General features: G+C 40.5%; 1 protein-coding gene across 1 annotated transcript; it reads left to right on the top strand.

Moving 5' to 3' along the window:
* The first annotated feature begins 18,787 nt into the window (after positions 1-18,787).
* Positions 18,788-52,700, top strand: LOC119732235 (hepatocyte growth factor receptor-like). The gene is made up of 13 exons (XM_038205677.1): positions 18,788-18,854; positions 27,310-27,624; positions 33,520-33,873; positions 35,753-35,922; positions 36,898-37,324; positions 37,671-37,781; positions 38,029-38,195; positions 38,734-38,847; positions 44,509-44,579; positions 51,329-51,369; positions 51,569-51,665; positions 52,148-52,253; positions 52,530-52,700. The coding sequence occupies exons 1-13, from the start codon at positions 18,788-18,790 to the stop codon at positions 52,599-52,601; spliced, it is 2,112 nt and encodes a 703-aa protein (XP_038061605.1). The 3' UTR covers positions 52,602-52,700.
* Positions 52,701-60,948: the final 8,248 nt, after the last annotated feature.

A 60,948-nucleotide genomic window follows, 5' to 3' on the forward strand; every position in this document is an offset into this window, starting at 1 on the left:
AATGAATCAAAACAAGGCATTAAAGCGCAACAAAATATCCCTGGAAGAGCGAGGGCACATAGAAAGGCGCTACCGGCAGCATGGGAACAACTTGGCCCTGGTGGCGGAGCACGTCCGAAACAACTCACCTCCGTTACTTTTACATACAGAGGAGCTACTACGGAGGAGAGTTCGAGATGTGATCTTTCGCGATTTGTCATTTCTTTATCGCTCGTCATTCATTATCTGACATCATTTAAAAATTTTACACAACTGTTAACTCGACATCAATTATACGTATTTTTTTTAGCCCGTCCCGATATGGCCCGTTGATCTGTTTGTCGTATGAGGTTTATGTGTACGCACATCCAGTATAAACGGTCCATGTATGGCTGGAAATAACACGATTTCAAAAGCACCGAATTTTTTCGGCGAAAGGGTCCATCAGGCCCCAACCAACCCCACACCAAATGAACCAACGTATGTCTATAAACAAATATTATTCTTTTAAATGTAATAGCAGCCCAAAGACCAAAGGAGCATGCCACAATGGGACGGGGGCACACGAACTTAAGGGGGGGGGGGGCACACGACCTTAATTGCTTGATTTTTAAGACAAGATAAGTTTGTGGTAGCACCATGTGAATAAATCTCTTTTGTGTGGTTCTGAAAAGAACCGGAGGGACTCAACGTTTGGAACCGTATGCTCTGCCCGTCGTCAGGAGAATGAGGGATTCCAACGATGATGCCATGTTATAAGGAAGGGTGCGGTGAGGCGTGAGAAGGATGCAAACTGGTGAAGCTCGAAACCGCTGAAGCTGAGAAGGATGCAAGTCGACTGGGGGATGCTGGATGATCACTGGAGCGAGTCAGTACACAGTGAGGGGGCAAAGGGGAAGGAGCTCAGGGTATAGGTGACCCATCGGACTTGGACTTGAGGACGGGGCGCCAGATGTCGCTGATGTAGAAACCGATGTCTTAGGGAACAGTGTTATGCTTGATGATCTCGATGGCTTCTCTGATGCGTCGTGGGCACCAGCGGTCGATGCTAGTGAGTTGTTCTGCTTGGCTCCAGTTGATCTGGTGGTCCTCGGTGTGGAAGAGTTTGAAGTTGGAAGACTTCTCAAAGTCTCCCTTCTTGCCATGAGCTTTGTGTTCATTGAGTCTGGTGGGAGGTCCCCGCCAGTCTCGCTGATATACACTTTGCCACATTGACATGGAATCTTGTACACCCCTGGCCTACATTCTGGGTCACACCGATTCTTGTGTGAAGTCAGCAGGTTCTGCATCTTCAGAGGGGCTGTGTGGAAGACTTGAATTCCATGCTTTTGGGGGATGCGTTGGATGTGATGAGAAGTGGTGCCTTAGCTCTAATCCACTTCCTAACGTATTTAAAATTATATCAGTTTATATTTAAACTTTATAAAAATTATTCTGCGTGTACATGTGCATGCTCCAAAATACATGCAATCTCAACGAAAATCTTAAAAAATCATCTTCGTAAAAATAAAGTTGAACATTCAGGCACAATAGTAATCACGATTTACGGGCATCGACCTTTCAGCCAAAACTATAGCATACACTGTAGCTCTCGTAATAGCACCCGCTGGACCACCTATCGTATCTGCTTCCGATTCTGCAATCTCGCTTGCTGTCTTACTTCCCACAGCTTCCCCAATCCTTTTCAAGATTCCTGGTCCCTTCTCAATGACGCCAGTCTTGCCTTCAGTGTCTCCATGTTGCCAATGTCTAGGTCTTCGAGATTTGGCATGATCCTCGGATTTTTCATATTTTGTTCGAACTCCTCTTGAGTAAGGTCCGGTATTTTGTCTTGTTTATAAGTGACTGAGAGATGAAAACGTTCAACATAATGAAAGTATTGTAAGCTGTTGCTGAGGAATCCTACAAACGTCTCAGCACGAGATCCGTGCAGAAGATACAGTGTGTTCAATCTTCCCCATCCGTACTCCCCATACTTCATTTCCTTCTTAACTTGATCAAACCCTTCATCAGTTACTCTGTACAGAGACAGTCTGAGATCCTTCAACTTTCTGCACTGACGTAGCAGTAAATGTGTTACTGCCACAAAGGCTCTGTCATCAAACTGCCTATTCAGACGAAGATCCAGCTTCTTCAAGTTTGGGAGTGGGTGATGACTTTTCGCCAAGTCGCAGATAGCGTCTGAACTCAGAATCGTGCCAACCAGAACGAGACTCTCCAGCATTTCCAGACGAGGAAGGTAGCAAGCGAAGTCTCTTGCTGCACCAAATGAGTAGCAATCCCCTGCCTGTGACTCTAAGAGCTCCTGCATACCAAAAGTCTGCAGAGTTTGGAGCACACTGGTGTCTGACATTCCAGGAGGAAACCAAGGCAGGTCTGGATCTCTAGATTCTATTCTCGCCCGCAGCTTTTTGAGTACAGCCAATTCCTTATCACTATCAATTACATCATACGATGCCGTATCCACATCTGTTGACCAGTTTGTAGATTTACCTACATTAGCATCCTCCTCATTTGGTAAGTCGCCCACCGTTGGTTCTGAAAGCGACAAATCGTCTGATTTGTTGTCCCCGTCTCCTGGGCCTGACAGTGGCTCATCGACCGTATTTGGTTGAAGTGCACTTGGCTGATTATTTTCAGTATCGAGTGAATTTCTCGTATCATTTTGAGGTTGTGTTTCAGGTACATTTCCAAGACCGGTTTGAGGGTTGGGTGAAGCAGTTTTCTCATTGTCAACCTTTGCATCTGAAATTGAAGATTGGCGGATTTCAAAATTTGATTCATTTCTCAGATGGGTTTCTGTGAAGGTTGGCACAGACTTTTGTTCAACCTGTTGAAGTGGAAGTGAAGTTTGTTGAGTGTTGGATTGTGATTGATCAGTTTGTTGGGTTATGTTAATGGAAGATTTGAGGATGCCGTTTTGTGGATCTGGGTCTGTTGCTTGGCGAGCTTCGCACGTCGCTCGATTTTCTGTGTCTGGTTGAGACTGAATTTTGCTTGATTTGACCTCTGCATTGGTTTGAAGTTTTTCAATGTCCTCCTGCGATGCTGGGGTTATTGCCTGTTGGGTTCCAGTTGTAGCTAGCTGACCGTCTTCGGTTTTCCTTTCAACCAATATCTTCTTTCCATGCCCCTTTTTCCTGGAAATAAAATATTCCATGTATTCTTGAAGCTCTGACCAATCACATCGCTCAATTCGTAACAATTCAACCGACTTCACACTCAGCTTGCTCTTTCCTTCTGGCTTAGCATGTTCGAGTAGGTATGACAACAGGCGCAGTTTGTAACTCGATATCCCAATTAAGCGGACCCTCTCGTTAGGAAAGATCGATTTCAGCTTCTTGTTCAAGGCCCCCTCACATTGCCCCTCAAAATTCAGCTGGAGACACAACTCTACGAACTCTTGTAATTGCAACATAACATGGAAGGGCCTGAGTTGACTGTATCCCCTGTTGATGATCATCGCGCAATAACCAACGAGATCTTCTCTGTCAAACCTACTGTCTTGGATGGCGAACTGCAATACATTTGAAAACCTGTGGAGAATCTCTCTGTGGTTAATCTTTGTGATATCTTCGAACCATTCTTTCATTTTCCCTGTGGTCTGAGCCAAGAATACAGCAACGCAAAACTGCTCAAGGATTTCCAAGGCAAAATAAACCCTTTCATCTTTAGATCTTGTCAGAGGAGTAAGCTCTGTATCCCGCCTCGTCGGATCTGGTTCAGTTCCACTTCCATGCTCTCGCTTACAACAAAGACATCGTGTCCTTATCTCTTCTTCTGATAGCGAAGAAATTACCTCTGCACTTTGCTCCGTATATTCAACTTTGGACTCAACCTGCAACTGACGAAGAAATCCAAGTTTTATTGCAACTCCCAAGACGTGTTCTCCATTTTCTGACGATGTCAAGAAGTCCTCTTTAGAAATGTCTGCATAATTTGCATCTCTGTCAATCAGTCTTGAATAAGCCACTCTACCAAGCTCTGCCAGTACGTGGTCTATCTCAGTGACATCTACTTCCGGGCCTTTCATCTTGTCGAACATAAACTTGACCAATCTAAAAAACAAAGTTGCCATAGTAACGTCAGGTTTGAATGCATCTCCTTTTGTCCAGATTGACAACTGACAGAGTGTTGCCAAGACAGCTGGGAGACATGAAATATTCGGTTGAACAATGTTCTCTTCTAGATATCGATGAAGATTTCGTTTCTTTTTTCGTGTAGGTGTTACAGATGGCTCTGTTTTCATATGAAATGTGTCTGTGGCAGTGGTTTCCTTTGTTTCTGGAGAAACTGAAACCGTTGGAGGCTCTTCTGTCTCGGGCAGATGGTGCTTGCCTTTAATATCCGTAGACGAACCTGATTTAGGTTCAGCTTTACTCTTGACTGCCTTGTGCTCAGGGGTAGCTTTCTTTCTGTCCTCAGCAGCATCCAATACTACGTTGATGTACCCGATAGCATGTTCGAGCGTAAAGCCGGCAATGGTGAGATGCCGCATGTTATGTTTTCTTGACGCAGCTTTTGCCAGCTCTGCATTTCTAGTGGTCAAAACCAACTGACAGTCAAGAAATGCATTGTCTGTCATTACTTTCATGACAGCGTCAATGTCGTCCTTGTCATTACAGTCATCTACCAAAATGGTCAGGTTGCTTCTATCTCGTGCGTAGTGTGCATTAATGGATTTTGCAGAAATGTTTGCATCTTTTGGAAGCATACATTCAACGACTGCTTCACCAATGGTTTTAGCTTTAATAAGCAACCAAGCTGGGACAAGAACAACTATCTGATCTCTACCCCATAGTGCACATTGCCTTCCCATGGCCCAGTCGTATATCAGTCTGTACAAAAACGTAGTCTTACCACAACCTCGTCTGCCTTGTATTATAGCATGCTTACTGGCCAATTCTGGAATACCATCATCAAAGATACCAGGCTCTGAGTCTAATTGATATTTTACAATGCTTCCTCCGTAAGAGACATTGACAAACATCTCTAAGGCTTTGTAGACTGTATCTATTGATGCGAAGCAAGCATCGTCCCGGTCAACCCACGGTGAAATCGGAATTCTGCCCATTTTGCCGATCACAAACATTTTGATCCTCTTGGCAAGCGTAATCAAATCCAACTCCGGCACGGATTCTGTCAAACAATTAAAGGAAAATGTTTACATTTCAATTGAGTGCATATTGGCCGGTAGGTTGCATTGATTTCTTTATTACAATCCTACTCTCAATTGTATTCAAAGCTGTTCTCGTATTTCGTCAAAGGTCCATTTATAAACATTTCAGGGTAGACAGGCTTTACGTCACTTTGTAATCCAAACTTGAAGCAATTAATGCTTTCCCAATGCCCATGTTGTCTGGTCTGTGTATATCTTATCTGGTAAGCAATGTAGGAAAGAACAATCCAGTTTGTACAGACTTTTTAAAAAAGCGTATGGCACCCTCCCTGATAGGCTAACCATAAAACAAAAGAAACATGATCGTCGAAATAATTTGCAGGTATGCAAAATACAAGAGGCATTCAATGAAATTCGCTGACATTCTCTTTTGACAATGCCTTTTGTTTTATGTTTTCCTCCTTCTATTTCTTACCTTGCTTATGCAGTCGTTCGTAATGACCTTTCTCCTTGTCTTCTCTAGAATGGGAAGACCGTCGACGCCGCTTCCAGATCAGCAAAAGAACAATCCCAATAAGAACGATGACGAATAAAGGCACGCAAACAGCTCTGACGATGATATTGGACGATCGAGGACCACCGTTTAAATCTAATGCATACAAGGAATCAAATGAAAATAATACTATTAACACTATGGCTTTACCCAAGAAAACAATGTGCACTTCTGTCTTTATCAAGCGATTGCTTGAAACTACAAGTACATGTATTGTATATGCACTCCCACGGAGTTCTTACACAGTAATTTCCTTTACAGTTGACTGAGATAAATAGAAGAATGGTTTGGCATCCCACAGAGGATTTAATAGCGTTATTCTGATGATCTTTTGCCATGGCACATCATTCTATTTTTCATCAAAGTTCTTTTTGGCAGATAATTTCTATCGATCTCCTCACACAGAAGTGCAGTCCTTGTTTCTTTCAAAAGATAAAAGTAAACATATACTACATTGTATTGATAAATACATACACGTATGATAATTATGATAAGACCAGCAACCGACAAACATGGTACAAAGATGTGATGTCATGGAAGGCATAAACTTACCCTCTATCAACACATCCACATACGACCGGATCAGATAATCATTCGCAGGTAAGACATGACACCAGTATCTGACGTCATCATTTTGGGAACAGTTGTTAAAGAGCAGAGCGCCCTCCATTGATATGCCGAGGCAGTCCTCTCCAAGATCATACATCTTTATGGGACCATCTGGTAGATTCAGGGTGCCGATCAGAGTGGTAGACTCTGCATCAGGGGCGCCAAAGGACCAGAACAAAGTTGCTTTGGTTGTCAAGGAGATGTCTGATAGAACCGGACATTGAAGAGAAAATCTACTTTCAGGTTTAATGGTCACGCTGTCACCTTCTGTAGCGCTACCTCCGTCCAATGGAAAGCGATTCCCTATAGAAAGGAAGCACAATGAGAGAGAGAGCAGAATAATAGGTTGGAAAGATGCCTGCATATGAAACTTTGCAGATATGACAGACAAAATTGTAATCTTCATGAAACTAGAAATCCGAAGTCTCAGCTAAAAGCTCAATCCTTGCACCTACCTATCACTCGGACTTCAACATCAATCTGGCTTTCATCTCCCACAGTACATCGATACACTCCAGCATGGACATCAACAACAAACTGAATCAATAAACCAAAGTCACTGGCGAGATCGAATTCAGGACTAGAATCGACGACACCAGTCGACAGGTTGTAACTGAGGACTTGTCGATCTGGGTTGTCGAGCTTACTCCACTCCACCTTACAAGCTGTGTCGCCAGGTGTCCAGCTCAGGCAAGGAACTATCTGCTGCGTGTCTTTTCGCAGGTAGAAAGATCTTTCTGATGCCTTCAGTGCATCACTAGCGTGTTTCTCCTCATCTATGCCAACAAAAAGAGTAACATGTAGAACTACTGTTTTAACTAATGTTAAAAAGAAGAATTAAAAATCGCTAATGAATATCGGTACAGAAAATGTTTCTTGTTATTTTTTATTTCTAATTTTGTTATATTTGTGGCATAATATATTCGCCACCGAAATTACACTTGACATTTCCGTCGATTAAAATACTTTTGGCATTACCTGATATTTGGGCATTCGTGTCGCAATTTCTGAGAGTACCATCTGACTGGAACACGTGACACCAGAATATTTGTATATCTTGTACGTCATTCAGGGAGTTGACTGTAAGTGAAGCATCGCTACCAATACTGTAATCGGCGCCATGTTGGACCTGCAGGTTAGTACCATCAGAGAAATGTGCACCTATGATTTCTGTATTACTAGTGACGCCCTCTCCCGTTGACCAATACACTACGTCTGGTGTACGTGACGCGCACTCACACGGTAGCGTCTGTCTGCGACCTCGCTGGAAAGTAGCAGAGGAAGATGCCTGATTACTGCCTCCTGGAAAAGTATCGCCTGTGTTATTGGAGATGAATATCGACCATTATTTGACTGTGTCATCGATGGATACTGGAGAAAAGTGATATCTTAGGCCGCTAGGCTATTCATTGAATGATTCTAGTAGAGCAATCAATAATAATTTCAATAAGGGGAAATATATATTGTCCAATAATGTAAAAAAAAAAACTTACCTATAACTTGGATGTTGATTGCTTCAGTTCGAGATGGTGTGTCACTCGGTGCGACTTGGCATACATACCTTCCTCCATCACTCTCCTCGACACCTTTAATAACGAGGCTGAAACCAGACGTCCCGAACGCGTACCTGTCGCTCTCTGTATAGTCTGCTTCACTTTTGTAAGTGATCAAAATTTGCTCAGGAGCCATTGGACTGTCTTGCTTGAACCAAATAACCCGACTGATAGCCTCATCGGGCCGGAAGGACGAACAAGGTATTTGATGCCATACGCCTCGTTGAACGTAGTTGATTGTACCAAAAGCAGTGTGAGTACTGTTTACTGAAAACAAATAACAACCGTAAGTTTAAACAACACTATAAACTGAATTGCCGGTGACACCTTTCAATTTTGAGTGCCTTATTTCTTTGCCCCATACACTGCAAAAACTACAGTGCCAAGTTCAACATCGGTGGTATCTATGCAGGGTGTGCCCCCCCCCCAAAAAAAAAAAAAAATCAGGCTAAACCAAGGGAAGTAAAGTAAAAAATATGACCAAGCTAGGAGCCTATTAACCATTATTATAATTTTATCATACATTTTCTACTAATAAAGAGACAGTAAGCTTTCCAGTGAAATATTGGTATCATCACTATTGCTCCTGCGTTTTGAAAATGGTACTCTAAAACTTTCTTGGGGCAGTAAGGAGTACATTTTGCACACCCAGACAGTTAACTTTGTTTGGGGTTCACTTTTTTGGGACACTCTGTATAGAAAGACCGATGTAAATTCGCCGCTGCATGCAGTGCATGCTTAATCAATTATTATTCCACAAAGTTCTTAGAAATCTAACAGTAATATTGTAAATGCATGCTATAACGGTTCCAAGTTAGCATTGACTGAAAATACTATTAAGTGATCTGCTTCTTAAAGAATCATTATAAATTATTACCTCCTAAAGTAGTCAAATTTCGGGCCAAAAGTGTGACACTTTTAGTGTCCCTGTTACACCTGACCTGGGTTATTTGCCATACAAGTATCATTCAAATTCAGTTCAAACTATTTTCTATTTGTTTTGCAGGTACTTTGCTTTACATCATTACGCTTGGACATAAACGGCATGTTCTGGATTACAAAATATTGTACATGTACATGTCAGATTCGACAGTAACACAACAACTACACATTTATGGAATGACACAGTAACCTTTGAGTAAGTAGCTTACGAACATTTGAACTGGACTTTTCTTCAGTTAAATAATTATATAGTCATACATTGTAAAACAAGTTTCTTGATCTTTGTAGAAGGAAACGAAAGTTAGCATTTATAATCTTGTAAACAATCCCAATTGGACAAAACCTGTAATATAACTGTATGGTCAATATTCAGAGAAATGTCATGACAAAAAAAAAACCAAAACAAATAATATTAAGTGTATTTTTAATGAAATATTTCAAGATTCTCACCACAGATTTCTGGGCATATCTTGTAGGTTGCTGCACCAAGTCCAAGTGTTAACAGAATAATCGTTGTGTACGTAACCGCCATGATGTCAATGATGTCACCAAACTCACTACAGAAAAAAACCCACATTGTTTCACATAAAACAGAGGTCAAGGATAAGAGAGTTAGCATGCCGTATGTAGCATTATGCTTTTGTGTTTACTTGGCCTAGGTAGGCTTTTTGAAGTTGAAATTATTCCACTGAAAAATGAAATCCATTCAAAGTAATTTAACTCTTTGTGTAAGAAAGTCCCCCCCCCCCCCCATTTGCAAAAGATCACACACAAAGAAAACACCCTTGCTGCTCCAGTGTTTGTAATGAACACAATTATGGTTAAATCTAAAAATTAATGTGGCCTGACGTTGCGAACTTAGCAAGTTTTTTTCTTCAGAGGCTAAAACAGAAATGACAGAGGTACATACATTAACATGGGGGTGCACACAAACATGCAGGGCTGAAAGAAGAAACACAAAAGGAGGATTAGGTGGGAAAGGTGTGGAAAGATGCAAGGGAGGGTGGATGAGAGAACAAAGAAACAAAGGGACATGGCAAACCACAAGGGGTCTGGTATAAACAGGGGAGGGACCAGAAAGGGGAAGGATCAAAGGTTACAGGGAGTGGGAACGGACAAAAGAGTGTGAGAGTGAAGGGGGATGATGCGGGGGGGGGGCAGTATGGAGGTGGAAAGGGATGAAAGATGGGGGAAGATGGGTAAACACAAACAAGGAAGACCAGGTGGATTATCTGTAACAGAAGACAATGGAGGAAGAAAAGGATTAATCATTTCCAAGTTGGATGTTGAGACCATGTGGTTGAATAGTTCCAAGACGATTCATCCACACTTTCTCTCTGCTGAGGCGAACTGAGTCCTTGCGATGGCCAAGAGATTCAATGCTCTGCAAAATCATATCAGAAATGGAGTGGTTGGGCAGGTTGAAGTGATGACCAACAGGGGTGTCTAGTTTCTAGGTGTTGACCGTTGACCGGTGGGCATAGAAACGCTTCTTGAGCGTATTCTTAGTCTCACCTACATACTGCACTCCACAGACCCTGCAAGAAATGAGATATATGACATTAGAGGTGTTTCAAGTGATGTTACCAATGGTTCTGTGGGTAGTGACAGAAGAGTGGCCAGAAAAGGAGTCAGACTCCTGGATATGAATCTGGCAGACACCACATCTGGAACTGCACTTGAAAGTACCACGCTGGGTGGGAGGGGATGCATCTAAGGATGGGACTTCAGCTCGAACAATCAAGTCCCGTAGATTTCGAGGACGCCTGTAAGCCAATGTGGGGCCGTTGGGGATAGCGCGGGCAAGGCGATCTGAAGTATGGAGGATATGATGATTGTCATTAGTGATTTTGCGAAGGGGAGGGAGATTGGGGTGAAACGTGGTAACCAAGGGAATCATTGGTTTGGCCATGGCATCAGGGGCCTTTCCCGTGAGAGCTAGATTTCTGGGGATAGCTTTAGCTCTGGCAATGGCACGATGAACTTGGCGAGAGCTGTGACCCCTGGCCACCAAGTTGTTCCTCAGTATCTGTGTATGGCGGGAGAAATCGGAATCATTGGAACAAATTCTTGGTTAATTAACAATTATGGTTAATTCTAATTCGACGGTTGTACCGCAGAACACTAGTTAAAGAGTCATTCTGATCATGTACATAGGAGCTCCTGGCAGAAATGACATCTATCCAAAAACATTTGGGGTGAACATACCTCTGTAATATTCAAGCGATACTAAAACGGACCACTTCAAGATAAAAGTACACATTCTGGAGTTTTGATATGTTCAAAAACAGAGAGATCTAACCTACTCTCTGTCCTTAAAAGCCTGCGAACCCATGTATACTTCAGAGAATTATAATAACGAAGGTCCACCATTTTAACTCCACCTTGGCTATGGTTTTGGATCATTTGATTCCCAGTAGCTCTGTCAACCCCTTTCTAAATAAACAACTTATACAGCATATGTAATGATCGGATGTATCGGATTGAATAAGAAGCACACTTGAGATGTTTCAGCTAGCTAAGAATAGTGTATCGAGCCTAAACAAGATGGCTGCCTACATGGACTACAATCTCACATGGCTATGTGCTATAGACAATAAAGGGGGCTATGCATAATTATAAGTGGCATAGTTACATCATGAATGCACACATTCATTACATCTCCCCTTTTTAAGCCAAATACTTATCTACATGCACTTGATAAAGGATATTAACTAAAGCTGGTTCAGAGTACAACTTTAAAACAAGTTCTTAATCCTCAACATTTTAACTAAACTTCCAACTGTCTACTTTTTGTTTGTTTTAGAACAGATATCTTTTAACTGTTATCTGTTGTCTTTTTTTTTTTTTTTTGCAATTACCGAAATTTAAATGAGATTGCTTTTTGAAACAAAAAACATTCTTGAAAAAAAAAAAAACCAACAAACAAGGAAAAAAAAACATTTTTTTTATTTATTTGTTTACATATTTTGACCCATCAATCTTTGCTTAGATTCTTTGCATATGACTTTCAAAGAATGGCAATTGAAATGAGATTGCCTTAGAAGCAAAAAAAAAAATGCCAGAAGAAAAAAAAAAAACAATTTTTTTTTTTTTTTTTTTAAAGCAAATTTCAAAACATTATTCAATCTCTGTCTTGAATTTTTGCATATGTTTTGAAAGCACTCTGATTTTACAAGTGACTGGCATTAGTGCTTTGTTTGGTTCAGGCAAGAAAGTGTTCCAAGTAAGATGGCAGGTTGATATATCGAGTGGTTGTGGGGGATGAGGCAATTTGTATTTGCCCTTGATTGTCATTGTTGGAATTAAGAGGTTGGCCAGAGTTCGCTGTGTCGTCAGGCTGGTCATGGCGGTAGGATTTGCTGAGATCTCTCCTGTTTCTGCGATATGCGTGTCCATTTGGTTTGGTGACAATATAGGACCGAGGTGCATCCGCGTTGCTGGAGACTTCTACTGGTTTCCATGTTTTCTCCTCCCGCACGTGAACTTTGTCTCCCGGACTCAGCTGAGGGAGTGGCTTGGAGCTCTGGTCGTAGTAGTATTTCTGCTTCATCTGGTGCTTGTGCAGCTGTTGTGGTATTCCAGTAAACGTGTGCGGTTCCAGTAGTTTTGCAGAGGTAGGGAGTTGGGTTTGTGTTCTGCGACCAAGGAATAATTGTGGTGGAGAGGGAAGCCCATCACGTGGTGTTTTTCTGTAGTCCAGAAGTGCAAGATGTGGATCAGCTTTATCCACCTTTGCCTTTTTTGATGAAATTGTTTGCTGTCTGAACTGCTTTTTCTGCTCTGCCATTGGACTGGGGGTACAGCGGTGATGATGTTGTGTGTTTTATGCCATAGTCCTTGGTGAACTGCCTGAACTCTGCAGATGTAAATTGGGGGCCATTATCGGCAATGAGCTCATCAGGGATCCCATATCGTGAGAATTGTTGCTTGCAAGTGATTACTGCAGAAGACTTGGTGCTGGCAAGTTTGTTGAACTCGATAAAGTTCGAGTAGTAGTCAACCAACACAATATACTGTTCAGTCCCTATCTCGAACAAATCAGAGCCAATTCTGCCATGGTCGGAGAGGAAGTTCATGTGGTATCATTGGCTCTTTGCGATTTTTGTGTTGGTTAGCACTGCATATCGGGCATCGACTAACATGTCAGTTATCTGCGCAGACATGTTTGGCCATAACATGATATCTCGTGCTAACCGCTTCGTTTTCTCGATTCCTTGGTGACTTTGATGTACTTTGGTTAGCATGAGTTTGGTCAGGCTTGCTGGGATGATAACTTTGTCATTTTGAAGATGAGATCCTCTTCAAGTGTGAGCTGTTCGCGAAAGTCCCAGTAGGGTGCAAGGTTGGCTGATACTTGTGACTTCTGGTCAGGCCAACCCTCACGAATAGTTGCTGCCAACTGCTGCATAACTGGCTCATTTGCGGTTTCACGCTGAAGTTCTGATATCCTTTCAGCTGACATTGGTAGGCAAGTGATCATGCATACTGGGATTTCACAGTGTCGTCCTCGGGGTCGGGGATGTATGGTGGGAAGTTGCGGCTGAGTGCATCTGCAACTACAAGTTCAGTTCCTTTTCGGTAGCGCACATCCACCTGGTATTTCTGTAGTTTGAGGGGCATGCGTTGAAGTCGAGGCGGCGTTTGTTCCAGCGATTTTTTCATGATCGCCTCGAGCGGTTTGTGATCAGTCTCCACGACAAAGCTTCGGCCAAACAAATACTGATGGAATCGCTCAAATCCAAAAGTAATTGCATACAGCTCCTTTTCGATTTGTGCACAGTGACGCTGAGCTGGGGAGAAGGCTTTTGATGCATATGCCACTGGCTTGTTATCCTGGAGTAGGACAGCCCCTACACCAGCTTTGGAGGCATCTGTGTTTACTAGCACTGGTTTAGCAATCATAATACTGCAAAACTGGTGCTTCACTGACCAGCTTCTTCAGCTTATCAAAGCTGAACTGTTGCTCGGATGTCCAGTGCCATGCAATGTCTTTCTCCAGTAGCTTTCTGAGCGGAGCCGTGATGCCAGCCATGTTGGGTACAAACTTTCCCAGGTAATTAATCATTACCAGGAATTGCTGCAGTTCAGTTTTGTTGAATGGCTCTTGCAGGCTCGTGATTGCTCGTATTTTCTGCTTGTCTGGTTTCAGCCCTTCTGGGGTGAGCGTATGGCCAATGTATGTGACATTCGCGACTTTGAAGCGACATTTGCGAGGATTGAGCTTCATGTTTCTCTCCGCAACGAGCTGCAGTACGCGTTCCAGACGTTCATCATGCTGTGTCTCGTTTTCACCCCATACTAGAATGTCATCCATGATGACCTTCACACCTTCAAAGCCTTCAAAGATCTGATTCGTTGCTCGCTGAAAAATCTCTGGGCCTGTATTGATGCCAAAGGGCATGCGTAGGTAACGGTAACGACCATACGGTGTATTGAAGGTGCATAGCTTGGAACTCTCTTCATCCAGTTGAATTTGCCAATAGCCGCAATTGGCATCAAGTGTGTTGAAGACTTTTGCATTTGGCATTCTTGCAGCAACTTCTTCGACTGTTTTCATTGGATAGTGTTCTCTGCGTAGTGCGTCATTCAAATCTTTGGGGTCTAAGCATATGCGTACCTTGTCAGTTCCTTTCTCATGGACCACCACCATGCTATTGACCCACTGGGTAGGCTGCTCTTCTTTCAAGATCACGCCCAGCTTCTCCATTCTTTTTAGTTCATCCTGGACATTGTCACGCATAGCCACTGGCACTTTTCTGGGTGCATGAATGACTGGTGATGCTTTAGGTTTCACATGGAGATGCAGTTTGCCCTCAAGGCATCCCAGACCCTCAAATACATCATATTTGTTGAGCATGTCAGGGCCAGTATTGTTCTCAAGTGTTTCAATGCGTTTGATCAATCCCAGTCGTTCGCATGTGGTCAGCCCGAGAATTGGTTGCACTCTTCCACGGATAACTTGAAACTCTACGTCAAACATGTTGTCCTTGTGTTCGCAGAGCATGGTGCATTTCCCACTGGGTTTCATTTTGTCACCAGAGAAGGAAATAAACCGTTCACGTGAGCGTCTATCAGGCCTCGTTGCTCTGTGAGTTTGGTTTGGTTTGCGAATTGCATGGACTGTTCTCTGTGCCCCTCCAGATGTTATTTGCCCAAGCTTTGACTTGCTTGCTTCGGCAGCTCTGCAAATTTATATCGCTCTTTGCAGATTCAAATCTTTCTCACGAAGTAGTCTAGCTCTAGTTGCATCATCAAACTCACATGTCTGTGCCTTTTTCTTTAGGTCGGAGACAAACTGATCATATGACTCGCCTGGAGCTTGAAAGCGTGTATTAAACACATGTCTCTCATAGGTGACATTCCTTTGTGGCTCAAAGTATTCAGTGAATTTCTTGAGGAGGATTTCTAGCTTGTCTCTATCTTCATCACTGTCAAATGTGAAGGTATTGTACACTTCAAGTGCTTCTTCTCCAATGACATGCAGCAAGGTGCAGCACTGCACATGCATCGATTTCTTCTCAATACCTGATGCAGTCATATACAGCTGAAATATCTGCTTCCATTTCTTCCAATTTTCAGCATTATGTCCATCCATTCTGAGTCCATCTGGGGGCCTGATGTTATCCATGCTTAATGAGGTTTGTCAAACTTTACTTCTGACACCATGTAATGATCGGATGTATCGGATTGAATAAGAAGCACACTTGAGATGTTTCAGCTAGCTAAGAATAGTGTATTGAGTCTAAACAAGATGGCTGCCTACATGGACTACAATCTCACATGGCTATATGCTATAGACAATAGAGGGCGCTATGCATAATTATAAGTGGCATAGTTACATCATGAATGCACACATTCATTACAGCATAGAATTAAGATTCTTGACACATATTTGAGGAGGATCTGGCAGTGTTCAAATAAAAATTAAAATAAATGACAAAGATGACACTCTGTTTCTTTAGACGGTTTAGAAAACTCCATCAACAGAGCTCTTTAGTGCGTGGAGGATTTTGCTGATGTGTCGGGCCTTAAAGTTAATATGAGCAAAACAATTGCAGTGTTGATCTGGGGCAATAAGGGCCGACAAAAAGGTCTTTGCTTTAATATCCAGATCAAATGGGTTGGTCCTTTTGATACCTTTAGAGTTGTTGGCATTGATTTTTGAACAAACCTAGACAGTATGGTTAATACTCAATATGGCAGGGTTTTGGATTCTGTCAACAAGGAATTGGGCAAAGGTCTAAACGTAATCAGACAGTATTGGGTAGAGTTATTTATGTTGTCTAAGCTGACCTTTTTAATGTTATAGTAACATTTCTATTCTGATTTCATGCTGATACTTGGTGGAATTTATTTGAAAGGAAAAATAGTATATTTTCAAATATTTTCTTCGTGAAAAAATTCACACAATGAACTTTTTTTCCAGGAGGTAACGAAACGAAAAGTGGGTTTGGAGACGCTATAGAGAATGCATGCACATATCACGCATCTATTTAAAGACACATAGGATAATTTGGATTTCATGAATTTGTTTATTTCCAAAATACCACAACTAACAATTCATAGAAGAATGTTCCAAACATAACCTGTCGAAGTTTCAGCTCAGTGGATATTACACTTTTCGTGAAAACACAGACAAACCATGTACAGACACGTTTGCTTCTTATGTAAATCGAGGATTTTCTATTGTTCCTCTTCCCTTTTCCTTTGTTTATACTCTTTTGCAACAGCTCTTATTGGTTTTGTACACGTTTTTTTAATCGAGGTCTGTCCTCGATACATCGATGATGTTGCACAACCTTTGGATCACTAAGGCCAAAAAAAAGTCTCCCGTTTCTGGTATGCGCGCGCGTCGCCATAGCCATGCGCGCCGGCAAAATGAAAAAAGGCTTTTTTTCAATGAAAGGTGATGTCTCAAAACCGCCAAACTCACTTGGTTTGACTGGAATCCTGCTGCTGTACAATTTCAACGTGTTTTTAGATAGGGTTATGATCGAGAATAAGCTTTATGTGGCCTCTCTGGACTCCCATATATTTGCACTAAGTTTAGTCGGGCACCATTTGCAGTCATCAACCGACATTTGAAGCAAAAAAGTCAGGTAAAAAAAAAAAAGCCGCGTCGCCGCACCACTCTTTTGACAAGCTCCATACCAGAAACCGGAGACTTGTTTTGGGCCTAAACACAAGGTCATCAATAGTACTCTTCCATTTCCAATCAAAATCAGCCAATTGACTCACCGTTGGAAATTACCTACATTTTCTTGATTTCTTCTCAATGATAGCAAACCAGACGGGATTATTTAATTTCACGGGGGTTTTTTAGTACCAGGACGATCTGTAAATCAAATTTAAGTTATCTTTTAGTAATAATGTGTAGAAACATAAAAACGAATTGAACTGCTTCAAACTGCTTTCCGACTGGATTGACCTGAAATATACAAATCTAAAAAATTAAGACGGCCTGACTTTTCAATGCTAGCAATATTTTCTTCAGAGGCAAATGACAGTGAGGTACAAGAACAAAACATGTATGTAGGGGACACACAAGCATGCAGGGCTGGGATGAAAAACACAAAAGAAGGATTAAATAGAGGACAGACCGACGGGCGAGCAGTGGCCAAGTGTTTGTTCGGTTGATTACCTTGCATTCCGTTCTAAACTAGGTTTACCGATCACATTTCTGACCAGAATTACTCTGATTTCGTTCCTTTTACCGTGTGTTACTGATAATTATGAGTGCACCCACTTTTTGTTTAGCTTATCAAAATAGAAGGCACTCCATCCACAAGTTGCATACCCAACAAAAGTGCCTTAGTCTTTAACAATATGAAGTTGGCGCAGAACTTGGAAGCAGAAGAGATTGTATATAAGATGACAATGTGATTTATGTGCAGATCTCTAAAATAACATAATTTGGGGATAATTTCGTCACGTTGCATGCTCATTTAGTTGTTGTGTACAGTGTGTAGTGTGTACATTCCAGTAAATGAGTTCATGCTTTATTTTCTATTTATTTTCCGGTCATTCACGGTTTCCCCGATCCATATTACCAAGATTATACCGCAGTTTATCTCCACTACTCCTAGTGGTTTTATCACTTACGTCAATTCTAATCAAAGTCTACAATTACTGCTTTTGTGCTGTCAGGTTTTTGGGACTTATTGATAATAATCTCTCTTAAAAAAACCACGTACTGACTATATTAATTGTATTCTTTTTGAGGAACATAAGTATTAATCGCAATTTTGAGAGCATTTTTTTGATTTGACATTTTAATGACTTTAAATAATATGTTAGTTTTACCTTACTTATCGTATGGGATACTTGTATGACGTCACTGCGGTACTGGTCTCATAAATAGGATACTTATAGGCCATCAGATGGGGGGGGGGGGTGGTCGGTAGCAAGTTAAGGGGAATAATGCACCCCTAAAGTTGGAAAATATGTGATAGCATTGTAGCGGTGACAGCTTTTTAGATGTAATCACCTTTTTTTTTTCAAAATGGCCGCCAAAGCGTGTTTTACCACATATAGGTGGCCATATCTAAGCTCATAGAGCAGATAGGACAGTGAGTTTGGTGTCTATAACTAGGTATTAGGGGTCAAATATTTCAATCTGTCTTCACCTTAAACACTGGAGCCTTGCTTTATATGAGAATCCAAAATGGCCGCCAAAAAGGCCGCCGAAATGCTTATTTTCACATAAAATTTCACATCTGTAAGCTCGTAACTAGGTTCGAGGCGTCATAGATTTCATTTTCGTCTTTACTTAAAACATTGGAGCACATTGAAATCCAAGATGGCTGTCAAAATGGTTCCTGGCCAACACATAAAAGAAGCCTTTTTTTTAATATCCTAGAGCAGTGTTTTTGGTGTTCCTTATTGAGTTCCACTTCCGTGGACATTTGCAAGTTAGTTAATTGGTAGGTCCAAGACGGCTTGAGGTGATGGCTGTCCATCCATCCAGTCCACTACCAACTGTTCAGCTGTTGAGGAAAATATGGAGACGATGTCTGGAGCAGAACCCACATGTGCCAAGACCTGTCGGCAGAGCCTGAAACATTGAGATGGAAGAAGGAGCTGAACATGACAGTTGGTAGTGGACTGGATGGATGGGCAGCCAGCACCTCAAGCCGTCTTGGACCTACTTACTTGCAAATGTCCACGGAAGTGTGTACTTCCAAACTGTGAATGTCTAACAAATCGTCGGTCGCACCACGAACCGGCGTATCTCGATTTTTTGCCAAATTGAGTTTTTGTCATTAACATTATTATTTCATCAAAGTGCTCATTCTCAGAAAGTTTTATTCCAATCGGAGTTCTAATTAACTAAGAACGCTAATTAGACTGTGCGGCGTATCTCTAAAAAATGAAAAATGCTGCACCACGAAGTGGCGTTTCCCGATACGCCGCTTTACACGCTAATTCCCATAGTGCTATGACGTCACAAAGCAGCGTCGACATGAAAAATTGGAATTAAGCGTTTCACGAACCAACGTATCTCTGTATCTGGCACACGGCCACTATTACGCGCGTTGTATAACATTGGATAAACATGATAAAAATCTGTTTCACGAAGTGACGAATAACTTTGGAGCAGAATTTCTCAAAAACTTAGCAACTCAGATGCACACGGATTGCATACAATAAAGTTACTTCTATAATTTACTAGCAAAAACAAAACGGCTTGAATTCTTACACAGAGAGTATATGGGATGAACCTACAAAATAATGACCAACTTTAAATCGGTTTTTCTCGAAACACACAAAAATGCGATACGTTCGGTTCGTGGTGCAACCGACGAAATGGACTCAAGTGCACTGATATGTGCAGTCTACGTGATTGCAAGAACTGGGCATCTATTTCAGATGACGAGGACCTCGACAGCGCAGACGAGGATGCAGATATGGATGTTGATCAGTTGGAAAATGACTATTATGATTATTAGATTCTTCCTGATATATGTGTATATAATAATAATTTAATTTTTTGATGGCGGCCATTTTGGTGACCATCTCGGATTTTAATATAAAGGAAGGGTTTTTCATTTTTAGGTAAAGAAAGAAATTCAATCTTTGACATCTCAAACCTAATAAGGAACACCGAATACACTGTTTAAGTGCTCTAGGATATTGAATAAGGCTTCTGTATGTATTGGCCAGGAGCCATCTTGGATTTCAATGTGCTCCAATGTTTGGGTAAAGATACAAATGAAATCTTTGACCCCTCGAACCTAGTCAAAGACATGAAAATCACTGTCCTAACAGCAGTATGGGCATAGATATGGCATACTTTCATGTGGTAATAAGCATTTCGGCTGCCATTTTTTGCTGCCATTTTGGTGGCCATTTTGGATTTTTCACAAAAAGCAAGGTTCCGCTGTTCAGGTAAAGACAGAATATGAAATCTTTGATCCCTCAAACCTAGTCATAGACACCAAAAATACTGTCCTAACTGCTCTGGGAGCGTAGATGGTACCTTTTTATGTGGTAAAAGGCATTTTGGCGGCCATTTTGGCGGCCTCTTTGGATTTTCACAAAAAAGCAAGGTTCTGCTGTTTTAGGTAAGTACAGAAATGAAATCTTTGGTCCCTCAAACCTAGTTAAGACACCAAAATCACTGTCCTAACTGCTCTATGAGCTAGATGTGGCTACTTATTGGCCGCCATTTTGGATTTTGATACAAAGCAAGGCTCCATTGTTTTAGGTAAAGACAGAAATGAAATTTTTGACCCCTCTAAACTGGTCATAGACACCAAAATCACTGTCCTCACTGCTCTATGAGCGCTATGATATGGCCACTTATATGTAGTAATAAGCATTTTGGCGACCATTGTGGCAGCCATTTTGACGGCCAATTTTGGATTTTCACAAAAAGCAAGGTTTCGCTGTTTTAGGTAAAGACAGATATAAAATCTTTGATCCCTCAAACCTAGTCATATCACAGACACCAAAATTACTGTCCTAACTGCTCTATGAGCTTAGATGTGGCTATATACGTATATGTGAAAGTAGGCATTTTGGCGGCCATTTTGGCGGAATTTTTTGATTTTCATATAATGCAAGACTCCAGTGTTTTAGGTAAAGACAGAAATTAAATATTTGACCCCTCAAACCTAGTCACAGATAACAAAATCACTGTCCTAACTGCTCTACGAGCTTAGAAATGGCCACTAGTATGTGGTAATATGCATTTCGAAAAAGGGTAATAACACCCAAGTATCTGCCACCGCTGCAATGCTATCACAAATTTCTAACTCTAGGGGTGCACACCAAAAATTGCTATGAGCATTATTCCCCTAACTTGATACCGGTGGCCAAAATTTTGGACAGAGGCTGATGGCCTAGACTTCAAAAAAAAGGTTTTCAGAATAATCACCTCCACTGCTTACACCAGAAACACAGTGATCCTCTTTTACATAAATGTAAAGTGTTACAAGTAAATGATATTTATTGTTTCCAACTTGGTACCTTCCAGCATCAATTAATAATTCTAAACCTACCCAAATCTATATGTGGGTTGACAAGTGATCGGCCCTACATGTAAAATCATTTCAGAAATGGAATGGTTAGGCAGGTTGAAGTGGTGACCAACAGGAGTTTCCAGTCTATTGTTGTTGACAGTCAATCAATAGGCATATGTAACTTTCCCCACACTAGGACTTGCGATAATCTCCCGAGGAGCGTTCGGCACACAACAGAAAAATTTCGGGCCCTTAAGCGGGCCCGAACCGCACGCCGTCATTTTTGGACCCACTTTTTGGGGGACCTCCAAAACAATTCCCACCCCCCCCCCAAAAAAATAAAAACAATTGTGTTCAGGATCCGCCCTCGCTAGCAGGTTTGGTTATGGTGTAAATTGAGGACTTTCTATTGTTCCTCATCATCGATCTAAACTTTTTTTGCAACAGATCCCATTGGTTTTGTACACGTTTTCTAATCGAGGTCGTCCTCGATTTGACTCCCGTCCTCAATTACTCGATAATGCTTCACATTTTTTCCTCGATTTACTCCATAAACATATGCACACACATTCACACATGTAAACGTCACATACGTAGTGTGGACATTTCTTTGTTTTCGCGTAGTTAAAACGAACAAAAAACTCCTTTTATTCAAACTTTGGAAACTCTTTCAACCCAAAAGTTTTTCTATGATTCTCTTTTCGTGTTTCTCTTCATTTTGCCACCGATAAACCAAACCCAAAATGCATCTAAACCCATTTTCCAGAGAGGTCTAAACACTGTCCGGACGTGGAAAAGTCCCATAGAGTTATATTTAAAAAAAAAAAATAGAGAGCGCAGTCATCACGTGACCCCGTGCTGGCAAGGACATTTTGTAAACGGGCAAAGCACATGCGCACAACACGTAACGTTAGACAAAACAGCACGGTAAAACAAGGCATTGTCGGGGGCCGGGGGATTTATAAGTGGAACCAACAGTAAAAAAAAAACCTTTTTCTTTAAACATTGGCTTATTTGAACATAAATTATTCCAACTTGCAGACTTGTTGAATCTTACTGTGGATTGGATGGCTTTTTTTGTTGTTGTCATTTTCAATTTTTTGACATTACAGGAATTCCATTACGTCTGTTCGCAGCGCTGGCTGCAATAAAACCTGTTGATCTAGGAACCTTAACATTCATAAGGTTTTATTTTTTTCTCAGTGTGCACTACACTCTGATGATTTTCTATTTTGCCTTTGAATATTCCTGTTTGACATGGTATATGGAAATGTTACTGAGCAGTGAGCACGTTAACTTGAAAACAGAAAAACATCAGCCAAATGTCTCTCAAGATGACTAGTAATTGCACCCCCCCCCCCGATTAGTTTCATGTTTCCTGGGTCCATCAGAAATCCTGTACATATCTATATATATAAGAGAGAGTTTAACTCGGCCTCCCAGACGATGTTTGCTCATGAAAGGATCCGGGACCGCGGGCTCCCGCGGCCCCAAAATCGCTCCACGTCCGTGGAAAAATGCGGAGGGTGTCTTCCGCCGGGTCGGACACTTCGGGTCGTCCTGATTTCCCCGTACGGACCGGCGATCCGTTTCGTCGATTTTTCGTGACTGCGTTTTGCGCAGGTATTTGCCGTCGTGTGCGCTTTCGAGTTGACTGCCTGTCCGCCCCCTTTGCTGGCTTTTTCTGCGTGTCTAGACTGTGCGAGGTCAGCGGCTTCGACGTAGGGGTTGCGTTTACGTGTTCTACTTGGCTGTTTTGCAAAAGAGTTCACCAAACGGTAGCATGGGGTGACCTTGGCAAAATATTTTTTCTCCATGGTGCGTGGCCATCAAGTGTCCCTATTCTTTCATATGCTTCGCTTGCCGCCCCTGCGCCGAGTGCAACAAATACTCGGAAGGACCACACATTAGAATGCCTTGGGCGGTCTGACCAATCGAAAGTCTACACTGCGTAGTACTTCCGAGCTATGCGTAAAACCGTCGATGGCAACGCATACTGCAGCCTGCTACACACCGTGGAAACGAGGTTGGGTCTACGGTGCTCGCTATTTGCAGCACAAGCATGTGACGTGATATAGTGCTCTTTTGCTTCCATCATGTGTTTACAGCTCCAAGGCTGACCGTTGTGAGTTCACTGCTCGCCACGTATAATTCAGTGTCGCGTTATAATTTCAGGGCCCTTAGTTTGGGATCAGCGAAGGATCGATGCATTGCTTCAAATACCGCGATCTTAAACGCAGTCACAAAAAAATCGACCAAAAAGTGTCCAACCCGGTGGAAGACACCCTCCACATTTTTCCACGGACGTGAAGCCGCGGTCTCGGATCCTTTCAGGAGCAAACATTTCTCGGAGGCCGAGTAAAACTTGCTCTTATATAGATGGTTGAACCAACTTGAATAAAAGTTTAATCAACTTTTTCTTCGCAGACGGTCTCGCAAATTGTAAGAAGTTCAAGTTTACGTTTGTTGAAGAGTCCAATACTGAAACTTAATTATGACCTTCCTCCATGATTCAGACCGTTTGTAATTTTATGGTACACTCAACATTTTCATTTCAAATGACACCTTCACGTTTAATTGCATTATGATTTATTGTCAAAACTGTACAATCAGCCTTCGCCTGTGTACTACAGTAACCTTTTCACTACGTTTTCCAAATGCGACTGCCTCACAAATGCGACTGATTCTATTGCTCAAAATACATGTAGCTGATTCAATTACTCAAAACTCAAAACTTTAAAAGATGATCTTCTGCTCAAATTGGTTTTAGTGGTCAGAAATTGCCTCAGATCACACCACAGAAATTGCTTTACTATAACTGCATGTCTCCCAACTATATCCCCCATTTACATTTAACTCCCCACATTTCCATCCAACACTACGCCCTACCCGATCTATGATCGGGTAAATCAGCTTGTTTGCTATAAATCTAGGGAAACCGCAAAGATTTTCTAATACTGCAGACTGTCGGATAGCTCTACAAACATGAAACAGCCTGAGGGCTGTAAACGGCCAACACCGCGAAAGATACGCATTGCAGTCAATCCTGTAGTGTGCACATCCGGGTATTTTTTGCCCACTTACAAAATGGCGGCGAGGTCCACTGGGTGACACGTCTGCATTGTGCGTGCGGTATAGTGAATGCACGCTCTAGTTTTTATAATATAACCCTATGGCAAGTCCACACAATGTCGCTGCTACCTGCATGATTTACGTGGACCTCTTTTGTTCAGAAGTCCAGACAGTGAATGTAATGTTTGAACACTTTTTTTACGGAGGCAGGCTGGTGAAAACACCTGTAGTACCTTTCAGCTCGGATGCTACAGAAATCCCCCTCCACCTCTCACTGTTACATTCATTTTTTTTTTTTTTTTTTACATAGCAAATCGTTTTCTACGCATTTTTTTTCTGAACTAAAGACGTCAATTAGAAGTTGATTTCCAAGGGTGCACGATAACCCCTTCTTCCCAATAAACTATTTTAGTTGTTATTAATGAAATGTGATTATTACAATGGCACATAATAATATGATTATGTCGTAAATTTCAAGCCCCCACTCGAACTTACCATGCTATCCGTCACAACCAACAACACGCTTTCGTTATGGTCGGTTCGGTTCTTCACATCGATTATCCCACAATTATAGTCCATTATCCCACAATTATAATCACCAAGTTACGAAGATTTCGTGGTGATCAGTTTTGCTACTCGCGGTATTGCGTGCTATAGTCATGCCACACCTGGAGCACCACATAATAATAACAGGGCGTCAGGGACTTCCCAGTCTAGTCCCGTGATGATTATCATTTCTGCACACGGTACGCATACTTCAACTTGTGACCTACAACCTCTATTATTCCTGCTAGACATTGCCGTCATAATGCATTGACGAGCTGAACGAGCATTGACGAAGTTCACGGTGGAACCAAAAAAAAATTGTTATATTCATTTAAAAAAGCTTTTTTAGCATCTTTATGTGACAATAGATTGTTCATAATGTAAGTTGAACTGTAATTAAGGCAATACTACACCATCTCCATGTGATTGTAAGTGTTTATAGTGTATTTCGAGTGATTCTGGGGATTTTTGATAAATCTGACAGATGTTTGAAGTGCATTTAGCAGAATTTGGCCATCACCTAATGGTCACCTTGATAATAAGCCAGCCAGTGACTGCATGTTTACAACACAACCGGGTTTGCATTCACGTGCTAGTGCGCGCTACACCAGCCACATGTACATAGATACAGTTTACAATTTATAAACAATAAACTAATTAATATAAATTTAAAAAAAAATCGAAGACTTAAAAATAGAGGATACAAATTAACACAACAGTGAAATTTGATAAAAGAAAGAATAGAAGCACGCCAGCAACAAAAACACATCAACAATCGGGGTAAAATAACATTGCTAAAAAAGAACGCTAAAAGGAAACCAACAAAAAAAACGATAATAAAATGCACATTGTCTGCATTCACTGTTCAACAATGAAGAGTGACTGCGGACAATGTGCATTTTATTAAATTAATTTTTTAACATTCTTACTTTGTACTCTAAATATTTTAATTGTATTTTAATAGTAGTTTTGTGTGAGCTGGGATCCATGGGAAATCAGTGGGTTTTTCTCACTGAATGGACCACCCAGGATAAATAAGAAATAAATAAATTAATAAAAAAACCATAGTTGGACTTTTGTTTTGAATGTTCAATTTGTATAATAATTGTTACGAAAGTGTACGGGGTCTGCCTTCGAAAAATATGTCCCTTTAACGGATGCAAAGTTCGGTAAAATGTTTTTGTTTCACCACCCATTGTTTTATGTGGCCTTAAGGTCTGTATAATGTCTGTTTTTATGTATGCTGCAGTGACCGTAGGTAAAAGTATATCTTGACACAATAAATACGCGTAATAAGCCAAAATAAGCACATATTTCCCCAGAATTATAATAGGCACATAATAATCATTAGTTGCAAACGCTATATTAAACATCTGCATCATTTTTTTTTTAATATTCAAAATTGAAACTGCTTGGCAACATATAATGAAATGTGCTACATGAACTTTAATTCTAGTAAATAATAGGATCAAACGTATCCTGTGAAATCATTGCACCTCGTATCCGCTGTCATTTTCAAGAAAGGGGGTTTTACAATCATTTCTTAACGATGGTTTGGACCTAACCAACAAATGATTTTGTTTTTCAGTTACTGCTCAAAACTGAATGACTAGACCTAAGTTTACTTTGAAATCGCCTATGATTACCTGTGAATGAATGTTATTTTCCCGAGCAAAACTGGGATCATCATGTCACAAGGGTGCAAGTCAAAAACGTATTAATGAATGTTTTTGAAGAGTCGTGGGCTTTCAACAGAAACCTAGTATGGCGTCGAGAAAAATGAAGACGCATCTTTACATTTTTTTTAAAAGTATGATTTGACAGGTTAGTAGCTTGTTAATACTCTGCTTCGGATGTGTTATATTAATTGTTCCTTAAATCGGGTCTTTTTTTTGCAAATAGTGTTCATTTTACCTTTAAAGACTTAAAGTGAAAGCAGAACTGCACATCATACGGGCATTTACAATCACAAAATAAGGCATCCTTTTTGTTTTGATTTCAAATCCACAGCTCGGGATCAGCATTTACTGGTCACAGTGTTTCATTTTCAGAACCACAGTGTGTGGCTACAGACGAACAATGATCTCCACAGCATTTGATGCAACATGGCGGTTTTATTCCTCTTAATCATATTCGCACTGACTTGTCTGCATGTTTCCAAAGGTAAACTTGTTATTCTACATTAAAAAAAAAACCAGAATAGATATTAATGATAAATGATAAGAACAATTATTTCATGCTGTGAATTGATTGAACTTCAGCTAATTTCGGCAGGGAAGGCTCCTGTAAAGCTCTGCTGTGTCCACACAGATATTTTTGTTAATCCTAAAATCACGAGTTAAGTGAAGCTATATTGTTGATGCCTGAACAGACGTACGTCGACGCATAGAGCGCACAGGGCAAGGTGATGATTTTTTTTCCCTTCCAATCGTTGAGTTGACAATTTCAATCTTTAAATTTGCTTTGAAGTTGGAGCGGCAGAACTCAAGATCCAGGGAGAAAACCCACGATATGCCACCGTTGGATCCAACATCACCTTTACATGCGTCCTGTACGGTGATTACAAAGGGATAGAACCTTTAGTCAGATGGTTTTTCAACGACCAAACGGTGACTACCTGCAACGGTAACGACGAAAACTTCTTCGACCTCATCAACTGGAATGATACCTACAAGGCTTGCAGTTTGACCATTGACCCCATTACGAAGACATCGGAAGGTCTCTACCTGTGTGATGCAATTCCTCTCCTAGGTGAATATCCGACCGTGCAGCTCTATGTTATCGGTAAGTCCGCTTATTACAAAAAGCTTTTCTGGGATTTTGTTTCGTTTCAATAAACAAATTCCCCATTTTTCGCTATAAAGTTCCCTATTTCACCCCTTGACTATTCTTTATTTCTTCAAAACGCCAAATCCAAAAATATATAATAAATCAAATTCAAATGAACCCTAACCGCCTTTATAGCATGTGAGGTATTTTATTGTGTGTGTGTTTCCTTTAATTTGATCCCCCTTCGGTGATCCCTCCCCGATTTGACAACTCTTCCGTGGAACGACAAGATTCCACGCTGCATATGCCTTGAATATTCTTTATTTCTTCCAAACCCCAAATCCAAAAAATTAAATAAATGTATGGACTTGCGTTACTCGAACTCAAAATGAATACAAATCTAACTGAAACAACCAATCTCCATTTGGGTTCAGGAGTCCTTAATATTTTATTTAAAATTTAACGCATTGTATATTATTTATATTTTATATTTAATTTAGTATTTGCAGTTTTATGTAAATGAAGAAATACATTGCAAGAAAATGTTCATTGAAATCTTTAGATTGTTTCCATGGCAATATATTACATTTTTCAAAGTAAATTATAGTTGCCATAAAACATTAACCAGTAATACTACTTCCCACTTAGATTCAAAACTTTTGGGATGTAAGTAGATACATACATATAATTTCCTTTTACTTTACCAACAATTAAAAAACTTCCTTTGAAGTACCAGAAAAATCACAATATTAATATTACATATTTAAATATAACCTTGTTAACAATTCAGAACACAATATAAAACTGTTTGATAGAATCATATGACATTTTGAGGAATAAGCTGAGATAATTGCGGTAATAGACAGATAGAACCAGTGTTTGTGTGGGGAAAACACGCCACAAGTTGTCCAAGCAGATCGGGTTGCCAAGCAGCATCTGTGTAGGACGGCTCCCCACAAAACCCTCGGAGAAAAAACGCCAACAGGTTAATGACGAAAACCCCAAAGCAAAGAAAACCCGGAATAGGTTACCATAAATGGTTCAAATTGAAATAAATCGTTTCATATGACAACGTGTAAACGCATGATAGAATGTACTATAACTATTTCAGATAAAATCGCAATGTGCGATGAAGAACAGCAATTAACACTATCTAAACCAAACACACGAATGACGTTTTGAGCATGTCGAAAAAACTGTTGGATTTAGTTCAAGAAATTCAACTTTGAATCAAATTGAATTGGTCGTTCGTCATAAGTGAATTGTTCATAGTTCCTAACAGTTCCTTGTCTTAGTACATTTGGCAAATTGCCTGTTGAAAATAATAACATGATTTAAAAACAATAATATAAGCCAAGGAAATGTTTGTGTCAATGGAACACATGTTTATGTACATTATTCACTGAGTTATATCTAAACCTGAAGCACAGTGTAGCTCATGCAACTTTTGGCTTGGCAGACTGACGTGAATGCGAGTTAACAGTTATTTACTAAATTAGCATTTTATAAAAAGAAATTAAATCGTTTAAATACCATAAAGAAATGTCCAGCCTAATCTAGACTGGCAAAGAAGCAATTGATGAAATACAAAGAAAGACATGTTTAGGTCACCATGGTGAACTTGCTAAGAACTTGGCCATACAGATGCCTTCAAATGGGAAATTAGGGCGACTCACAGCTTCACACAGTTGTGTTGTATGAATTAATTAATTCGTTCACAATAAACAGGTAGTCTGGGATCCTAAATTTCCCAGGAGCTAGAACAAATGCAAGCGGTCCACCAAGAAATAAACATCCCACATTACATTTAGGAGAACATTTTCAATCGAGATCAAGCGTCTGAAAAAAGTGACATTTTTTGGTTATAAGTACACTATCATGGGCAACAAGAAAGTGACGCCCTCCTTACGTTGTAACTGCTCCCAGGAAGGCGAAAAACCCACGAAAAACTCTCATTAGTGGGGGGGGGGAATGGGAAACTTCCCTTCCGGCCCCTAGTCAAGGCGACCAAGTTTGCCTCAAACTCTAGAAGCAATCTTTATAGTGTGTCATTGTTAGAAGGAACTAAGTAGATGTGTGGGCCTCATCACTTTGTTCTCGCTCCCTTCTCGAATACTAAATACACAATTGAAAGCAGCCAAAACATTGCCAGTGCAGCAATAAAATATGTTAACTTACAATCAGAAAAATAAGTAACCACGGCAGTTGTGCAACTCTACGTACAGCCCACAGATAATTCGAATTTAAAATCAAAAATCGCAAGGAGCGCGTTTGATATTTATGAACAAATTGGCAATGGTGCCGGCCGGTCAACTTGTGATAATTGCTAGATTATTATCAATATCAGCCAGCTGTATTCATGCAATGCATGCAATATTCACGCCACTTTACCACCTTTTACCATCATACCATGCATTACACTCAGCAAATTATTGTTCCCCAAATTGTAGCAGTGGCTTGATTATTCTTTCTTCTAAAAATCGCACACCTAGCATGTAAACAAACATTGCGCAGTACTGCGGCTAAATGCATGCATGTCAAGAACCGAGGTCACGCAATACGCGCAAAAAGAAAGATCACCCGTATGCAAATTAGGCATGGAAAACTTTAATCCAATGAAAAGTTTCGCCCTGGCGTGAGGATACCCGCCTAGGGCGCGCCTGGCGTGCGCGTAATTAAGTACGTGCTTGATTGAACGCAGCCTGAAAATTATACATTTTGGGGTCATGCACTCTTGATCTCCGCCAGTGTATGTATTGCGCGTTGCGCGTTTAAATTTATACATTTCTATTTTCTGTGTGACGTCCACAATGGGGACAATGGCCTTGTTTACTAAAACAAATGACGTTATTTGCCATGATGTACAGTGTATCCTCCTGTATATAACAGGAGGATGGCTGCATATAGAACTTAGCAACCGTTCAAAAACCCCTCCGTTGGAGTGGGAGGGTTGTTTATTATTAAAATATCCAGCCGATAGAACAAAGGATACTGAAAACAAAGTGCAACCTTGCTATATTCCATGTTTCCTTCCAAGTTCAGTTGTCGTTGGACGCACCAATCGTCCACAGCTCTTAATGACCGTTGTCCACCGATTATAATCAGAGTTCGGCCCCTGCCCGAATCCCGAGAATAACGATGTAAACGAAAACAGTGACATGTCCAAAATTCAGTTGTGGTTGGACGCGCAAAATGTCCAACGTGATGACCGCTGTCCACCGATAAAAATCAGAATTCGGCCCCTGTCCGATTCACGAGAATAACGGTGTTAACGAAAACAGTGACATGTCCGAAGTTCAGTTGTGGTTGGACGCAAGAAAAATGTCCAACTTGATGACCGCTGTCCACCGATAATAATCACAATTCGGCCCCTGCCCGAATCCCGAGAATAACGGTGTTAACGAAAACAGTGACATGTCCGCTTTTTGCCGAAATGACTGTCCGGTAACCGAAGTGGTGGTAGTCGTGTCTCGGACCGTCCCAGCTCATCAGACGTTTCTTCACACAGTTCAATTTAGAGGGATACAATACCTGTATCCATCATGACCGCGCACTGGCCTGTTTCTTGATCAACTTATGAAGATTGTGAACTGTAGACCTTGAAATGAATTCCACGGCTGCCCTTCGTGCAATCACGGTTAGAAGTTCCCGTTCTCATATGAAGTTTGCCGAACCGTTTTGCCTTGGCATCCTGGGTTCCTGCAAACAGATAAAACACTCAAAGCAGCAGTTGTCTGTTGCGAACTATAATCTTCTGAAGTAAATAATCAAATGGCGTCATCAGCCAGCCTGATTCAAAAATCACAAGGAAATTCAGCTGGATCAGTGTGCAAATTTAAAGCACTGAATGTTCAATTATCGATGAAAAATAAAAAGACGACGCAATTCAAGCATATTAAAACAAGTTCACTCTTCATTATGTATCATTACTTCAAAGCCTACGATGGGCTGTAATTATTGAAACTAAAATGAGAAATTTCAGAAGACAAACGTAACGTGCTGTATTCATATATAATTCTTGATTTCTTTACAAACACAGAAAAGTGTACACACAAAAAAGCTCATGCTTGCGATATCACAGATACGATATCCAAAGTTAAGGACTCCGTGGTCAAGGTCACGAGTTGACCATGACATTTTTGGATATAAAACCTATCTAAAAGGCAGTGGTCTGCCACAAACATGTGTCAAAAACAGTTGCTAAGAATCACAGCCTTATAAAATGCTGTCGAAGAATTTCATAAAATAGCAACTGTGGGCATGAACTGGCAGGAGGAAAAGAGAACTCCTGGGCTATATTCTGATGACAATGACTTTGATATATCCACAGCATACAAGTGTTTAACGTAAATGTCAAATAAATTATGGCCAATGACCAAAGCAAACATGCACACTGAAAGCTCATTATAGGAGCAAAATGCTCCTGATAAAGAGCACAATACAAATGCTCATAAGAGCAAGATACAAATGCTCATAAGAGCACAATATAAAATGGGCGCAAATTAAGTACCGACTAATGCAGTATGGCAAGATGTTACAAACCATGAAAGCCACCAGGATACCTGATGGGAAAAACGCCCAAAAAGCTCACCATGGAGCAAAAGACTGACTAAAATCATTCAAAAAGTGTGCGTAAAAGCTCCACCGGAGCACAAAGCCACAACGGGCTGTAATGGTGAGGAGTTTGGCATATCAACCTGGAACCAGTTTATAAAAAAAAACTGTAAGGGCTCCCCGGGCTCCGCAGTATATTTTGTTTTTGTTTGAGAAACCAACGCACATCATTAAGATTTGGCTGGCGAATCTATTGCGGAGTGACCAGAAAAGGTTTATTGCTTTACTCCTACAAATGAAAGAACTGAAAAGGGGCCTCACTGTAGGCAGGCCTCAAATGAATAAACATAAAAGAACGCTGAACAAGTTGCTGTGAAAAACATGACCACATGAATGTGGAACCGCAACCGCCATTATTTACAGTCGAACCAAGCGACACGCCCAGGAGTCTCATTTGTGAAATATTTGTGAATGCAGTGCAAAAACGTAGGCCTTAGTTGTTGCCCTTCATGTACAAAAATACAACCATGCATGTCAAGTGTGATTCGGAGTAGGCTGCTACGCTACTCAGTCGGCATATTCGATTGTAATTTTGCTTGTGGTTCCGTACAGGCTAGGCCTACATGCCTATCGCCTTTGAATGAATAATAAATAAAACACCAAACATAGACCAATAATTATATTAGGCCTATAACTGTATAAGAGCAATGTTTAAGAGGCCTACAGCCATGGGCAGAGTTTCATGTCAGCACGTAGTTCAAAACGAGTCTTGTGCTGGGCCGTGTTTCAACTAGCCAGCCGGTTGGCGGCCCGGCCGAAGCAAACGTAAATTCAATACGGAAACAGCACATTGGCACTGAACAAAAAAATGCCCCAAAATACGGGCTGTTATTGGAAATTCCTCACCTCGAATTCCACCAATCTTGGCGCTATTCAAGCCAAGATGAACCACAGGGGAGAAAAACATCACAGAATACAGCAGGACGGTTGTAGATTTGTGTAAAATCACCTTAAATTTCATGGGCAAAACATTTGCCTTTTCTCAGGTCAGAGGTGGAATCGAGAATGACGCGACGCCAAACTATTGCGTGCTATTTACATGTACACGGAAGAACTTTCCACCAATTACCGCCAGTTATTCAAACGTTCAGCGTGTGAAATAATCGTAAACAACCACATAAAGGATCTTCTCAAAAAATATCGAGGTGTCCGCGCCTCCATAAACCTGATTTAACTGCGCTTAATCATCATTAAATTTAAATGTATCCTAACCGCCTTCATAGCATGCATAACAGGTCTTTTATTGTGTGTGTTTCCTTTATTTTGATCCACCTTCGATGATCCCTCCCCGATTAGACAACTCTTCGCTTGAACGACTAGATGCCACGCTGCATCTGCTGGATCCCTCCACCGGAGCTGTGCTGGACGATCCCGAGTATGGCCCCGTCTGCGTCCAGTCCGGCACCACGCGGCAATTTGAGTGCAGGATTCAAGACGCCAGACCTGGGGACTGGAACTTCACGTGGATGCTTGGCAATCAGACGATCACGTCTAAACGCCGGATACGAACCGGAGCAGGGCTGGTCAACGTGAGCAGCTGGCACATCGTGACAAACCCTGGCAACGAGATTCGAGAACGTAACCTAACGTGCCTTACAAGGAGCAGTGAACAGTCACTGAATGTCACAGTGGTGATAACGTCTTGTGCAGGTAAGTATTGTATTTGTTTGCTGGTCCCAGGGAGCTAGCCTAGAGTCCTCTTTGTACCCGACAGTGATTTCACCTTAGGCACAGGCCTCAAAATGTTATATTATTGGATTTTCCCTGAGATCAATTCTCTTGTTATATGTTACTTTATTCACCTTAAAACAAATTTCTGTCACCAAAATGGGCATCATGTTTTTTTTTTCATGCTACGATACAACTTCAATGTGTGTATTAGTGTGGATTCAAGGGACTCATTAAACTGAAGTGTAGATGATCTTAACGCTTCATGAAGTTCACAGATTATCTATGGTCGTTTACATTTGGTATTCAATAACAAAATGTGCACAGAGTTCACGCCATGTATATTGGACACCCATTCCTTGCCTTTATATTACACTATTATGAACACTATGAAAATATTATCACGGAGAAAGATAAATAAAGCATGCTTTGCCAGAGGGTATCTCTTTCGATCTTTAGTAAGGTCTTTTGATTTTACCTGACAATTGCATGACTTATCTTCTTGTTTATGACACAACTGAAGAGAAAGCAAAATATGTGATACAACCATAAAGTTCAAACTACCTTTCATTTTATTTTTTCTATTTTTGTTGCAAAGACAAACTTTATTCAACTGAATTTACTGTTTTTCTTCATAATATACGTTCTGATATAGAAATTTACTGTTTTACCTCATAACATATGTTCTGATATGTATCCGACAGTGATTTCACCTTAGGCACAGGCCTCAAAATGTTATATTATTGGGTTTTCCCTGAGATCAATTCTCTTGTTATATGTTACTTTATTCACCTTAAAACAAATTTCTGTCACCAAAATGGGCATCATGTTTTTGTTTTTTTCATGCTACGATACAACTTCAATGTGTGATATTAGTGTGGATTCAAGGGACTCATTAAACTGAAGTGTAAACGATCTTAACGCTTCATGAAGTTCAGAGATTTTGCTATGGTCGTTTACTTTTGGGTATCCAATAGCAAAATGCGCACAGAGTTCACGCGGTGTATTTGGGACACCGATTCCCTTGCCTGAGATTACAAAATTATGGACACTATATGAAAATATTATCACGGAGAAAGATAAATAAAACATGCTTTGCCAGAGAGTATCTCTTTCGATCTTGAGTTAGGTCTTTTAATTTTCCCTAACAATTGCATGACTCATCTACCTGTTTATGACAGAACTGAAGGGAAAGCAAAAAATGTGATACAACCTTACCGTCCAAACTACCTTTCATTTTAGTTTTTCTATTTTTATTGCAAAGACAAACTTTTTTCAAATAAATTTACTGTTTTGCTTCATCATATATGTTTTGATATAGTCCATCTTCACTTTAATTCTATTCTGAAAGTTTGGAAAGGGAAACATTCGATTTTTATTTGGAAAGATGTTTCATAACGATGCTTTATAGCACAGTAAAATGATGAACAAAAAATTATACCTTAAATATTTGGAAAGCTTATGATTCTGATGCATGACCTAGTCCGTAAAAGTCATGTGATACATTTTCCTTGTCCAGGTGTAATTCTCATTCTTAAAGGATCCGGGGTAAGAACTGAACCAGAATTCGCGTCACATTTGACTGGATACTTTTCAGGGTCAAATGACACTTGTTGAGTATTAATGACGCGTTCTGAATCATTATTCAACAGCCAAAAACATTTTTTTTTTTAAATGTCAATTTGACCAGCAAAAAAATTACCCTTTAACATGTCAGGTCAAATTTGACCCGGGTTCCGGATCAAATCTGATCCGAGGCTTTCTTTGAGTGTGTCAGCAAAAGAAAACATTGATTTGTCTTGAAAATGTGTGAAACATTCTCATGTAAACAAATAACCTGTTCGTTATTCATTTAAAAAAGATGCTCTCGTCAAAGGTGCAAATGGAGTGCCTATCGCCATAGTAACTGTGGTCAGTGTTCTAAGCCCATTGGTTGTCATGGCAATCGTGATGTTTGTCAAGTTTAGAAGGAAACGCAGGGCACAGCGTAGTGTGCAGATCAAACGTGACGCGCGATCGGCTGTCGAAATGGTGAGCCTTTGTTTATTTGGCTGATTTTTATAATAAATACAAATGGAAATATTTACGACAGAAAGAAAATGAAACATGAAAAGGGAAATTCAAGTGTGAAGGAATTTCATTGAAATTGTCACGCGATAATTTTAAACAGGTTTATTATTTATATAACGATAGGAAAATGAAAGTTGCATGCATAAGAAAAATACGAAAGGTCAGGCCTTAAGTATATATAGACATCTTAGACATGTTTAAATTCAATTATACATGTCATCAAACGAAAGCAAAACAACGAATTTCAAATTAAACCCAGGTATAAGATTTGAGGCTTTGCATGGTGGGGTATCGGTATCGTTTCGGGTTTTGCGGTAACACCATGTGGTAATAACTACTGCTTAGAAGATATTAGTTCTGAGAAGAACTTGTCCTGCTTATTATCAACTTGCTAAGTAGTTTTTTTGTTCTGTTTAGAACAGTCCTGCTGTAAGTTCTAAAAGAACTTGTCTTTGGTCTCAACAGTCTCCTGACGATGACTAGAGCAGGCTAGTCGAAACGTTGAGACCAAAGACAAGTTCTTTTAGAACTTACAGCAGGACTGTTCTAAACAGAACAAAACAACTACTTAGCAAGTTGATAATAAGCAGGACAAGTTCTTCTCAGAACTAATATCTTCTAAGCAGTAGTTATTACCACATGGTGTTACCGCAAAACCCGAAACGATAAACCCAGGTACTTCAAAATAAACCAATTTTTATGTAAACAGCCTAAAAAAGTCTAGTGACAAAAAAGTGCAAACTATTCAAATGCTTGAGACTTGACAAGTATTTCTTCTATTTTCTTGAATTCCATAAGCTTTTCAGAATGGCTTTAAATTCATTGAAAACGAGGGAGGCTTGGCTAGTTTGCAGATGAAATTGATCAAGGGAAAAACATAGATATGTTTGTATCAAATATTAAATATGTTGTCTTTTTGTGTCTCTTTTTTTCAAGGATGTTGCTTTGGACCAGGATGCTTTAGGACAACCAGGTCAGTCTGAGGTCGGCAGCTCACCGGAAGTGAAATATGAGGACAGAATTGAACCACAAGATCCACACAAATACGACATAAGGATTTCACCACAAGATTCACACAAGTACGAATACAAAATTTCACAGCAGGTTGCACACCAATACGAAGACACAAGTTCTCCGCAGGTGGAGTATGATGACACTATACCACCACAGGAGGAAACACCAATGCTACCTGAAAGCGATGATGATGACAACCTACCACCCTGGGCTGAGGGGTGGAAGGTGCCTCGCTGCGACCTCATCATGGACGAGCGAGTCCTCGGCAGCGGGAACTTTGGTGAGGTACGATCAGGTGCTGTGATGAAAGATGGAGAACTAACAAGGGCTGCCATCAAGATGCTCAAAGGTAACCTATAACTACTTATCATGTGAGGTTATTATATACCTTACAAAGGTCTAACGGCAATACACAGACAATTAAGCCCCGCTCAAAGGCGTTTTAACCAATCACATCCGTGCATTTGTGTCTGACATGGATACATGCGCGTGTGATGGAAATGGGGGCATGTCATTCATGTCCATTATCAATGTGGCATTCAGTGGGGCGCACGTCTTCTTGTCCACGTGCGCAGTGGGCGTGGCCTAATGGGTTGGTCTGTTCTAATCACAGTTCGAATATACACGGCAACTTTGTGATACTAAGTTGACAGCTATATACCTTTATAATGTTAAACATTGTGTTTCTCAAACAGGCCACGCATCGGTGAGTGAGAAAGATGATTTCATCGATGAACTTCGCACGATGACCTCTTTCGGCCACCATCCTAATGTCGTCTCGCTGCTTGGCGCATGTCAGCATCGACGTCTGTATTCGGTTTATAGTAAACATTTATTGATAATGACTGACTGAATAACAACGAAAACAGACCCGTAAATAAAAGACAAAGTTACATTTGAGATTAAGACAATGTATATTTAGTTCAGTTTGGTAGTGTGCTTTTTGATCAAGTCGAACAAAGATGAACGAGTTGCTTTCTATGACGTGTTTACATAAACATGTGAAAAAAGCGTGTGACCTTGACTCCGGAAACCACACTGTTTCTTAACCAGAGGTGTTGTACGTCGCGTTGGAGTATCTTCCCCGCGGTGATCTGCGCAGCTACCTGCGGACGGCTCGCTCACAGTCAGACTCAGACGAGGATGCCTTGTCTTCCGATCAGCTGGTCAAGTTTGCTCTGGATGTTGCCAAGGGAATGGAGCACCTTGCTAAAGCGGGGGTAAGGACCCGTCACATATTTGCATTTTTTTTCAGTTATTGATTATGAAAGGCTAAGTTTTCATATTTACACTCTACTGAAACCCTGTTTGGATTTGACAATAAGTCCGAGTAATATTTGGATTGATACTATTCATGGTCCAAAACTACACTTCTATTGATCACATTCCGGATCAAAATGCTAACCTACACTATTAAAAGTCCCGGTGTAGATTCAAGAATCTACATCCGGAATCCGGGGGTCAGATTACACCTGACACGCTCCTGGTTCAAATAAAAAAAAAATACGTATACTAAAAGTAATGTGGTCAAAATGACGATTGTTTCGTCACAATGACATTATTCTGGATCAAATGAACCCGAAGAGTAACACAGAGATATGGCGTGTTTCAATTCTACCCAGCTTTAGGTCAAATCTGACCTGAAATTTAATCAAAATTTGACCTTGGACTTTACGTGCAGCAATGAAGGCTCTGTCCTCATTTAGCAGTTCCACAATGGATTCAGAGGTATTGTTATTGTGTTCTTTGATCTTAAAGGTGATCCACCGAGATTTGGCTGCGAGGAACATCCTACTATCTGAAGGGCTGACAGCTAAGGTTTCAGACTTTGGACTGTCCAGAGGGGAGGATATCTACGTCCAAACATCAAAGGTAATTGTTTTAAACTAAACTCCAGACATATATACCAAGTTCGTATTTCAGTTTTAGAGAGGTTCATACGATGCTGAAAGTATTTTGCAAAGCTCATATTGGCAGTCAGACACAAGTAAGACAGGTACTAGTGAATAACAATTCAACTAGAAAGCAATCAGAAAGCGCAAACCTCCACAAAATCACCTTAGAAATACATGTACATCCAAATCCACTGGACTTGCATATGTGATTGCACATTCCCCACTCACGCATAGTATCAAATGGTTGAGTCCATTGACCTGTTGATTTCAGTGTTGTGTGCGCTTGAGCACATAGGGATGCAGACAAGTAAATCGATCCGAAATTTCTTCAGTATTAGAGCATTGTGAAGGCCGTGAACTTGATCATTTGTAAAAAATTTAAACAAAACAAGGTTGGAAGCCATACAGCGGACTGCGAGCCCGTAGAACTGTGAAATGTGGATGATGATTACGTCCTAAAATGGCTTTATTTTGCAATGGAGCGTAGGCGTCCATTTTCAAATTGGCGATGGGCTTAAGGACTGCTTTTAGGGCTGATCATCTTTGGATGGTTATTTCTCCCAAAAGTCATTGTTAACCCCCAGAAAATTGAACAGAAAATGAAGGATGATGAAATAAGCTTTACTTTGATGTACGTCTTGAATACCTCAGAGAGTTGTGAGTATTTGTCCCTATTCTGAAGTGGGGGCATTTATCATTGGGGTCTATGGCAGCCTCGACTCTGGGGGAGTTTTCGAATCCCTGTTCTTGACAACACGCGTGTAACACGAGAACGTGTTCTCGAGCTGGTTGTTACGAACGCGCGGGTGCGTGTCGCATCGATATAAAGCAATGCAAAATGGCCGACAATCGTCTGAATTTGTACTTAGGCCTATTCCAAATGAACGAGGACGACTCTGAAGATGAATGTGAAACAGACCAAAATTGCAGACCTTCACTATAATGGTATTCTTATTCCAATCATTAGGGTATTAGCAAAACAAAAAAAACCACAAAACAACTTTTGAATCTGCACAGTCCGCCATTTTGTTCAAGCTGCACCTCGCCGAACCCTCCATCAACCGGGGAGTGAAAAAATCGATCCGCGAACGCCCTCTCGGGTCTGTTCGTCACGTTCGAGACCGCTGTTCTCGTGTCGGGTTAACCCGAGTGTTGTCAAGAACAGGGATTCGAAAACGCCCCAGGTGCGCGTGCTCGTTCCTTTTACTAACCCTTTGCTGTGATGATGACGTAAATGACACTTAATGGCTATTCACAGCGTACTGCGCGGGTATTTCGAAGATTGCACGCCGGGCGCGCCCATAATGCGCTCGCGCTCGCGTGCTTAGCTTTGCACGTAACGTCACGTACGAAAAAAAAAATATGATTCAAAAGTCGCGAAGCCTGTACGATATGGATTATGTCAGCCGCGTTTTTCGCAAAAAAAAACCTGTATCTGTGGTTGTAAAGGAACGAAAGGTGTACTTAGATTTAATACAAATCTTTGCTAATTAACACAACGTCCAAACGTTGTGTTTGAAAGGATTGATTCTTCAAAATCACAACTTTTAACATTTTAAAGATGGCGTCGGCACGTAAAACGGATAAACTGCAGCCCTAATTATAATGTACCGTATTTTGGTATATTTAAATTACACAATTCCAGGGGTTACGATAGCGAGGCATGATGGGAAACAACATGGCGCAGCAAGATCGTACCCACGGGGCACGAGGTTGGGTCTATGGGCATTTATTTACTGGTCTGCAGCCTGTAGTGCTAACATGGCGGTGTCAACCGTAGGCGGTGCGCATGCGTGTATATTTCACGACATTTTTTTTCAGGGGGCGTGACCTGGCGTGGGGGGGGGGGGTGTTTCAAAAAAGGGGTCACCAATGTCGGTTCTGCAGCAAATGCTCCCAAATCTAAAAGGGCCGATAGACTGTCATCCGATCACAGCAATTTCGAGCAACAAAAAAGGGGGGGGTGATTTGGGGTTGTAAGGAGCTGGAGGTCAATTAAGTCCCGTTGGGGGCGCCCTAGAGCAACGCAGCCGCAAACAGAGTGCCTGTTTTTAGTCCAGATGTAGAACTCAAGAGGTTTTTTTCTCACAATGTTTTAATCAAATATGGGCTATCCATCCTCCCTCATGCCGTACACGTGCATGGTTTGGGGGAATTTTTCACAACCTCGCTTCTTTATAGGGTGCAGACCAGTAAATCGGTCCGAAATTGCCTACGCCGGCCAAATCAAGATTTGCATGCCCTCAAATTTTTCAATATTAGATCATTGTGAAGGCCGTGAACTTGATGATTTGTAAAAAAACAAAAGAAGGTTGGAAGCCGTGCAGAGGAATGCGAGCCGGCATTTCTGTGAAATGTGGATGATGATGATTAGGCCCTATAATGGCTCTATTTTGCAATGGAGCGTAGGTGACGGGCTTCAGGACTGTTTTTAGGGGTGATTATCTTTGGATGGAATTTTCTCTCAAAACTAATGTGTGATTCCCCAGAAAATTGAACAGAAAATGAAAGATGATGAAATAAGCTTTAATTTGATGTATGTCTTGAATACCGCAGAGAGTTGTGAGTATTTTTCCCCTAATTTCTGAAGTGGGGGCATTTATCAGTGGGGTCTATGGACATTTATTTACTGGTCTGCAACCATAGACTGCACGCTGGTGACCTAAACACGTGTCCCAATTTCATGGTCTCTTCACATAGCATATACATGTAGTCGCACATACAAAATGGTGAGGAATCCTTTAAAGAACTCCTGAAACAAGACTCAGATTTCGATCAATTCCACAATCTTATGGACTCGTACCTGTATCAAGGACCACCCATAAAAATAGGTTCATAAAATGACATCTAGAACCAGGCGCGTACGCAGGGGGGGTGTTTTGGCTGTTAAACACCCCCCTTTGCCATGTAAAAATATGGAGGAAAAAGAGAGTTATGTGACCGAGCGCGGAACAATTACAAATTCTGTGCATGTTCTCAACTTTAAGCTTTGAATACAGAAGACACTAAGAGCAAGAGTATATAGGCCTATATGTATTTGAAACAAATGAAACAAAATATCCCCTCATAATTTAAAAAACTTCTGCTAAAAAAAACAGGGGAAAGTGGCCAGGAAACGCCTCAGATTGCACCACAGAGCATCTACGATCCAAAATTTCCCGGGGCCCTTAAGCGGGCCCCGGACCCCACGCCGTAAGTGCTTCGCGCTCCGCGCTCGCATTGGTCCTCCGGCCAAATTAATCCCGGGACATACCGTTATTTCGTTTTACTGTTTTGGATTTCCTCAAAAACAAAAACAGTAAACGAACCATTGACCGTTTTCTCGTTTTACAGTTTTGTAAAACGGTCAAACGGTATTAAGTCACACACACAAAATACTTTTGGTTGTTGTTTTTAATTGTAGAAAGCGTTAAACGGTTAGTTGCTTTATTTTTAGAGTGTTGTTTTACAAAATCACCGGAATGTTAATTAATGCGTCCTTGGGATCGAGTCATTGCCTGGGCCCCGCTCCTTACATTTCGTTCTCACGACAAAATTTGCGAATTGGCTATTGAAGAGCCGCGTCGACTTGAACCCCAGTTTCCTTCAAAATGTCTGCAACTTCATCAAACGTCCTATTACCATCCTGTTTCCATTGTGAAAAGTAATGTCCTCCCTTGAAGTTTCCCAGCGCCATTTTGCTTGGAACTCTTTAAGCCCCACCAACTTGACTGAATCGCATGAGAAAGGGGTCAGGGTCCGCGCCAGGAATCACATCACGCATTAATTATGCCGAGGTAACACTTCTTCGTGTAAAACATGGTCCCCCTCCACCCCCTTGCCCACCGCCACAAAATGCACCACGGACTGTTAACCATGACACTGGAATAAAAAAACAGTCTGTATTTGTGTAATCTGTAAAACAAAAATCATTGATCGTTATACTATAATGAATTTTACTAAACTTATAAAACGGAGAAACCGTATTTATCTTAATACCACTTGTCGTTTTATAACACTGTAAAACGACAAAACGGTCGATGATTCGTTTACTGTTTTTGTTTTTGAGGAAATCCAAAACGGTAAAACGAAATAACGGTATGTCCCGGGATTCAAATTCCCTTTATGCTATAATTTCACCCTAGCGGTGCCCCCACCATTTTGTACCTTCAGCAGCGAATGTCTCTACAAGTGGCATAAATCCCTTTCCAAAATAGAAAATTGTGAAAAAATACGGAGATGGAACATGGTTCTCAACTTTGAGTACGTAACAAACTTTATAAACAACAAAAGAAAATAACAAATTTAAATGGAATTTTCGATGTTTAAAACGTTTTCTAAACGGTGGAAGTGGCCGGGAATCGCCTCAGATTGCACCACAGAGCATCTAAAATCCAATTTTTTTCGGGGCCCTTAAGCGGGCCCCGGACCCCACGCCGTAAGGGCTTCGCAGGTCCAGGACCCTTCATTACAATAATTCTAGGCCCCCGGCAAATGGCAGTCTGAATCCGCCCCTGTGACCAGAGCGCATATGTATCCTGTATCTGAAGTTTGGCCTTAGGGGTGGGGGCGGTTTACACAAAGATTCCCAACGGATGAGAATCATGAGATCCAGGGGACGAAGCTGAGTGATTTAAGCCAATAACAAGAACAGATCCTAGCACTTCCGCAGCCCGTGTCACTTTTTTTCTTGAATTTCTTCTTTTTTTTGGTTTAAATGCTGTTGAGGGAGGGGACTGCCCACATTGACCCCTTTACTCATATGTTCATCATACTCTAAAGACACAGAACATTTTTTTCCCCGATTTACTATGCTTTAGCTCAAAACAATAACTGATGGTCGTGGGTTCCCGGCCCTTCGAGTTTAACCCGTCCAAATATACCCTCTTTTATTTCTGGCGACAACACAAACTCCTGACTTTTATTTTAGCGTAAGGTTTAGCCCACTGATACTATTTTTTATTTCTGGCGCCAACACAATTTACCATCTACATTTCTAGCGTCATAAATGACGACATCCAATTTTGAAACACCCCCCTTGAAAAAATCCTGCGTACGCCACTGTCTAGAACTGTTTGAGTTATCTTGTTAACTGACAAACCAACATCGATAGAAGCATTACCTCCTTGGCGGGGATATTAATTTCGTAAGTCACAAGTCCATAAATAGTCCATTGAGTTCAAGTCAAATTTCAAATCACTTGTGGCAAAGTTAAGGCAATTCTTTTTCGGTATTCATCACCCCCACATGTTGGTGACATTTCTTGTAATTTGACTTTGATTGAGACATTGCAAATATGTATGATTTTGTTTCTTGACCTCTTTCTTGGCATGTAAGCTAGGACATTATATGGGACATCCCCATATCATCAGAAGTTGACAAAAAGTACAATCTACACAAAGTCCCGAGTCTAATTTGACAAGGACTCCGGGCTATTTCTGCCCTGAAACTTCTGGGTCAAAATGACAATACTCGTGGTCATTGTATTGGTCATTTTGACTCGGAAAAGTGTGATTTTGACCCGAAAAACAGATCAGATCAAATATGACCATGATTCCTGGTCAAAAATTTAACCCATGACTTTTTTAAGGTTAGTTTTCATGTCTTTTCATTTGCATTTGAATATTATTATATTATGCATTATTTGTTTGAATTATAGAGACGGGTTCCAGTCCGCTGGTTGGCTATTGAGTCAATCAGGTATAAGAGGTACACGACAAAGAGTGATGTGTAAGTACAAATAACTTTGTTTATCGTTTGGAGTATTTTATGCGTGATGAAGGCCTGAATCTACATTTTTTTTGGCGAAATATTTCCCGTCACAGAATTAAAGAATTCTTGACTTAATTGTTCTAATCATCAGGTGGTCTTTTGGCATCCTCTTGTGGGAAATAACCACAATAGGTAAGACATATTCTGCTTAAAAATACACTGCTTTTTTTTTTTTGCTCAAATGAAAGAAATCTGTCCTGCCATTATCAAACCGTTTAAGGCAACTTTATTTCCATCAAGATTCTTTGAAGTGGTGTGAAAACTAAACAAGTGGTCCTTTCCCCTTTTCCCACTGTATCTAATTTATATTTAACGTACATTGTGAAGGGGGAACCCCCTACCCGACCACCAAGAGCGAGTCACTGGCCAGGAAGCTGAAGGGAGGATACCGTATGCCCAAGCCCAGCAACTGTGACGACAAAAGGTAAGATGTTCACTTAATAGGTGCTCAGTTTTATCAACAGGTAGTTTTCGTCCAAAATATATAATTAATGCTTAAAAAGACCTTCTGAAACGTCCTCTTGTCGGAACAGTAGATAGCGAGTGTCAGCACCTCTGCTGGCTCGTACGGCAAATTTGACCCAGCTACAATGCTCCGTGGGCCATACTTTTTTGTGAATGCCGAACATCAGTTTCATGAGCATGGGCGTCGCTAGGGGGGGGGGGCAAGGGGGGCATTTGCCCCCCCCCCCCCCTCCCTGGAAAAGCAACCAAAAAAAAAGAAGAAAAAAAAACAAAACAAAGAGGCTCGAAGACAAAGTGGTGTAAATTTAATGAGAGTGGGGGGCAAAATGTCCCTGAACCCCTCTAAAACTGATAAATCGAGAATGTGTTGAGAAATGCAAGCATTTTTTGGCAAAAAAAAAATTGCCCCCCTCTAGAAAAAATCCTGGCGACGCCCATGTTGATGAGTAGAAGTATGCATGCATATGGGGTGGGCCTAGGCCTACTTAAATAGTCTGGAAGTCTTTTCGAAAAGGTATAGTCTTGTGGACAAAGAGAGATGCAGCTATATGTAACAATGGACTAGCTGCTATTTAACATCACTGCATGTGTTTCTAGTTTATGCTACAAAATATGTTGTTGTTGAAAAACATTCATTCACGTGATTTCTGCCTAAGCGAGTGCTAATAGGAGGATCTGAAAATCAGAAGAATTCTCACTCATAAGGTTTCCCTGTGACTCATTTAAATTAGTTACGCCCTGATGCGTAAGTGCTGGGAAGAGGATCCGAACAACAGACCAAGTTTCTCTGAACTGGTCTATATCCTAAGTGGCACGGATGACAGTAGAATTGAACATGTAAGTATAGCATCAATTTCGCATCAAAGTTATCCTAGCCCACCGCATCCTCTTAGATATTTAGCAAGAGGAAAATAAACAAAACATTTTCCTTTTGTTTAGATAGGTACATTGCACTTAATACATGTATCACAATTTTTGTTGGAAGCAATCTTTATTTATTCGTGTGGTATGTTAAAGTCCGGCTAGGCCCTAACTACGAGGGTATGCACATACGCTTATAAAGGACATTGTTCATTTCATTTACTTTTCAGACCTATTTTTCTTTTGACCGAGTGCGTTACGAGAATTTGAGTGTCATCCGGCCCGAGTTTGATGACAACTGAGCAATCTACATCAGCGTTCGTTCAACTGCGTCAACCGTTTTCCTGTGTCTTAATAGGCCGTATTTTTGACCGATTGCGGCGCCATGTTGGGGGTACAAAAAGAAGAGTAATATGCACAAAATGGAGTGCTGTTATGTACCCGATAACCTTATTACAGCGTGTCATGGAATTTCATTACAATGCATGGTATTTTAAATAAGCATAGGCCTATTATATTCGGTCTTACCACGGGTCATTTTTATGTATTAGTATAGACATATCTATAACGAACTTAACGTTGTTATTCAAGATTTTTAATACATTTTTGGAGAATCACTTTATTGAACTTGGACCTTGCCACTTATTTGTTTCCCTTAACATTTCTCCGTTTTCTCTGTTTTGTTTTTGTTTTTGTTTTTTTCTTTGTGTTGTTTTGTTAGTTTGTTTGGTTTTTTTTTTTTTTTTTTTTTTTTTTTTTTTGGGGGGGGGGGACCGGGCATTGATTTATAACCACGTCCAAAAAATCGTAATCGGTGAGCAACTTTACGATGTCGGCATACCATTTTATGCAGCCACATCTTCAACACACCTGTTTATCGCACTGTCACTCCGACAGCCCATTCTTCGGACAGCTTAACTTTCAACTTATATCCAGCAAATTGGGGAAACGAGATGTCATGGCATTTGTTTTGAAATAAGTGGTACTCAGTTAATATTTCAGTGAGCCATTTGAGGTATCAATGGACAGCTGATGATTAATTCTTTAAGCTGATTTTATGATTAATTCCTTTTCTCAATGAAGGTCATTAATTTTGGAATACCTGATTGGATACACCCTGTATAAAAACTCATCTTTAATGTAATTTATTTTTTTACAGAAGGTTGGTCTATCAGTTGGCTTCTTTTTGTTTCACCGGTCGTTATTTTTATTTTTTTATTTCGTCTTCGCACTGCTTTTAAGCAGGTTTTCTTTGTTTAATACGCTCCTCGTTTAAAGTTTAAATGTACAATAGTTTCGAAAAGAAAAGTAAATGTAATGTTATACATGTAGTAATATCCATTTAATTAACAGCATTATAATAGTTAGTGCACCTCAATGTAGAAAACAAATTAGAGATGGTAAGCTCTTGGCAAAAAGTTTTTTGAGGTATGCTTATGCGTTATCTAAATTTTAAAGAAAATGGCATTGTAGAGTTGTAAACGTAAAACGCTTGTTGAAAATTGCTGGTTGGTTGCTATACATTTTTTTGCTCAGTACAGATCGTGAAATAGAAGTCTTTAAATACCTCTGAAGTGTGCTTGTCTGCGTTTTTAGAGCAATTATGTTACATTTCGTTGTTTTAATTGCATTGATTGCTATTTTGTTTTATTTGTTGAGCGGGTACACCTTGCTATTATGACAGTAAAAGTACTACGATCTTATCGTTATGTCTAGAGCGCTTTATTATAATAAATACAATTGTGATCAATATTAAGAGCTGATCAGCTGTGGGGGGGGGGGGGGTTCGAATAAAAGGAGGAAAATCACAACTGACGCAACTTTAACAAACCCGTTGTGTGAATCCCTTGTCAATTTGAAAGAGGGCGTTTTTTTGTAATAGGACAAGCCTGAAACGGGACTATCGTAGAAGAGGAGTCTGCCTTCTGCATGGTTTTGAAAATATAAGCGAGTTTCAAGAAATAGAATCAAAATTGCCTTTGCCGGCCACATTACGATTTGCATGCCCTCAAATTATCCGATATTACGGAATGTTTGCATGCCCTCAAATTATTTGGTATTACGGAATTTCGAGGGCTGTGAACTTGACGATTTTTAAAAAAATGATGGAAGCCCTGCAGAGGACTGCGAGCTCATATAAGGGCAAAATGTGGGTGAAATTAGGCCCTAAAATGGCTCTACTTTGCAATGAAGCGTAGGCGTCCGTTTTCAAAATGGCGATGGGCTTCAGGCCTACTTTTAGGGGTGATCATTTTTGGATGTACTATTTCCCCAAAAGTCGTTAGATACCCCCCCCCTCCCCCCGCCGACCAAAAGAAACTGAACACAAAACGAAAGATGATGAGATAGGCTTCAGTTTGATGTGTGTCTCAAACACTTTGGAGATTTTGTGATTATTTTTAATAATTTTAGGAAGTGCACGTAATATCATTGAGGTCTATGGCAGTCTATTTACTGGTATGGAACCTTATAGGGCCTACACGAGGTAAAGACAACATGGCTGCGCCCATGGGATACAGTGTTAAATCACAAGAGGGCGCTGTAACCATTTGACGATGAGGTAAACATTATGTGATGTAATTCATGGAAGAAACTTCAGTGTTGGCTGTTTCAACATCAAAAGTATAGTAATGATAATATTAAACAGAGAAATTGACTGCAGCGGGAATAGTGCTGAGCGACTTCCGAAGTACCGAACCGAATTTGGACTCAATTAGAAATTCAGACTCCTTGGTTGTATTGCGCATGCCGCAAGTGAATAAAATAGTGTCAAGCGGAAAACTGAAAAGCGGAATATGAGAAATGGGAATTTGTTAAAAATTTACAGCTAGCACAACGACAGTGAGACACCCAAGTACAAAGAGAGATTGAGAGATTCAGAATTGCAGTGGGGAACGGATAATTTGAAAGGATCAGCAGATTGTTTTTTGGTAGGACGGCCTTGGTTTGAGTTGAACTGAACAAAATTATCCAGAGTTGTATCATAATGACCTGCTTGCATTTCAAAAAAGTACACAAGGCACTGGATTTCCCTTCTAAGCGAATTTCTTTTCTGAGAGACAAATTTTGACGGAAAATAATGATGACGCGCAGATGCAGCTGCCTGGTGACTGCGTTGTGAATTTAGAACTTTACAAATACAACATGGTTTGGGGGAAGAAGTGGGAATTAAACACTGGTCCCCAGGTGTAGGTTCGCGTTGGGAGGTATAGTCAAGCTGATCGGAGTCGACTTTAGAAACTGTGACGTTTCTTCGATCAGAAATGGAGACTACGTTGTTAATTGGTCAATTTGGATGCCAAGTTTGGATGCAATACAACGGGTTACGGAATAGCCGATAGAAGATGTTGTGATAAAACGCATGACTGGTACAAGTCTACTAATATATGGGGACACTGTCTTCGATGGATACGTATGCAACGTACACAATTGTATGTACTGTTTTCCGGCTTTTCCTCCAGGCAATTCGGTCTGATGATGTCAATAAATAACACAGTGTTTAAGCTTATATTTTATCTCTCCAGCCTTCAAGGGCGGATCCATTTTTGTTGGGGGGGGGGCCAAAACAAATTTGGTCTCCCAAAAAGTGGGTCTCAAAACTGCGGCGTGGGGTTGGGGGCCAGCTTAAGGGCCCAAGAAAAAATGTTCGATTGGATGCTCTGTGGTGCAATCTGATCGAGGCAATTTCTGACCACTTTAACCAAATCTTTTCGAGGAAGGAGCCGTAGCATATTTGCATTTTTTTTCAGTTGTTGATTTTGAAAGGCTCAGTTTTCATATTTACACCTTACTGAAACCCTGTTTGGATTTGACACGAAGTCCGAGTTTTATTTGGATTGATACTATTCATGGTTGAAAATGAAACTTTTCCGGGCCAAATGACACTTCTCTCGGTCATGTTCCGGGTCAAAATGCTAACCGACACTCTTATAAGTCCCGGTGGATTCGAGAACTTATCCCTGGAATTTGGGGGTCAGATTACACCTGACACATTCCTTGTTCAAAATAAAAATGTTACGTATACAAAATGTGGTTAAACGACAATTGTTTAGTCACAATGACAATGTTCTGCATCAAATGACCCCGAAGAGTAACAGAAATGGCATGTTTCAATTCTACCCAGCTTTGGGTCAAATCTGACCCGACATTAGATCAAAATTTGACCTTGGACTTTACATGCAGTGAGCAGCTACATAATTGATTCAGAGGTACTGGTATTGCGTTCTTTGATCTTAAAAGGTGATCCACCGAGATTTGGCTGCCAGGAACATCCTACTATCTGAAGGGCTGATTGCTAAGGTTTCAGACTTACGACGTCCAGAGGGGGGGGATATATATGTTCAAACGTCAAAGGTAATTTCTTTAAACTATACACTCCATAGGCTATATTCCAAGATCATATTTCATTTTTAAACAATACTGAACGTATTTTACAAAGCTTATATTGTCAGTCAAACACAAGTAGGGCAGTTACTAGTGGAAAACAAGTCAGACTAGAAAGCACTCAGAGAGCGCAAACCTCCACCAAAGCTGAACAATTCTTTGCTGTTATTGTCGGTACACCCAACAGAAATCCATGTACACCCATATCCACTGGACTTACATATTATTGCACATTCCCCACTCCCCCATGGTATCAAATGGTTGAGTGCATTGACCTGTTGATTTCAATGGTGTGTACGCTATGCGCCGCGCTCATAGACTGCACTTTGGATGACCCAAACACGTGTCCCGTCTTCACGGTATCTACACATAGCATTTTCGCACAAACACAATGGTGAAGCTTCCTTTACACAATTCCTGGAACCAGACCCAGATCTCAATACATTCCAAAATCTAATGGATTCGTACTTGTGTCAACGAACACCCCTGAAAAAAAATTCCTGAACATCCGTACGGTCAATAACTGTTGGAGTTATCTTGTTATCTGACAAACCTACGCCGATGAAAGCATTACCTCCAGAAATAGTCCTTTGAATTCAAGTCAAATTTCAAATCAATTGTGACAAAGATTTCCGGGTCAAAATGACACATTTCTGGGTCAAAATGACAGTACTCTGGTCATTGTATTGGTTCATTTTGAGGTGACCCGGATTCCGGGTCAAATCTTACCCGGTACTTGTTAAGTTTACTTTCAATGTCTGTTCCTTTGGATTTGATTATAGAGACGAGTTCCAGTCCGCTGGTTGGCTATTGAGTCAATCAGGTATAAGAGGTACACGACAAAGAGTGATGTGTAAGTACAAAGAGCCTTGTTTATCGTGTGCATTTTATGCTTGATGCTAGGCTTAAATCTAGATATATTTTTTTTTGGGGGGGGGCGAAATATTTCATCTTTACGAAATTAAAGAATTCTTGACTCTAATTTTTCTTGTCATCAGGTGGTCTTTTGGCATTCTCCTATGGGAAATAGCCACAATAGGTAAGAAATATTCTGCTTAAAATAATAATTATATATCCTCTTTTTACCTCAAATGAAAGAAATCAGACCAGATATTATAAAACCGTTTAAGGCAAACTTCATTTCCATCAAGATTATTGGAAGTGGTGAGAAAAACAAGCAATTGGTCCTTTCCCATTTCCCCGCTCTATCTAATTTATATTTAACGTACATTGTGAAGGGGGAACCCCCTACCCGACCACCAAGAGCGAGTCACTAACCACGAAGCTGAAGGGAGGATACCGTATGCCCAAGCCCAGCAACTGTGACGACAAAAGGTAAGATGTCCACTTAATAGTTCCACAGTTTTATCAGCAGGTAGTTTTGCTGGAAAACTGCTCGCTGAAAAGTCCTCTTGGGGGAACAGAAAATAGCGAGTGTAAGCACTTCTGCGTGTCAACATTCAAGCTGGCTCGTACGGCAAACATGACGAAGCTATAATGTCCCGTAGGCCATACTTTTTTTGTCAATGCCGAACCACTAACTTGATGAGTAGAAGCATGCATGTATATGGTATGGGCCTAGGGCTACTTCAATAGTCTGGGAGTCTTTTCGAAAAGGTATACTCTTGTGGACAAAGAGAAATGCTATGGACAAGCCTCTATAAACGTCAATACATGTGTGTGTACGTTATGCTACAAATATGTTATTGTTAACAAACATTCTTTCACTTGATTTTTGCCTAAACGAGTGCAAATGGGAGGAACCGAACGACAGACCAATGTTCACTCACTCGGTTTCCTTCTTGTTGTTGTTTTAGTTACGCCCTGATGCGAAAGTGCTGGGAAGAGGATCCGAACAACAGACCAAGTTTCTCTGAACTGGTCTCTACACTAAGTGGCACGGATGACAGTAAAATTGAACATGTAAGTGTACAAACAATTTATCCTGGCAACCGGCGCCCTCTCAGATAGTTTAGCTAGAGGAAATGAACACAACTTGTTACTTTTGTTCAGACACGCACACTGCTCGTAATATCAACATTTTCTGTGGAGCAATCTTGAATTACTATAGTAATGCTTAAATTCGACTTAAATTGTAAATTTGCAGATTTGTAAACAGTTCAAATTATAAGTCTTATCTACGAGGATATTTACAAAAAATTCTTATGAAGGAATATGTGCTTTTCATTCACTTTTCAGACCTATTTTTCGTTTGACCGAGTGCGTTACGAGAATTTGAGTGCAATCCGGCCCGAGTTTGACGACAACTGAGCAATCGACATCAGTGTTCTTTCAACGATTCCACCGCCATATTGTGGGTACAAACAAACGAGTAATATGCAAAACTGGAGTGTTATTGTGTACCTGATAACCGTAGTACAACGTACGCGAGATAGTCGGTACCATGCTTAGTATTTTAAATAAACACCCGGTCTTACCATGCATCTATTTTAATAAATTATTATAGTCGGATCTACCTGCACGTTGACGAACTTTAGTTTATTAATTCTGAATGATACTATTGTTGAGAATGCTTGTATTGAACTTGGACTTTGTCACTATATATTTTGTCTCTTATCATTTCTCTGTGTGCTTGTTTGTTGGTTGACTTATAACCCCGTCGTAAACAAAAGGTTATCAGTGAGCAACATTATGGCCTTCCATTTTATGCACCAACACCTGAAACATACCTACCGTTTGTTGCAGTGTCACAGCGACAACGCATTCTTCGGACTGCTTACATTTTACCACTCATATCCTGGCCCTTGTCTTAAGATCATTGGTGCTCAGTTGATATATTAGAGGCCAGTGAGATATCAATAAATACTTTATGCTCCATCCTTTAAGACGGGCCCACTTTGACAGTGCTGTTTTTCTTAATTTTCTCATACAATCCCACTAATTTTGGATCACCTGATTTGATACACCATGTACATAGAAACTCGTTAACTACATTTTATACGGAAGGTCTGTATGTTAGTTAGCATATTTTGGGTCCATCCGGCGCGGTTTATTGGTTTTTGATTTCGTCTTCGCATTGCTTTTATGCAGATTTTTTTGTCATTTCATGTCTTGTATCTTAGTGTTCATACACTCCTCGTGTGAAGTTTAAGGTTTCGATACCAGACAGTCAATGTAATGTTATACATACAAGTAATATCCATTCAATTAACTACAATAGCATGGTAATAATATAATAGCATAATAGTATTCAGTTCACCTTAATATAAAAAAAAGTTAAGAGATTTTAAGCTTTTGGCTAAAAGTCCATTGACGTTTGCGTATACGTAATGTAAATTATAAAGAAAAATTGGCATAGTGTAGTTTTAAACCTTAATAACACTGAGATTAGCGCTGGTTAAAAATTGCCGGTTGGTTACTATGTATATCTTGTTCATTATAAATTGTGAAATAGAAGTCTTGTAATACTTCTGAGGTGTGCTTGTCTGCGTTGTTAGAGGCATTATGTGACCTTACGCCTTGCTATCATGACAGTAAAAGTACCCTTATCAATAATTAATTATTTTGTCTTTATGTCTAGTGCTCTGGGTTATGATAAATAACATTATGAAAGATATTAAGAGTTGCTCAATTATGGGGGGGGGGGGTTAGAATAAAATGAGGGAAAAATCCCCAATGGCGTAACTTTCATTTTAAAAAGTGCACTTTAAACATATTTTCACTGATAAGGGATTTCTCATACTTTGAATGCATTTATGGATTTTTCAACGCAATACATTCGTGTGAAAAAAAGGGTCATAGCCTCTCTAATACGAGACTGAAGAACTAACATTACAATTTGAAAAGGGGAAGACAGTTTTCCAAACGCACAGGGGCGAAATGCTGCAAAAATTTTGATCAAACTCACAAAAATGAATAATGCGAGATTCAATGATGGAGGCATGCATGTACTTTTTAATGGTAGCGCATGAATATATTGAGAGCAATAATAAAATGACATCATTCAATCATAAAACAGGGAATCCTTGAATCAAGATAAGCGAGTGAACTAAAGTTACAAGGTAAAAGTGCTTTAAAATAAACGTCTTGCGAGATACCATTAAAATTGACTTCATTTTTGTAGTTGTTTTGCAGGTTTTGTGCTTTGTATAATCACCCTTGGGGATAAAAGCATAACATAACGTGTCCTGAATTTACAAAACAAATTGACCCAAAATATATGAAATAACCCCATAAGTTCTGTTTCATCCTATGGCTTTTTAAATTTACATAAAAATGATAACGTTCAACCCATTGGTGTTTTGCACATGGATAACAATATTTTCAAGGAAAATAATTATATTACCACTTGGGAAAACTAATATTGCGCTAAACGATTTTCAAGTTGACCAAAGACAATGCCTGAGCGGGGTTTGAACCTCCAACCTTCGAATTCCTGTTCCGGTACTCAACTATGTAAGAGGCTCCACATTTCGTCAATATCTTTATTTAAGAGGCGCTGGTCAGAATCCATACACCCGATAAGTTTGGCCAGGGATCATGCCCAAAGTCATAATGTAAGCAAAATTAGCAATGTTGCAAACGGGGATCACTCAGAGAGGATACGGTTTTTGTATTACATATTTTCAAAGAAACCACAAAAGGAAACTGACTAACTGATAATTCGTTTTAAAGGTTGAAGAAAGAAATTGACTAGGACAGGTTTTGAACATAAAACATCTTGATTGCCGTTCCTGTGCTCTACCAACTGAGCTACCCAGCCATGTACACATCTAAATGAAGAGCCCCGGAACGGTAATTGGAGGTCGCAGGTTCAAAACCCTCTCCAGTCAGTTTCTTTGTTGAGCCTTAAAATTGGGAAACTGACATCATGGACTTTTTACAACGTTTATACTGGAAATTATAAACAAAGACTTTATCTAATCTTAAAACCCAACACGTAAAATATCTCATTTCAAAAATGCACTATATTATTTTTTTTTGAGAAATATCGTCTGATAAAAGTGTAATGTAAGCAACTAAAAATGACTTCAACAAACTGATGGCTTTCAAGCCTATTGCTTATTATGACATAACATATCTAGAAAATGACTCGTAGGAAACTGTGACAGATTCAGAATCCGAAAACTTTGACTATTCCGATAAAAAGTTAACATTAGGAACGTTTAAAGGAAAAGCAAGAAACGATTTTAAGAAATAAATGTGACAGTTAAACTGTATTTTCAAGACGTAACGACAAACCAACCGCACGTAAAGGCGTAGTCAAAGAATAATAAGCAACAAAACGGAAGTCAAATTATCCATTTGAAAAAAAAATCCAAAATCCCTTAATCAATCTTCACATAAAAACTTCTTATCATTGCATCTTAAAATCAGTGGCGTCGCCAAGGGGGGGGGGGGGGGGGGTACGTGCCCCCCCCCTGGAAAACCTAGTGCCCCCCCCCCCCCAGTGCCCCCCCCCCATCTGAGATTTGGGTTGGTAAAAAAATATATATATATTTTGTTATATTCAACTCCCATCATCTGAGTTGGTTTTTCATAAGGACAAAGAAGCACAGTAATTCGTATTTTCTTCAAATGAGCATCAAATGTGGCACCATTTTGCATCTAGCCCATCCTCCGTATGCGAAAATTTTCCAAAGGGGAGGGGGGCACCCCCTCCCCTAAACCCCTCCCCCAGGACGGCGATCCGTATCCACCTAAGTGCCCCCCCCCCCCATCAAATGCTGGTGCCCACCTGTGCCCCCCCCCCCCCAGACTGAAAAGTCTGGTGACGCCACTGCTTAAAATAGCAGTCGTTTACAAAGATATTTCATTACGTAATACTCAATCACAATATACTTGATAACCGTGGGGAAAAAAATAAATTTCAAACATCTTATTTCAGTTTCCCAAAACATCTTTAAGTGTACTTGTCAACATTTGAATAACATAACAGAGAAACACAAGAAACGATTCACTTAAAACAGTAAACAATTAACTCATTATTTGCCAAATTCCTCCTACGCAGCAGTATGCCCTTTGGCATTCACAAATTCAAAACACCCGGGAAATTATGGATAAACCATCTTTTGTTTGGCTTATTTTCATAATATTTTTGTCCATTCTTCAAGCATTACTCTATCTACTAAGGCTTTATTTTTAAGTTCCTCTGTAAACATATTTTACTGCTAAATACATGCTACATCCACACATGTAGTTTAGTGTTTCTTTCAGCAATCAACGAACGTTTAGTTTCGTAATCATAGAGTGTCGAGTGTTGTTATTGGTACAATGAGAATACTCTTAAAACTTGTCTTTAACCTTTTAACACATTACACATGTAAATGTTTTTTGGTACATTGTATAAACACTGTATTTCATTCATTGAGTTTGGCGGCTGCTTGTAACTGAAATTTTATTTTTAAAATTCAAATTTGATTTAGTTTTTAAACATTGACAAACTTCGTTTGCTCCAATAATCGACAATCTCCACATTTATTAGCAATTAAAAGTTAACTATAAATATTCATTCAATATTTTATTATTTGACTGTAAATATAATCAAATATAATTAAGGCTGAACATTTCAATCTAAGGATTAACGACCCAAGAAAATATTAGTTGCACGAGTCAGAAAAGTATTTTTTTTTTTTAGTTCGAGCACTGCAAGTCCATTAAAAAAAGTCAAGAAAAAAATATTTGAGACATCACATAAGTACATGGACGAGGCTACACATGTTATCAATTTGTAATTTACCCTACGATTTATATGTTTTAGAGGGAAAAGCCATGTTATATTATTGTTTAGGTTTCTTGACATTGGATGCCTTCCAGCTACATTAAATAAGAAAAGGGATACAGATATTATATCAAATTCTGTTTGAAATAAAAAAAAAAAAAAAAATTCAGGGCTCATAGATAACGTAAATGGTAAATCAACTTTGAAATTATCAGTTTTAAATGTAATGTTTTAGTGTCAAATTGTAACATTAATTTGTGCCAATATGTCCTCATACTTCGCGCAATCTGATGTTAATGCATTTACTTGCTCCCAAATACGGCTACTTGTTCCTGTGATAACTGCCGTGAAGAATTCCATGCAATCTTCAAAAACTTCATCACCGTCCAAGAATTCACTTGAACATCCAGGCACTAAAGTGATTGTTACCTATGGGCATCGGCCCGACATTCGTAGCTCCGGCATACACCGCAGCTCCCGCAACGGCACCCGCTGCACCACCTATATTGTCTGCTACTGACTCTGCAATCCCGCGTGCCGTTTTTTCCCCACCGATTTTGCAATCTCACTTGCTGTCTTTTTCCCCACCGATTTTGCATTATCGCTTGTTGTCTTTTTTGCCAGGTCGTCAACAATTTTCGAGATGACAGATCCCTTCTTCTTCTTAGGGAGTTTTAAGGACGCCAGTCTTGCCTTCAGCGTCTCCATGTTACCGATATGGAGGTCTTCAAGATTTGTCATGATGTTCGGATTTTTCATATTTTGATCGAACTTTCCCTCAATTATGTCGTGTATTTTTCCACTTTTATTAGTGGCTGAGAGATGAAAGCATTCCACAGAATGGAAGTACTTTAAGCTGTTGCTGAGGATTCTTACAAACGTCCCAGCAGGTGATCCATGCAGCAGATACAGTGTCTTCAATCGTCCCCACGAATCATCGCCATCCTTCTCCATTTCCTTCTGAACTTCATCAAACCCTTTACCGCTTACTCTGTACAGAGACAGTCTGAGATCCGTCAACTTTCTGCACTGACGTAGCAGTAAATTTGCTACCGCCACGAAGGCTCTGTCATCGAAGTGTTTATTCAAACGGAGATCCAGCTTCTTCAAGTTTGGGAGTTGTTGAGCACTTTTCACCAAGTGGCAGATAGCCTCAGAACTCAGAATTGTCCCAACCAGAACCAGACTCTCCAGCTTTACAAGACGAGGAAGGTAGCAAGCAAAGTCTCTTGCTGCACCCGATGAGAAGCACTCCCCTGCCTGTGACTCTAAGAGCTCATGTAGACCAAGAGACTGCACAGTATTGAAGACACTGATGTCTGACTCGTCAGGAGGAAACCGAGACATGTCCTGGTTGCTGGATTCCATTCTCTCATCACACAGCTTTTTGGGTACAGCCAGTTCACCCTCACTATCAATTATATCATACGATGCAATATATTCATCTGTGGATAAGAGTATAGATTTATCTTCATTACCGCCATCCTCAATTTGTTCAGAATGTGTTGAATGCGATAAATGGTCAGTTTTCTTTCCTCCGCCTCCGGGACTTGAAAGTGACTCATCTACCCTATGTGGTTGACGTACACTTGGCTGAGTTTCGGGTGAATATCTTGTTTTTGGTGCACTTCCCAGACCAGAATGAGGTTCGGAAAAATAAGTTTTTTCCTTGCCAACCTGAGCCTCTGGAACTGGAGATTGGTGGCCCTTTGATTTTGGTTCATTTCTCTGATCGTTTGCATCGAAAGTTAAGCTAGGTTTTTGCTCAATAACAATCTGTTGTTGTGGAACTGAAGATTCTTTGGTGTTGGATTGGGATATATCGGTTTGTGGGGCTCTGTCGACGGGAGATTTGTCAATGTCTGTCCGTGGATCTATTGGTGTAGTTTGGTCGGGTTTCGGTTGATTACCCGAGTCTGGTAGAGGCTCCGTTTTGCTGGATTTCATCTCCTGCTGTGCTGAATTATCATCTGCAGATTCGGATGGATGACTTACTAGTGATTGATGTTCTGTAGGTTTCTTGATGTTCTCCTGTGATGCAGGGACTGTTGGCTGGTGGATTCCAGCTGGAGCTGGCTGACTTTTTCCGGTTTTTGTTTCAACCAGTTTCTTCTTCCCATATCCTTTTTTTCCGAGAATAATATATTCAAGGTATTCTTGAAGCTGGGGCCAGTCATTTTGATCTATTCGCAGCAATTCAATCGACTTAATATTCAGCTTGCTCTTATCTTCCGGCTGAGCATGTTCAAGTAGGTATGACAACAGACGCAGTTTGTAACTCGATATCCCAATTAAACGGACCCTCTCGTCAAGAAAGATCGATTTCAGCTTCTTATTCAAGGCGCCCTCACACTGCCCCTCGAGATTCAGCTGGAGACACAACTCTACGAACTTCTGCAATTGCAGCACATCGTGGAGGGGTATGGCTTGACTGGATTCTTTGACGATGATCTTCACAAAGTTATTAAGGAGAGCTTCTCTGTCAAACTGATTATCTTGGATGGCAAACTGGAATACATATGAAAACCTTTGGATAATTTCCCTGTGGCCAATCTCCGTGATGTCTTTTAACAATGTTTTCACGTTTCCTGATGTTTGAGCCAAAAATACGCCAACGCAAAGCTGCTCGATAATCTTCAAGACATAACAGACCCTTTGATCATTATGACTTGTCAGGGGAGTGAGTTCTGTATCCTGCCTTATGGGATCTCGCTCAGTCTCATTTTTTTGCTTTTGCTTTTGCTTACAACAAAGAATCCCTGTCCTTATCTCCACTTCTGATAAACCTGCCTCATTATTTTGTTCCGTAGATTCAACCTTAGACTCAACCTGCAACGGACGAAGCAGTCCAACTTCTTTTGCAACTTCCAAGGCGTGTTTTCCCTTCTCTGACGAACTCAAGAAATCCCCTTTCACATAGTCTGCATTGTTTGCACAACTGTAAACGAGTCTTAAATAAGCCACTCTACCAAGCTCTGCCAGTACGTTCCGTTGGTCTTCGGTAATCAGACTCAGTTGGTTTCCCTCAGTGACACCTACTTCCAGACCTTCCATCCTGTCGAACATGCACTTGACCAATCTAAAAAACAAATTTGTCATGGTAACGCCAGGTTTGAAAGCATCTCCTTTTGTCCAAATGGACATCTGACAGAGAGCTACCAAGACAGCTGGGAGACATGAAATATCCGGTTGAAGAATGTCCTCTTCTAGATATCGATGAAGGTTTCGTTTCTTTTTTGGTGTAGTTGTTTCAGGTGGCTCTGTTTTCTCATTAAATGTGTTTGTGGCAGTGCTTTCCTTTGTTTCTTGAGAAACTGAAACCGTTGGAGACTTTTCTGCCTTGGGTAGATGCTGCTTGACGTTTCTGTCCGCAGTCGAACCTGGTTGAGGTTCAGCTTTACTCTTGACTGCCTTGTGCTCAGAATTAGCTTTCTTTCCGTCTTCAGCAGTATCCAAAACTGCATTGATGTATTCAATAGCATTACTGAGCGAAAAGCCGGTAATAGTGATACGTCGCATGTTACGTTTTTGTGACTCAGCTTTTGCAAGCTCTTCGCCTCTAGTGGTCAAAACTAAGTGACAGCCAAGAAATTCATTGTCTGTCAGTACTTTCATGACAGCGTCAATATCGTGCTGGTCATTACAGTCATCTACCAAAACTGTCAGGTTGCTTTTGTCTCGTGCGTAGTGTGTATTAATGGATTCCGCCGAAATGTTTGCGTCTTTTGGAAGCATGCATTCAACGACTGCTTCACCGATGGTTTTAGCTTTAATAAGCAACCAAGCTGGGACAAGAACAACTATCTGATCACTACCCCATAGTGCACGTTCCCTTCCCATGGCCCAGTCGTATATCAGTCTGTGCAAAAACGTAGTCTTACCACAACCCCGTCTACCTTGTATTATAGCATGCTTACTACCGCCATCAAAGATACC

The sequence above is a fragment of the Patiria miniata genome, unplaced genomic scaffold, assembly GCF_015706575.1.
Source record: "Patiria miniata isolate m_02_andy unplaced genomic scaffold, ASM1570657v1 HiC_scaffold_1, whole genome shotgun sequence".
NCBI lineage: Eukaryota > Metazoa > Echinodermata > Asteroidea > Valvatida > Asterinidae > Patiria > Patiria miniata.

Excerpts from the sequence above, each read along its gene's own strand:
- LOC119732235 (XM_038205677.1), top strand. The coding sequence starts at position 18,788 with ATGTGCCAAGACCTGTCGGCAGAGCCTGAAACATTGAGATGGAAGAAG. Across the intron at positions 18,855-27,309 it reads GGAGCTGAACATGACAGTTG|TTGGAGCGGCAGAACTCAAG; the intron begins GTAGTGGACTGG and ends TTTGCTTTGAAG. Across the intron at positions 51,666-52,147 it reads AGCAACTGTGACGACAAAAG|TTACGCCCTGATGCGAAAGT; the intron begins GTAAGATGTCCA and ends TTGTTGTTTTAG.